At 37.7% G+C, this 72,089-nt stretch overlaps 1 non-coding gene across 1 annotated transcript; it reads right to left on the bottom strand.

The window, feature by feature from the left end:
- Nucleotides 1-48,236: 48,236 nt before the first annotated feature.
- On the bottom strand, nucleotides 48,237-48,308 carry TRNAF-AAA (transfer RNA phenylalanine (anticodon AAA)). Its single transcript has one exon. It is a non-coding gene; the product is annotated as a tRNA-Phe (tRNA).
- Between the last annotated feature and the right edge of the window lie 23,781 nt (nucleotides 48,309-72,089).

The following is a 72,089-nucleotide window of genomic DNA, read 5'->3' as shown; positions in this document are numbered from 1 at the left end:
CAAACAGAAACTTGTACTCATTAAACAATAACCCCCTATTGTCCATTCCCCTAACTCTTAATAACCTCTGCTCTATTCTCTGTATTAGTTTGCTTGTTTTAGGTAACTCATATAAATGAAATCATACAACATTTGTCTTTGTGTATCTGATTTACTTCAGTTAATATAAAATTTTCATGGTTAATTTATGTTTTAGATTGCATCAGATTTTCATTCCTTTATTCAGGCTGAATCATACTCTACTGTATGCATATGTCACAATTTTACAAACTTACTCATCTGTTGATAAACACCTGGGTTGTTTCCACTTTGGGGCAACTGTGAATAATGCTCTTATGAACATTAGTATACAGTATTTGTTTTAATCTCTGCTTTCAATCCTTTTGGGATACACCTAAGAGCAGAATTGCTGGATCATATGGTAATTCTGTTTAACTTTGAGGAGCCACCAAGCTGTTTTCCACAGTAGCAGTAACATTTTACATTCCCATCATCAATATACAAGAATTCCACTTATTCCAAATCCTTTCACAGCACTTATTTTTCTCTTTTTTTTATAAAGCCATTCTAATGGTACCTCACTGTGGTTTTAATTTGCATTTCCCTAATGGCTAATCATGGCGAGACTTATGTGCTTATTGGCTATTGTGTGTTTTCTTTAGAGAAATGTCTATTCAAGTCCTTTGTCAATTTACTAATGAGTTGTTTTTTGTTGTTCAACTTGAAAGATTTATACATGGAAAACTATAAAACACTGGTGAAGGAAATTAAAGATAACTTTTAAAAAATGGAAAGATATCCCACGCTCCTGGATTGGAAGAATCAATATTGTTAAAATGGTCACACTGCTGAAGGCAATCTATAAATTTAATGCAATCCCTATCAAGTTACCCAGGACATACTTCACAGAACTAGAACAAATCATAATAAAATTTATATGGAACCACAAAGGACCTAGAATTGCCAAAGCATTACTGAAGAAAAAGAAAGAGACTGGAGGAATAACTCTCCCAGATTTCAGACAATACTATAGAGCTACAGTAATCAAAACAGCATGGTATTGGTACAAAAACAGACATATGGACCAATGGAACAGAATAGAGAGCCCAGAAATGAATCCACAAACTTTTGGTCTACTAATCTTTGACAAAGGAGGCAAGGATATACAATGGAATAAAGACAGTCTCTTCAGCAAATGGTGTTGGGAAGACTGGACAGCAGCATGTAAAGCAATGAAGCTAGAACACTCCCTTACACCATATACAAAAATCAACTCAAAATGGATCAAAGACTTAAACATAAGATACAATAAACCTCCTAGAAGAAAACAAAGGCAAAACATTATCTCACATACATCTCAAAAGTGTTTTCCTAGGGCAGTCTACCCAAACAATAGAAATAAAAGCAAGAATAAACAAATGGGACCTAATTACACTTACAAGCTTCTGCACAGCAAAGGAAACCATAAGCAAAACAAAACAATAACCTACGGAATGGGAGAAAATTTTTGCAAAAGATGAAACGACAAAGGCTTGATCTCCAGAATATATAAGCAGCTCATACAACTTAATAAGAAAAAAATAAAAAACCCAATTCAAAAATGGGCAGAAGACCTAAACAAGCAATTCTCCAAAGGGAGAAATACAAATGATCAATAGGCACATGAAAAATGCTCAATATCACTTACTATCAGAGAAATGCAAATCAAAACTACAATGAGATATCACCTCACACAAGTCCAAATGGCCATATCATTCAAAAGTCCACAAATGACAAATGCTGGAGAGGCTGTGGAGAAAAGGGAACCCTCCTACACTGCTGGTGGGAATGCAGTTTGGTGCAGCCACTGAGAAAAGCAGTATGGCGATTCCTCAAGACTAGGAATTGACTTACCATATGAGCCAGGAATCTAGCTTCTGGGCATATATCCAGAAGGAACCCTACTACAAAAAGACACCTGCACACCAGTGTTCCTAGCAACACTATTTGCAATAACCAAGACATGGAAACAACCTAAATGTCCATCAACAGACACCTGGATAAAGAAGTAGTGGTATATTTATACAATGGAATGCTATTAAGCCATAAAAAATGACAACATAACACTATTTGCAGCAACATGGATGTTCCTGGAGAATGTCATTCTAAGTGAAGTAAACCAGAAAGATACAGAAAAATACCATATGAGATCGCTTATATGTGGAATCTAAAAAAAAAGAAATTAACATAATTACAAAACAGAAACAGACTCATCGACATAGAGTACAAACTTGTTGTTGCCAGGGTAGAGAGGGTGGGAAGGGACAGACTGGGAGCTTGAAATTTGTAGATACTGACAGGCATGTATAGAATAGATAAACAAGATTATACGGTATTGCACAGGGGAATATATACAAGATCTTGTGGTAGCTCACAGTGAAAAAGAATGTGACAATGAATATATGTATATTCATGTATAACTGAAAAAATGTGCTCTACACTGGAAATTGGCACAACACTGTAAACTGACTATAACTTAATAAAAATAAATAAATAAAGTCATTGGAATTAATTTTCCTCTAGGAGGTTAGTTCAGTGATTTTTTAATTCATTTTGGGGGGTGAGTAATTAGGTTTATTTCATTTAGATGAAAGCAAAATCATTTTAAAATTACTTATTTTCTTGTTTAATCATTTCTAAATTTATCATCATCCCATGCAACTTTTCTTTTATTATTTGTGCTGTACAATGTTTTCATAAACTTCTGTGATGCTTTTTATTTATTCGCCCTTGGATGAGGAAACTTTCCAGGTGGGATATTTGTCCATTAACAGGATTAGTTAAATCCCTTGTTCCCTCTCAATATCAATCAAGATTTTTAATCAGGAGGGTTTATTTTTAATGATAAGCTGTCACTAGCAGCTTGGTAAACCATTTTTTTAAGGAAAATAGATCAAAATCTGGAGCCACAAATATTTTTGCAGTAAAATATTATCTGAGAAATGGAAAGCTAAAGAATACACAAGTAATAAAACAGTAAAACTGAACAAAACCCACAACCTACAGTTAACAAACTGCTTAAACACAGCCCCTTTCTACTGGCCTCAATTAGCTCCCTAAGTGATTGATACCTGCATGAGGTAGTGTTCATCAGGTTTTCCCATTGTAATGTTACCACCCCCTTCTCCATGCTATGTAATCTTTGTAAGGAAGTCACTATGCCCAGCCCACATTTAAGTAGTGGATAGTCAAGCTTACCCTCCTTGAGGGCCATGTATGCACATAAATTACTAGGAGATGTTTCTGCATAGGAGATCTGTTACCCCCTCACATATTCATTTACCCAATTATTTATTTATATCCATCCAGACTCATGTGTGTTTATTTTATACTTTGGGTTAAATTTATTTAATTATTTATCTCTCAAATTATTATTATTATTATTATTATTATTATTATTATTATTATTATTATTATTATTATTATTATTAAATTATTTGGCTATTGGGAGTGCTTTTAGTTGGCTCCTGTGTCCCTTTGGCATGTACCATCACTGTGGGTTTTTTCTTTTTAGTATTTCCTTATTTTCTGGTACTCCAGGCTCATTTTGTCTATTCACTACTCCAGTCCTAGAATTAACCATTTCACCAAAGGGCCCTAGTTCCTTTTACTGGAAAAAAATATTAGAAACAAAGATCTGGATACTGGTGTTTTTATTGCTACTGAGTCTTCAGATGACAGAGCAAGGAAATATGTATGTATAATCTAACGTGTGTGTGTGTGTATGAATATTTCCACATGCAAAAATTAGTATCAACATTAAGATAAACATGAGTTTATACTGATGTCTCTAATTCTAATCAATTAGAACATGGACTATTCCAGCCTCTCCCTCTGAGCTATCCGTAAATTTTCACTCCTGAGGTGTCTTTTTGATCCATCATCCACTCTGGGTTCATGAAGGAATCATACCTGGTCTCTTTCCTGATGTTGCTACCTGCCATGTGTTTAAATGAAATAGATGGCTTCCTACTTGATGTAGTCCCTGCTCAGATCCTGAGCCACTGATGCAGTTGCTCTCAACAGAAACTGATTGCTAGTGTTAAGTAGAATCCGTGTGTTATGTTTCCAGCCCTTCCAGTAGTCCATCCTTGTCTCCAGAGCTGAAAGCATGCTCATAAAAGTGTTCTGTTAGGAAGTACTCTACTGATTTCTGTGACACCAATCAAATTTCTCTGGGGAGAAAAGTCTCTTGCTGTCTTATCTTTGGTTCAACATGTGTGAGACACGAGGGATCATGCTGTTATCATAATTAAAGGCTGCATATATAACGTATGTCATTAAGCTCAAAGCAGAATGGATTCAGGTCATTTTCTTTGTTTGCAAGTGTCCAGACTCATGTCCCCTCCAGGATGGGCCACACTAAGGGGTCAAGAATACAGGAAGAATCTCCTCTGTAATAACCTAGCTTGAAGTAATCCTAAATTAAAGGCAAATGTGTGCTGTTAAAATATTAGTACATTGACCTTGTAAGTAGGATAACAGGGTTGGACACATTTCGAGATTTGTTCTGGGAAGCTACATTCAAATTTCAATTCAATTCCTATTTAATAAAGGGAAAAATGAATGTAAGAAAACTGTCCTAGATTTCAACTTATAATACTGACCGGATTTCTAGTTCTTGCCTCTTTCTTAGCCAGTTAATCACAGCAGCCACTGGTTTCCTACTTTTTAAATTGCTTTTCTCTTTTTCTCAGGATATTATGGCTTTTACCAATTTCCCTCACACTTCTTTCATAGAGCTCCATCTCTACCTCAGCTGTGTCTCACTTTCTGGTCTTCCTGATAAATAGTGCCTTTCTTCTCTTTCCTCAGAATTAATTCTGCCTTTTAAGTGAGAACAATTCTCATGGCCCCAAGGTCCAAGTGAGTAAGGACTACCCACTCTTGCTGCCTTGCTTAGCGTGGAAAGACTTTGTGATCCCTAATCCTCTGCTTTGTTGCAACACACCATGTGGCTTTTGCTAATGTTGAAAGTAACAATGTGTTTTTAATCTAATTTACTAATGTGGAACAGCTTTCTTCTGAATCACAGTGGTGTAACCATTGACAACCAGGGCTTTGGCTCACGTTGAGTGTGAGTGCGTAGGATCAGGAAATAAAATTTTCCAGTATCTCACTATCCCAATTTAATCTTCATCAATCTTAGTGAATTAATTAGCAAGTAGTAACAGAGGCTATATCAGTAAATGTTGATGAACAATGATGTGGTTTCTTTGAATGTTTATCATTAAAAAGCCACACCACTGTGTTCAACCAGGATTTTATTGTTGTTCTCACATCTGTTATTGGATTATTTTTAAACTTTGTATACACAGAGCAAGTGGTTATTCAAACCATTCTTCACGTCCTCCATGGCAGTCTTGTTCTAACAGCTAACATGACCCCCTTATTCACCCAAAACTCATTTTTTTTCTCTAGATCTATGTTCTTGTGCTTTTTTTCAGAGGAGAGGGGCCTTACATTCTTTCTCAAGTAAATATCCTCTATCTTCATTCTTTCTGTTATGAGTACCCCCCCTTTTTGGGGCATCTACACCATTTCCTTCTTTCTTTTCTGCTTCAAATAAAGCTCAAGTCTTCCTTGGTTTGGAGAGGGGGAAGCATGACCATCATGAATTTTCAGGCTATGATCTTATTTTCCTTGTGTTTGTTGTCAGTTCCTTAAAATCCAGTTTTCTACTCCTTACCACCCATTCTAACATCCTGAAATCTGGCTTCCTTCCCCATCACTGGTCTGACAGTGCACTTACAGAGGTCACCAATGCCTTCATCATCAATTTCATGACATCCTGACTGCTCATTATCTTTGTCTTCAGCTTCTTCTTTTGAAACTCCTCTCTTAATTGGTTTCTGTGACAAAATTATGCAGTGTTCCCTCTACTTCACTGTTTCCCCTGTGTCCAATTTCTTTCTTTTAAATCTCTCCCTAACTATAGCTATTTACAAAATAAGTCCTCATTACCTCTGCTCTCCCTCATCTATACTTTCTCCCACATATAAACTATCCGCTTTCAACAATTTAACTAGGGGGATAATTTAAGTCTATATCTGCAGTCAAGTTCATCTCCTGAGTTCCAGTCCTGGATTACCTACTGGCCGTTGTTACTTGGTTGCATCCCTTCACCTCAAACTCAGAACAGCCAAATTAGAATTAATTTTCCTTCTCTAGCCCCTAAATTGGCTCATTTTTATTATTTCTCTATTTCTGTTATTATGCTATCCATCACCTGCTATTTTTGTGTGTCCTCATTTCTTTTTCTGCTTGTATCACCTAGAGCTCTTCCTTTCCAGTCTCAGGGCTTCTGCTAGTGGCCACAGATTGGTTCCCTATGCCTGGATTACTACCATAATCACCTAAGCAAAAACCCTTATCTCCAACTTCACTCTATATGGAAACACACTTGAAAACTGAGATGATCCTAATTTTCTTAAAATAATGCTTTTACCCCAGAACCAGGTCTTTTCAAAAAGATTGCAAGGCTTCTTTATTGCCTGTGCAGGAGAGACATCTATGGAAGACCTTGGATGACAAAATTAAAATATGGGAAGATTTTGAAGATTTTTATTTGGGACGCTATGTAAAATAATGAAGAATAAGAAAGGAATTTAATTTCCTTTAATAATATCGTGTCAGACAGGTGAGTGAGTTGAGCCTGGAGGCAGGAATATCATTTTGGAGTTTTTACAGTCATCTTTGAGTGAAAAGATGGATAAGAAATTAAAGTGAAATTTTAATTTTAAAATTAAAGTGACATAGTGGAAGGGCCAACAAAGAAAAGAACTGGAAGGAGAAATCATCAAGTGTTGGAGATGGGTTGGTTGTGGGGCTTAGGAAGAGGGAAAAAAACTAGAGATAACTTCGTTTTAAGGATGGTGATTTGTAGAATTGTGTGAAAATTAAATTTATAGAAGAGAAAGAAAATAGAACCATTTGGGGATAGAGAAAATCTGTGATTTCCATTGGAAAATACAGTGTGTTAATGATTTTATCAAATAAATATGTCAACCAGACAACTTGAGATATATTAGGAATTTTTAAACAAAGGATTCCTCCTCTGAAAAAGTTTCACAGTCTTTCCTGAAAAAAGTCATCATAGATCCATGTAAAGGCAATAGTTCTTTATACCCAGAAAGGTGATCTGCCACTTCAGAGCAAGTAGGGACTACAGTTTCAATCATGTATCCAGTTCAGAGAGAATAATCACATATAAGAATGAATTATCAAAATTATGATAAGCCTAGAAAAGATTCCCTTACACATGACAGTATTTCTATCTTGTTTCTTCTGAGGTGAATCAAGGTGGTGAGGAAAAAAAAAATTGTTCATTCAGTCTCATTATTTATGTTCCAAGAAATTTCAGTTGATATAATTTTTATGATGTTCACACTCACCGCTCTTACTACCCACTAATTCATTCATAACCTGTTCACTTTGCCTTTATGTTGAGTACAGAGTGATGATTTCAAGTTTTTTGTGTTGTTAAAGCAATGCTTTTGCTAAAGGTATAAACAACACACACACACATAAAGACCTCTGTCACTTACATATGCAGAGTTGTCACTCTGGCTTTATGCACCCTTTTCAAAATTACTTGTTTCAGAAGTAAAATGTAAACAATATTATACCTGCCCCACTCAAGCAGACTGGATCCTATCTAGACCTTTAGACAACTTCAGCCAGAGTTCTAGACAAGGAAAATGGTTACAAATCTGATCAAAGTAGCTGATGGAAATTGAGGGTAGATGGGAAGAGAGTGAGAGCCAAGGTCCAAGGTCTTGTGTCAGTATTAACCATTCCACTGTCCAGGATACTCATGAGCAGAAACATATGCTCTACACTTGAGTCCCAGGAGACTGGCCTTCCAGCCTAGGACACACTTTCTAGGATAGGCTGAGACTCATATAGGATAACTCTGAGGCCCAAACACGTTCAATTCTAGGATCCATACGGGCAGCAGGACCTTGAAGGCTTCCAACTACCATAATAGCTTCATGAAGGCCATCACACATCTCATTGTCCAAAATAGGTTTCTACACTATATGTCATGTTTTGGACACCAACTCACTTGCCTGTCTTCAGTGAAATGCCACAGATAGCCATTTGGAGACTTATGCACATGCCTATATACATAGATGCAGATGTGTGTGTGATTCTATGCCTCAAACATGGTATTTTTTTTTCAAATGTTCCAAGTAGTAGCCTTACTTCTCTGTTGTTCTGTAGTATATACTTTCTGACAACAAAGAGCTAAACCTCTTTGCATCTTATTGTATATAAAGGATAAAAATGAAAGAATTAACAGAGCGGGCTCAATGCAAGTCACAGTTCAATCTGCACATTCATCCAAATGTCCAAATAGGAGAAAACATTCTGGAGATGCAATCAGAATCACCTTTCAGCATAAGGCATAATTCTTCCTACTGCCTTGGCCCTGCCTTCAACAAGAATGAATATTAATTTCCCCCAAACCTCCTATAAAAACTTACCTGTTCTTTGTCCTATCTCTCAGGGCCCAATAAATCTAGCAACATCATAGCCCAGAGATGTTAATCGCTTGTGATTATTTCATAGTTTATTCTTTGAAACCTTGTTTCTCAATTTTAACAGTAGATCTCATGTCTTAATTAATGAGATGAATAATATTGATATAGGGTTATTGCAAAAGATGTTTGGGTATAAATGTCGTAAATTCATTTGCAATGTGCTCGAATGCTCCTAATCTATCAGTTTTATTGATGTTGTTGACTTTCTTAACAAACCATCTTTTGGTTTCACTGATTCCTCATTGTTTTTCTGTTTCTATTTCACTGATACCTTCTTTGTTCTTAAATATAGGTGGGCTCCTCCACCTACTTTTAAGTGGGACCTTGCATTTGAAATTTAGTAATTAAATTAATTAAATAAACTGTTCTTCAATCCTGTGTAAGTTTACAGCTCTTACTTGCACCACCAAATCTCTCTCCACTAGGTTGCCATCTGATGTGAAATACAAAGATATGTATGAACTCACTTGTATGGATAAAACTGCATTGAAGCAGATAAGTTCTTCAGCCTCTCAGTGCCCTCCAGTCCACTTTACTTATCTTTTCCTCTAGCGAACTGGGATGCTTTTGAACATGCCTGTGAAAGACAAAAGGCTGTCTTATCTCTTTCCCTAGAGGTTATGCAAAAGAATGTCATTGTGTTCAATCAAGAAAATGGGGTTCTGCACACTTTTTCCTGGGCCTGTCTTTACTGATGAGGTAAAATCTGTAGTTAGTGAAGGAAATATGGAGTAACTATGGTCTTACCTCATCCTTTGGACAGTCAATGGTATCTCACAATATAGCAAGGCCTTTTCTGGGTCACACTGTCCATCATTTCAAATTTAGCTGCATGTCCCTTTCTCTTAAAGTTTAAGGAACAGAAAATGCCAACTTCAAGTTTACTGCTCAGCAGCTTTTTAAAGACAATCATTAATTGCATGCCTATTCTCTGTCAGATACTGCCTAACAGCATGTATTATTTCCTCCAATGTTCACAACTTTGGTTGAGGGAGGTTGAGTCATGAGGACCCACTTTTCATTGTCAAGGTACTTTGTAATCTCTGAGTAATTCAAAAGAGAAAGACCAATGTGCCTGGAAATAACTTAGGAGGTTTTATTTTCTTTGAATAGCCCAAGAACCACATGCAAGGCTGTCAACGCAGTCGATTTTAATTGGACTTGCGTATACCACAAAACCCCTTCCTGTAGCAGAGTATTACTCAGATCTTTTTTGCAGTCTCGGCTCTGTGCCATGACAGCATCTTAAGCACCCACAGCACATGACAGGGCTGGAGGGATTACACAGGAGAGACAGGTCACATCACCTGCCCCTGTTCTCTCCACTGGGTCTCCTCCTTGTGACTGCTGGACATCTTCCAACACTGTTCCTTAAGGCGTCTTAGCACTTGTGTTTCTCCCCAAAGCCATTCTCCATTGATGCAAATATCCAGAATCACTAGATTCTACCAAATATGTGAAAGACAGAAAGAAATTTAAGACAGAATGGAGTATGGGTTACCAGCTGAGGCCCTTACTGAATGAAGAAAAACAGAGGAATATACTGTTGCTCAAAACAGAAAGGTAGAAAGTTGGAATGTTGCCCAAACCCAGAAAAGAAGATTCCAGACTGACCACGTTGACACAGGGAGCACAGAACACACCCCCAATTGTGACGCAGGCCCTTAAATCTGCTTCAGCTACTTATGCTGTGACTATAAATGCTTATTGTAATGATCAAAAATTCACACGACCTATTTCTAGTGGAATTTTGAACTAAAGAATGAATGTTTTGTTTCTGGATAAGAACTCTCACTATGAATACAGTCACACTGAGTTTCACACAGTTGCATTCTGAATTTCAGACTGGCCCTACCTAAAATTTTTATTAATGAACCTCTTTCTTTTATTCTAAGTGTAAACACCAGAAACCTTGCCCAACCCTTGATTGTCTTTCTCCTGGAAGCTCCACTGTATACCTGGTGTGACCTAATTGAAAATTCTCATTTGACTTCATAAAAACAAAATCTGACCAGTTTCAATTTTTGCATTTTTCTTTCACTTCCTGTAGTATCTTTGAAAAATAGCTTCTCCTTTGGCTTAGGAAGTAAGTTTTAAAAGGGTGAAGGCAGTTCCATTCACCTTTTATTTATGTTACACAATTTCACTGGGCTGGATGCAAAATGACAGTCTCTGGCTTTATCTATTTCCCCTTCCGAGAACTTGTGAAAGAATCAGTTAAAGCCTAGTGGAATTTCTATTTGTCTTGGGCCTGTCCATAGTTGATAAGCATTTCAGGATCTGAGTATGGAAAGTAATTTGTATTATATGCAGTGTACCAATCAAGAGAAGGTCATAAATGGCAGGTTTTCTGTGTTGTTGGAATAGTTGGACACATTATTTCCATTCAACTATAGAACAGAAATAATTTTTCAGTTAGAAATCAAGAAAATGTTGCTTACAGTTTGGATTGTTCAAAAAATAGAAGCACAATGTTGGAGAATGAAATTCTACTCATGATATGTAGACAGAGGAACTTGCTGCAAATTGGTCATTTCCCCAAGATATAGAAGAGAGAAATCTGGGGTCCTAATTGAAGTATTTTTTCCTCAAATGTATTATATGATTGATTAAATTAATGTATGTTCAGACATTGTTAAGGGGGTTATAGGATTATATTTCTTACCAAGATTCTCCCTTGACCGGGTAGATGGACAAGACTGGTTTCTCTCTCTTTGTCTTTAAAATAAGAGTTTATTGAACACTTAATAAAGGATATAGAGGAAGAACACTGTGAACCTCTCAGAGGCCCAGTGTCACAGGTGCTTTTGTACATCTGGCACCTGTCACAGTGCCTAACACAAAGTTGTGATTTTTTTTTCTTTTAAATTGCTTTGGAATAACTAAGAAGAAAAGAACGCTTCTTCTCTCAACTAGTCTGTACTCTTACTGAATATATTGAACATGAACCAAAGAGTTTGAGGACAGTTGTAAGGGAGGAAGTATACTCTAACTGAAAGAAATGGTCAGCTTCAAAGCGCAGAGGAAGTTTAGCAAATCAAGCATCCTTTTGTGGATCAAGATATTTCCTATTATTCCTATATCTAAAACTGAAACTCTAGAAATATATCTCTATTTAAGTGGTGTGGGAACAGAACTAGATTAGAAGGTCAAGACTAAAACCAAGGTTTAAAGAACTTTTAAGAAACCAAGCACATTATTGTTTTCTGGTAAATTAACATATTTGAATTGCCAACTGTGGATATAATGAAAGGAGGAGGTAACATTTATCATTAACCTGGAAAGAAATCCAAGAGTCTGTGGCTCATTATCTCTTAAGAGTTTTTTGTTTGTTTGTTTTTGCAAAGAGTATGTTCACCAAATATCCAGGCTGTCAAATTCTAGTGGGATTAATTCTTGAGAAATTTCAGTAGATGAAGGGGGCAAGAGGACTAGATATTTAAAACCTTGTTATCCCAAGGATTTCCAGAGACAGAATTCCAAAATTGTAGCATTTAACAATACACAAAAAGCAATACAAATAACGCCCAGAAATGATCTAAGATAACCTTGTGAGAAATCCCTTATAATGACTTAAAAGTGCCCTGACTTTCAAAGAAAATCATGTTTATTGATATATTATTTATTTATTTAGATTAGTTAATTCATACAAGTAACACAGAATTTTTAAAGGTTCGATCTCCCTCAGCACCTAACACCTTAGTATACCATTTCCTTCCCCAGTTTTTGTGTAATCTTCTGGAAGTATTTTATGCATCCCTAAACACATTTATGTATGTATACACATATACACAAATATATATATAAACACCAAATACACACTTACACATATACACACATACTTTCCAGTTTTATTGAGAAATAATCGACACACATCATTCACTGTACAAGTTTAAGGTGTACTGCATGATGGTCTGATTTACATATCTTGTGAAATGATTACCACAGTAACTTTAGCTAGCATCCATGTTCTTATGTAGATACAATCAAAAGAAAAAGAAGAAGAAAAGAATAAAGGGAAATTTATTTGATGAAAACTCTTAGGATTTACTCTTTTAACAACTTTCCTATATATCATACAGTATTGCTAACTACAGTCCATCACGGTGTACATTACATCCCTAGTACTTTTAACTAGAAGTTTGTACCTTTTGGCCACCTTTCCCCAGTTCCCTCTTTCTCCGCCCTCTGCCGCAGATAGTCACAAGTCTGATTTCTTTTTCTGTAAGATTTGTTCTGGGGATTTTTTTGGTTTGTTTAGATTCTACGTATATTTAAGATTATACAGTATTCATCTTTCTCTGATTTATTTCACCTAGCATAATGCCTTCAGGGTCCATCCATGTTGTTGCAAATAGTAGGGTTTCCCTGTATTTTATGGCCAAACAATATTCCATTGTATATAAATACACACACCACAACTTCCTCATTCATTCATCCATCTATGGACACGGGTTGTTTCCATGTCTTAGCTATTGTAAATAATGCTGCTATGGACATGGCTGGGGGCCAGATACCTTTTTGAGTTAGTACATACATATATTTTTAACATTTCAAAATTTCTTTAGAAGATGAAAACAGTGCAAACATACAGAAATTGCATAATATAGTAGGTAGTCTGCACTTAACATCCGTATTTTTAAAAGCTTAACATATTTCTGATGTTTGTTTCAAATATTTTTTTTTTAAGAAATAAGATGTTGCAGACACAGTTGAATCTACCAACAAGCCTGTTTCCTTTCCTTCCCTGGGGTTAACATTATCCTGAAATCAGTGTGTATGCATACTAGCCAAGCTTTCATATTTTTAAAAGTTTTTAATATTAGTAACAGAAGTAGAATATTGCCATCATTACACACACACACACACACACACACACACACACACACACACTTTGTATTCACTGAGAGGACAGGTGGTTGTCTGCAAGGAAACCAAGCTCATAGGTTGGAAAACAGGTGCCTGTTTGTGTCCTATGATAATACAGTTGGTATAACTATTGCCTTTGATGGCTTGGAGCCCAAGTCAAATTCTTCTCAAGTCTGTTGCTGTACAGGCACCAGATTACTATGATTCACTGGATGTTCTCCAGTGACTTTAGCAAAGTATTATCAAAAAGAGATCAGTTTAGGCAAGAACAGACTTTTCTCAAAGGTCAACTAAGAATTCTTTGTCAAGTGGAGGTAAGGCTGGTGCAAATCTAAAATTAAGGGGTGCCTTCCCACACAAGCTTATTGTTTTAGATTATCTTAAGTTAGCAACCATTATATTGATGGAGAGGATTGGTAAAAAGCAAGTCTTCCAAAGAAGCTGGGGGCTATGAGAGCTTTCCGCCTCAGTGGAGAGGTGTATTATATCACTAAGATCGTTTATAACTGCCAGAGTACAGAGAAAATAAACATCAGTCCATGGTTTGGTGTATCATCGCTTTCAAATTTTCCACAGATAATACACCCCCTTATGGCCTCTACCCTAAACAGACATTCCCATCAACTCTTCTTCTTTGGTATGTTATTAGAACATAGAAGTCAGGATATAAAGGAGGCAAGGTATAAGAACAATGTTCATTCAGTCCCCAGTATCTCCATTAAAAATAAATAAAAATACCTCCCTACCAAAATAAACAAATAAAACAAACAAACAAACAAAAAACTTTTAAAAAATTCGTATTCAGCTAGATAACACTATTATTCAATATTAGAAATATTTTTCAGTTGTTTCTTGGAGGCTAAGCACTGCTATATGCTAAGGATATGATTCTGAAGCAAATGGCTATGGTTACATCTTTCATGTTTACCGTTCAGTAGAGAATATATATAAATCTAGGGTCTATGCTAATGGCTAAGCAGAGACCTAAAGGTGAAGTGTCAGCTACAGGAGAGGGATAGAGGGGGCATAAACTTGCTAACTCCCACCTATCTCAGGAAAACTAACATAGTGAGACACAGAGGGCATCCACATATCTGTTTATATATGCGTACTTAGAGAAACCCTGCGAGGGGTGGGTGCAAGGGGAGGGGCTACCACAGATGGACAAGGTTCTGGAGCAAGAGCTTCCAAAGTGTGAAAATACCCTACCCTTCGTAATGGACAAAATAACAAAGTGAGGAACACTGAAGAACAATGAGATAGTATGTAATTAAATACCCAGAGACCACAACTGTCTTTTTAAACTTGGAAACATAAAAATAATCCAGTTCAACTCCTCATTTTCAAAATCTCAAGACAGTGGCCCAAGACCCCATAGCAAGCTAGGAAGAAGGGTTAGCATTCATTGAGCACTTCCTACGTGTCAGGCACTGGTATTGAGTGTTACGTTTGCAAGGGAGCGGCAGAGTGCGCACCTAGCATGCAGAAGGTCCTGAGTTCAAGCCCTAGTACCTCCATCAAAATAAATAAATGACTAATTACTTTCTTCCAAAAAAAAAAAAAGATTTTTTTAAAAAAGAAAAACAAAGTTTAAAAAAAAAGTGTAAGTGGTATTGTCTCATTAATCCCCACAAAAAGACCTAATGATATCCATATCTTACAGATAAGAAGACTGAGGCAGCGAGGTTATTTAACTTCCGTAAGGTCATTTAGATTTTAAGTGGCAGGACCAGGATTCTAACCCAGGTAGTCTTCCTTCAAAGCCCATGCTCTTAATAACCACTCTAGGCAAACATTTCCTGTTTATGGCAAAACAAAGTCCTGAACTCAGTGCATTTTAATCACTACACCATTTTACCTCCTTTCTTCAAACAGTATTTTAAAGACAGAATATAATGGTATAACTCAGCAAAACTGTCAGTATTACTGACACATAAACCTTTGTCCTAGAGCTTTTACTGCTAGAAATTTGTAGCACACATATATTCATTCACATTTGAAATGTTGACATGTTTCTTCAATGATGTCCGTTGTTGTTTGTAATCGGATAACAAGTGTTGTCTGTAATAGCCAAGGATTGGAAGCAAACTACACATCTATCAATAGGGTATATCAGCAAAAGGAAAGCATGAATGCATCTTGAAAACACGCTAAGTGAAAGAAGCCAGACGCAGAAAGCCACATGTTGTATGAATCCATTCACATGAAAGTTTAGCACAGGCAAATCCATAGAAACAGAGAGATCGATCTGCAGCAGGAGAAGGGGAATGATGGCAAGATTGGCAATGAGTAAAGGATTATTTGGGGGTGATGAGAATATTCTGGAGTTACGTATGGTGATAGTGGTACGACTTTGTGAATGTACTAAAAGCCACTGGATTTTACACTTTAAAAGGATGGATTTTATGATATGTGAATTATGTCTGAATTAAAAAAAAAAATAGTGGACCTAGGAATTCTCTGAGGACAAAGATTCCAAGAAGCAGAGAGACTCTTTCCCGTCGCTGGCTTTGAAGAAATAAGCTACCATAAATTCTGCAACAGCCTACAACTTGAGAGAGGTTAGAAGCAAATTCTTTCCTGGTGAGCTTCCAGGTGAGGATGCAGCCCAGCTGACACCATGATTTCAGCCTTATGAGACCCAGGCCCAGAGACCAGCTAAGCCATGACGATACTCTGACCTACAGTACCTGTGAGATGATACATGGATATCGCTTTAAGCCACTAAGTGTGTAGTAATTGTTATGCAGCAATAAAAAACTAATATAGAGGCTACAAAATGCCTGGCATTTTCTTGGTGCTTTGTGTATGTCAAATGTATTTAATTTGTGCAACAACTCTGTAAGGTAGTTATTCTTATTACCACAGTTTTTCTGATGAAGAAGCTCTTTATGGGCTAAAACAAAACAAAACAACCAAGGTACAGAACTGGATGGCTGGAGTGTTAGCATTCGTGCTGAAGGACAGACAAAAATAGTCTATGGTAATAAAAGTCAAAATAGTGGTTCCTTATGTTCCTTTTGGGGGAAGGGGTATTGACTCAAAGGGGACATGAGAGGTATTTCTGAAATGTTGAAAATGTTCTATATCTTATCTAGGTGATAGTTACACAGTGTGTACATATCTAAATATTTATCACACTGTATACTTAAAAGTTATGCATTTTACAGTGGCATTGTTTTTCAATTAAATGACAACAAAAAGAACAATGCCCATAAACAGTTTAGGTTGTGGTTACTGGGACAGGAAGTGAGTAGATTCAGAAGCATATGAAAATTTTTGAGACAATTGTGCTATCAAAAAAATCTAAAAACCTAACTTGCAAAATTCCATGACTGTTTCACCTGTGACGTCTCCAAGAATGGTTTACTCTTGAATGCCTTCAGACGTGGCTCTAGGTGGACGAGAAAGACACTCAGAGGGCATGACAGGGACCATAGAATAAAACGGACAAGGGAGTTACTCTGTGAGAGAGTAAAACCAGGTGTAGGCAGATGGGCAGAACAAGGGACTTACTGCTGGGACAAGGAGGCTTTGCAGTTACTGACCACTAGGGTTGGATAACTTCTCTGGGCCCTGAGCAGGATGTTTCATTGCTGTTCTTCTCCCCATCGCGTTCTAGGTCTGTCTGTGTCACAGTACAGGATGGTGGCACACAACAATTTGTCACCATAGATTGATAGGCGATGAGGAAACACAGCCAGACCCAGTGGAGACAACCAAATATCACCCAGAAATTGTGAATCTGGAACTGCTTGCCCCAACTCTCTGGGGCTTTGAATCACCTGTCTTGTGAAGAGAGTGTTCTACTGGTAGCAATAAATATGTCTACAGGTATTTGGGTGGCCAGTGGAAAAGACTGAGGCACGGTGCTGGTTGTTACCGCAAATATGTTGTTTTTCACCCCAAGGTCACAGCTGCCCAGTGAGAGACTACATTTCCCAGGTCCCCTGTAACTACTATTTTAGAACAATAGCCGAAATCCTGTGTGAAACTCCCTGTTCACTTTCTTAAAAGTAAATGATTACCCTCTTTCGTCTCTTTTCCATCTCTTTATCTGGTATGAGGTCTTGCTTATCACCAAGCTTTGATCATGGAGACGAGGGACATGATAGCTGAACAAATGACAGAAGGAGCCTGATTTCCTTGATGACACATTTGCCCCTCCAAGCTGGACCACATATATGGGCTTCTATGTGGCAAAGCAATGAACTTTTATGTTATTTAAGCCAAAGAATTTTATGTTCTCATTTTTACAGCAGCTTGGTATTTATACATGCGTTTCAAGCGCATTCATTTTAACTGTCCTAGAGTATACCCGAATGAATTCATCTGTTTCCTTATTTATGACCAGTTACAGTGCTTTCAGATCTTAGTTCTTGCAACAAATACAGAATTGAACATCTCTCTGCATTTGTCCTTATACATCAGTGAGAGTTTTTCTAAGGCTGCGCTGTCCAATACAGCAGCCACTAGCCACATGTGTTTTACATGTAAATTATTTTAAAATTAACCATTTATTTTCTCAGTCACACTAACCACATTTCAAGTACTCAGCCACACTGGTCACTTTCTGAGCTGTGACTATCACATTGGACAGTAGAAATATAGAATATTTTTATTATCATAAAAAATTATTTTGAACAGGGCGCTTCAAGGACATAAACCTACTAGTGAAACTTCCAGGTTGTAGAAGACACATACCTTTAGTGCTGCTGCTTTAGTTCTTTAGTAACTCACCCATGTAATTAGCAAAATTTATACTCGTTGATAAGAATTTTTATTTGCTAACATCTTCACCTACAATTGATATTCTCCGACTTTTATTTTTGCCATTCTAATGGGTGTGCCTGGTGCAACCAAGCAACTTTTTTTTATTTCTAATTTTTTTCAATCCTTTTTCAGTTTTATTAGGTAGAATTATTACACATACACATTATATTGCATGTAAATACATATATACAGTAAACTGCACATTTTTTAGTTTACATATATGTACTAATTATTGTTTCTAAGAACAGATTAGAGCTTTAGCTTTTTAAACTTACATAGTTATCAAGGGAATAAAGCCAACTACAAAAAAAGAATCAACAGAATATGGTAATCCAATCATAAAGGACAGTCAAACGTGCTTACACATATTTAAGAAATCAAAATAATTAGTTCATTAGTTCATTTGTGTCATTATTATTGTTATAATTTTTTTTCAATTCCTCATATAAATGATGTCATATGGCATTTTTCTTTCTCTTTCTGGCCCCCTTCACTTAGAATGACAATCTTCAGGTTCATCCATGTTGCTGCAAATGGCATTGTTTTATTCTTTTTTATGACTGAGTAATGTTCCATTGTATATATGTACCACTTCTTTTTTTTCCAGTCATCTGTTGATGGACATTTGGGTTGTTTCCATGTCTTGGCTATTGTAAATAGTGCTGCTATGAACATTGGGGTGCAGGTGCCTTTTTGAATTTTATTTTTCTCTGGATATATGCCCAGGAGTGGGATTGCTGGATCACATGGTAGGTCTATTTTCAGTTTTTTAAGGAAACTCCATACTGTCCTCCACAGTGGCTGCACCAATCTACCCTCCCACCAACAGTGCAGGAGGGTTCCCTTTTCTCCACAGCCTCTCCAGCATTTATCATTTGTAGCCTTTTAAATGATGGCCATCCTGGCTGATGTGAAGTGATAGCTCATTGGAGTTTTGATCTGCATTTCTCTTACAATTAGTGATGCTGAGTCTATTTTTAAATTTTTAATAAATTTCCATAGTATTAACTCTATGAATTTTATTCCATTAGACGTTGTAGTTTTTTTTCTTAAATATTTTCAAGAGTCCTTTCTATATTCTGGATACTAATTCTTTGTTGGTTATATGATTTGCAAATATCTTCTCTCCACCTGTGGCTTATATTCAAACTTTGTTATTGATATTTGGTTTTGAACAAAAGAAAATGATAATTTTAATATAACCACATATCTCATTTTTTTCCACTAAGATGTGTTATCTCTTAAGTGTTTGTTCTTAATTAAACAATCCTATTTTATATCAAGATAATAAAGATATTTTCCTATAAAAGTTAAAGTATTGCTTTTAACATTGAGATCTTTAATCTACCTAAAACTTTCTGTATCATGTTTTAATTTCATTTTCTACCACATGGATAGTTAATTGTCCAAATATCATATACGGATTAATTCATTTTTCACACTTTGATATGTAATGCCAAGTCTGTCATATGCCAAATCCCCTTATCTTCATGGCTCACATCCTGAGCTATCCATACCAAGCCACTGGTCTATTTGTTTATTCTGTGAATAACATATTTCATTTCTTAAAGCATATTTGTAAGTTTTGCCATCTGCAAGGTTACTCCCTCCTTTGTATAGTTTTTCTTCAAAATTATTTTGGCTGCTTTTGACACTTTATTCTTCCACATATATCTTAGGATCAGTTTATCAAATTCAAAGAAATATTGTTGAGAGATTATGATAAGCCAAATAATGTCCCTCCCCCAAAGATAACCATGTCCTAATCCTTGGACTGTGTGGGTGTTCCCTTGTTTGGGAAAAGAATCTTTGCAGATGTGATTAAGAATCTCTAAGATTTTTCTAAATTACTTGGATGAACCCTAATTGTAATCATGTATCCTGAAAAGAGGTAGAAGGAAGTTTGAAAACACACACACATATACACACACAATGTGGTATAAAGACAGAGACAAAAATCAGAGTGATGCACCCATAAGCCAAGGAATGATGTCAGGTGAGAAACAGTCTCTCCCAGAGCCTCCAAAGGAAACACAGCCTTGCCAACACTTTGATGTCAGCCCAGTAACACTTATTTTGGACATCCAGACTTCACAAATAAATTTCTGCAATTTTAAGCTGCCAATATTTCAATCTTTTTTTTTTTTTTTTACAGTTGCCACAGGAAACTACACCTAGAAATGGTCCTGCTCTAAAAAATACTCAAAAATGTGGAAATGGCTTTAGGATTGAATTATGGATGAAGGCTGATGGAATAATGGAAAAAGCCTCCATTTCCTTAAATAGACTGTAGGCAGAAAGATGTGTGTTAAAGGGTCCGTTGGTGAAGGCTCAGAAGGAAATGAGAAACATAGCAGATAATATCAGTATCATTCTAGAGAAAACACCTTAAATAGAATGTCTGTAGAAATATGAATGTTAAAGACATTGCTCATGAGGGTTCAGAAGTAAATAAGAGTATTAGTGGAAAATAGAAGAAAGACAAGCTTTTTTATAAAGTGGAAAAAAAACTTGGCCAAACTGTGTTCAACCACTGGGTGGAAAGTAAAACTTGTAGGTAATGAACTTAGTTATTTATATCTGAGAAGGTTTTCAAGCAAAGTGTTGAGAGTGCAGCCTGATTTATTCTTGATGCTTATAGTAAAATGTGAAAGGAAAGAGATAAGTTGAAAGAACTTTTAAGCAAAATGGAATGAGGACTTGATGATTTTGGAAATTCTCAACCTATCCAGATTGCAAAAAAAAAAAAAAAAAAAAAAGCTAAATTGGAAGCTTCACTAAGGAAAGTGTGCTTTAGAAAGTAGTCCAAAAGTACGGTTGTGTAAACTTTGTCAGTGCTGGAGGCATTAGGCGTATGCCTTAGCCATCTCAACAGGAGCCAGAAATGGAGATGAGATTATCAGGAAAGATCTGTGGAGGGCCTTCCTGTCTGGTGATGTGAATGCCTGTGACATACACAATATTGAGAATGTTTGTATTAGACAGTGTTCCCCAGAGAAACATAAACTGTAAGATATGTATATGCATGTGTGTATAAAGAAATATGTATATGTGTGTGTGTGTGTGTGTATGTATATATTTAAAAGAAAAAATTGGAGAGTTCATGTCCAAAAGCCACCTTCTGGAGAATTCCTCTTTCTTGGAGCTAAGGTCAGCCTTTTGTTCTCGTCAGGCCTTCCACTGATTAGACGAGGCCCACCAAAATTATGAAGAACATAATTTACAGATTTAAATGTTAATCTCAGGCAAAAACACCCTCACGTAAACACACAGAATAATGTCTGACCAACTATCTGGGCACCATGCTCAGTATTACAGGCTGGTAAAGCTACTCAGCTGCAAACAGATGCTACCTGTCAAGGAAAAGGAAGAATGACTCTGAGGAGACAGTCCTGACAGAGGCTGGAACTGGGGTGGAGGCCAGAGCCTACAGCCCAGAGGGTAGATTCTTAAGCCCCAGAGATTTGAAACCTCATGGAATTTTCCTCACTGGACTTCAAAATTTTTGGCAACAGTGGCCCCTTTATTCCTTCCATTTTCTTTCTTCTTTTGTAACGTGAATGTCTTTAATTATTATACAGTCTATTTCATCATTATATTTTCACAACACAGATGGAGATGAATTTTGGACAAATGGATCATATCTAGAGTCTTACCCATACCCAATTCAGTTGATGAGATCTGGGACTGATGATAAAAAGATTTTGGACTAAGTTGATGCTTTAATAGGTTAAGATTTTTGTGCATGTTGGAATAAATGGATGTGTTTTGCATATGGAATGGACATGAATCTTTGTGAGTCAGACTGCAGCTATGGGAGACTGAAAAATGGGCCCCCCAAAGACATCATACTCTAATCTAGTTATTCCTAGGTATTTGTTGCTATTACAGTATTTGTTGCTATTGTGAATTTGATCTTTTAAGCATTATTATTACATTTTCTATTTATTACTCTTTGCACTCATTGATTCGAGCATATCAGTATTATAGCCAGTGTACTTTAAAAGCCATTTTTTCAAGTAGTTTATATACTTTTCTAGATTTCCTAAAGAATCCCTAGGGTGCAAATAGTAAGATTTTACTTTTTTCTTTAGATTCTTCTTCTTATTCACTTTTTTCCTTAGGATAATACATTAGACTACTAAGACTTTGGCAAATACCCCATGGTAATAGAAAATATTCTGCCTCACCTCTCAAGGCTTATTTTAATGAGAATACTTATGTTTTACCATGAAATATCTATCTGTATGCATTCAATAGATACCTGTTAACAATTAAGAGGTTCTTTTTTATTCTAACTTTTAAACTATGTTTACTAGTAGTTTTTAACATGATTGAGTTGAAATATACCATATTTTTCTGCTTGCAATTGACCACATTTTTTTCTTTAAGCTATTATTCTGTTTTTTACGTGTATCCTGCTTGGGTTCTTAGGGATCCTTGAACTGTGGCTTGATATCTTCAATCAATTTGGAAAAACTCTCAGCCATCATGTCTTAGGTGTTGCTTCTGCCCATTTTTTTTCTTGGAGATTACACACATTCTAAACTTTCTCTGTGTATTCTCTATATCTTGAATCCATTATTCTATTATTTTTCCATCATGCTTTTCTTTCTGTGCTTCATTCTTCATATATTTTTTAACCTATCATCCAGTTTACCAATTCTAATTTATTACAACCATTTAGTTATATCCATTTAGTTGTTGATTCATTTATTATTTTTTCAGTTCTAGAATATCCACTTTTCATAGTTCCAATTTTCTGCCCCAATTCCCAACTTAATTTTTATCTCTTTAAATTTTTTTTATCTTTTCATTTATTTGCCTGTCTCATTAAGGTTTTCCAAAAATTTTAGGTTGTATTGGTCTTCCCTGTTATATTTTCTCTTTGTCATTATTTATTGTTACATTTATTACTTCCTTTCTTTTTTACTTTCTTTGGGTTTACCATGCAGTTTTATTACTGTCTTGCATTAAATACTAGGGCATTCATATTCCATATTTTTATTTTCTAATAAAAATTTTCTAAATTCACTCTCGAGTATCATCATATATATTTTGACCTATAATACAGTCTGTATTATTTCATTCCAGTGGTTTTGAATTTATTTTTTCTTTCCTTGGGTTAAATGTTTAAAATTTTTAAATATGATGTGTTAGAGACAATTTTATTATTAGTTTATAAATTTTTTTTTAAATTATGGTCAAGAATGTGTTCTATATTAATTCTTTTCTATTGTTGAAACTTTATTGACAGCATAGTAGACAATCATTTACCCTAAATATCCCTTTTGCTTGAGGAGAATGTGTATTTTATAGTGTAGGTTCTATATATGTTTGTTGATCATGTTATCAGATACTGGTTCATTAATAATTTTTGATGTTCTTGACCTCAAAATTATTGAGAGAAGTATGCTGAAATTTTACATTTTGATTTAAGTTTGTTTCTCTATTTAATTAGGAAAATTTCATGTAGTTTAAGCCAGTGTTAATAGAGACATAGAAGACGTAGATGATTTATAATGACTCCTTTATCCTTAGAATGTTTTTTTGCTCCTCATTTTGTTTTGCTTTACCTCCTGCTTTGCCTCATTTTAATATCCCTAAACAACAGTGTCATATTCTTTGTGTACCAGCACCCTCTTCCTTCTCTTAGCTCCTTCACCTTTGTACTTTTTAAAATAAAAAAAAATAAACAGGTATATGCTGGGGGTACATCTAAATTTCTTTGAGTAGGTGAATTTAATTTGTTCATATTTATTGTGATTACTGATACAGTTCAATTCATTTTGTGTTTTCTATCATGTCTCTTTTTTCCCTTATTTGCCATAATGACTAAGTTTTCCATCTGCCTTTGGTTAGCTGCAACTTCAGTATGATATTTATTTTTACTTATCATACTCTTCAGTATGAAGTTTCATGTCACTCTTCAATTCCATAAAACTCTCAGCCATTCTGCCTCTCCCCCACTAGTGCTTCTGTCTCTGGGGACCTACTGTTGGACTCACATTGCAGTTTCTCTATCCTCCATGTCCCAATCATTTTTCATTCTATATAACATTTATATTCTATATAATATCCTCTGAAATATATTCAGTTTACCAATTTTCTCTACAATGATATCTCATCCACATTTTAAATGTTTCTTTTATTCGGTGGCTCTGTTAACAGTTAGCATTCTACATGTTCTTATTTGCAAATCTTGTTTGTCAAAGTATCCTTGTCTGTCACTGTGATTTTAATTACTTTCTTAACATCCTAACTCTTTTCAAAGTCCTATATTCTCTTTCAGATTGTTCTCTTTTCTTAAGTCCTGGCTTGTTTTCAAGGTGGCTGTATCTGAGGGAATCCTTGGTCCTCTAGGGTATGGAAACATCCCAAAAGAGTGGTTTTACATATGCCTCTGTTTGCTGCCCCAAGACTTTCACTGGTCCTGGACCTGTTATATGTTAATTTCTCAGCTTAAGATTCCTGAACTATTAGGTCACATAAATTCAGATTCCACAACTGTATATGCCATATATTTGGGATATCAACTCGTAAGGCATTTTATACATTTATCCATAAGTAAAGGTATCCTTAGGTAAGGCAAAAAAAAACTTTATTTTCTATTTTAAAGATTTTATAGTCTCTTATTCACAAAGGGGTACCAGTTATAAGGTTATTGAAGGGGTATCATGTCCAGCTCAGTGTCTTGGGTGGGCTTCAGTAAATGTTATCTAACCCCACATTGTCATTAAGACCTCACACCCAGAAGTTTAAAGTGTATTTCTGTGTCCAGTGCTCCCATGGATCATGTCAGCTTTCTCAGTCTGCAAACCTAGTAACTTGATTTCCATTTCTTCTTAGTTTTTAATGCACGGGGGGGTTTTCTTTATTGGGGTAATAATGGTTACTATTTCACCACTTCTGTGTGTTTGGAGTGAGAGTGGAAATCAGTGTTAGCTAAGTATGCCTTATTTTAACTTCTTATTTCTTAACACAGTTATACAATATATTGTGCGTTACTTTTTTCACTTAACAATTAATCTTATGATTATCTTCTATTTATAACCATAAGTTGCTTTTGTCTTTTTAATGGCTGCATAGTATCCTATTCTATTTATCCAGAACAATTCATGGAACTAGACAATGGCTAGTTCCAGGAATGTTTTAGATTAAAAAAGAATGTTCTCACTGCACAAAATGTGGAAGAGATAGAACATGTTGGTGCTTATGTTTCTAGTTCTTTTTCTCCCATATATATTGTCTTTCAATGCAAACTTATTATATGATTTGGTAACCTGAACTATTATTTTAAAATAGTGAACACATTTTACATCTGTAAATATTCTTCAGTAACTACTATGATTATATAGTAGTGCATACAGGTACCTGTAGAATTTTGTTTTACCATATCATATTTGGATACTTAAGTTGTTCTAATCACTAACACAAATAATGTCATAATGCACATCCTTACATGTAAATATTTTGTCTCTCTTATTATTGCTGACTTGGAATTAATTACTATAAGTGGAATAATCAGTTCAAAGTTCTAAGTGTTTTATGATTTGATACATATTGTGAAACTGCCTTCTAAAATTGTATTCCAAGTTGTCTAAAATCCCTCCAAAAGAGTATAAATGCCTATTTCCTCATATCCTTTTCAATGTTTTCACATTTTAAAATTTTTGCAAAAGCAGTGGGCAAAACGTTGGCATTTCATTGTTTTAATTTACATTTCTTTAGCAAAACTAGGGATCTTTTCATGTGTTTAGTTTTTATTTCTTCTGTGAATTGCCTGTTTATCCTTTTGCCCATTTTTCTATCGGTATATTTTTTTCCTTGTCAGACCGATCATCTGGTTGTTTATAATATGCCATATCTTCTGGAAGGGTACATAGGTGTTTCATTATGATCACTTGCACACCTTAAAATGTCTATTTTTGTCATATATCATTGACAGTTTGCTTGGTATAGAATTCTTAGTTCCCACAGTGAAGCAGGAAAAGGTGACCCACAGGTGGCCTTTCGCTCTTGTCAGCCAAACGTGTACTCCCTGAATTCTCTCACAGCACACTCATTTGCGGTTATAGTTCCAAGAAGTCTTAAATTGCCAGGCTGGTTAATGTAATCTTCGATCCAGTCATCACTCAGACTGGATAACTATGAATAAAACTCTACATATGGGAGCCCCCAAGCAGAGGAATCACCTCTGAGTAGTTTTTTCTCCATGATTATTACCAAGCCCAACTATTGGGCTGGTACTCAAATTTTTGCCTCGGTCTTCATGGCGGCACTTTGCCCATCTTTACCCACATGGTGCTTTGTCTACCTATGTCACGATGCCATCATACACAATTGACTTTGTGGGCCTTCACTATGGAAACCCGGAGTCTCCACACCGATGTGGTAGAATGCAATTTATCCATAGCAGTAAGTGGGACTTCACATCTTACACTCTGTGATGTCAGCTTGCCTCCCCCATGTCAGTGGGCATTCGCAGGGCTCTGCTATGGCTTTTCCTCCTCACTCGCACTACAGCTGTCTCTACTGAGCCACTTTCTCTAGAGGCTGGGAGGTCTTTTTGACATCTTGCTCAATTGAGTCTCATTGGCACAACATCTCACAAAAAAGTTCCTAGACATTTTGACATAGGACTGGCACCTTTCTCATCTTCCGCAATTAAATACAGGTTTTAATTCTTCTTCATCTCTGGTCGTTTGCTTGGAGATGTGAGAGGATGGAGCAAAAGTCAGTCAACTGTTAACTTTATCATCTCACTAAGAAGTTCAGCCTTTGACCTTTTTTTTTTTTTTTTTGGTGGTTGATAATATGACCCTTTTAAGTGAATCAATGTGTTCAGATACTGTGATTTTCAAATCTTGCTGATAAAAGGAATTAGCAGCGGTAATTGTAGACAATGGAGATGCCAGCATCTTACTTCCAGAGATTCTAATTCAGTAAATCTGGGATGTGCTAAAAATCTATATTTCTAATAAGTGACCACCTTCCCATGTGATTCTGACATAGGTCCCACCACAGCTGGAGAAACCCCAATATAAGGAACAGATAACAAAACCAGTGGTTTTCCAAAGGTGACCTGTAGATCAGTAAGCACAGTCTACAGATCAGCTTCACCTGCAAACTTGGTAGGAAAGTAAAATTTGGGGCCCCAACCCAAACTTACTGATTGAGAAACACTGAAGGTGACACCCAACAATCTGTTTTTTCACAAGCCCTGGAGGCATTTCTGATGCGCACTTAAGTTTGAAAACTGCTGAACTAGTGGGCGAGTCATAAATCCCATGTTCTAATCTGAGACTTGTCTCTAGGCATTTGAGTGACCAGGGGAATCTTAGCCTCTGGACCTCAACTTCCCATTTACAATATAAGGATGAGCGGTCACATATCTCCAAGGATATTTTAAGGCTTAATTTCAAACTGCTTTATAATATCTTCCATGTTATGCTGTATTTTTTGCATGAAATAAATTGTACTTGAGTCTCGAGCACTATTATTTGTATTCCATAGGGATTCCCCAGCATCAAACAGCAAGTACTTCCATGGAGCTAATCAACTGAGCCCAAAACAATTCAAAATATATGCATATATTTTAGCAATAATGCTGGGTGTAGATTTCATGTAAATCCTCTGAGTAGTCCATTGGCAAATAGTCGTTTTTCTTTTCTTTTCTTTTTTTTTTTTAATATAAAAAGGCTGGGCTGTCCATGGGCATGTGGTTTTCTTCCTCTCATTTTCTTCATCTGGCTCATTTGATCTTAATTACTAGGGCTGGTTCTTGAATTGCAGCAGCTTGTTTTAAGCAGCATATGGCAGAAGGTGCTAAGCACAGGCAGCAGACAATGTGTTACTAAAAGGAGAAGAAATTTTCCTTTACATAAGAAGCCATATGCAGTCCAAATTTATCCATACTGTATCACTGAAATGTGTATTTTAAAACTTCATCCATGATCTTTCACAGGTGTTGGTTTTATCCTGTGAATATTCAACATAGGACCTGCAAAGATTTTTCAAGGGTCCATTTCCAAATACTCCCAGTAACATTAGGGACCACTAGCCATTGCCTCCCCTTGGAAGGTTTTGCTGAAAACTTAATGCCTCTTTGGGTGTACTCCCCACAGCATCCTCAGTTTTCAAGTGTCAAAAGGTCTTGATGTCAAGGTGCTCTTTCCTTGAAAGCAGCAAGACTGTGGAAGTTGCCACACTCCTGCTTCCCAAAGAGAGGAAAGCAAAGTCTGCTCTTTCTCTCTGTCCAGCCTCCTTTGTCTCTCTCAGTAAGAGACAGGGAGCCTCTGGAGCTTCTCCCTTCTACACCTTAGAGAACACCTGCGAAGCACCAAAGCCACAGAACGTGGCAGAGTGCCAGCCATCAGGATGTGACCTTCTGCAAACTGTCTTCATCAAGACACTTCTCTGAAATCTTGTCTTGAGCGCTGCATCCCTATTTGCCTCACCTGGCTTCATTTGCTGTCACCCTACTTCAGCAGCAGACCTCTGAGAGCACACGTTAGACGCTCAGTTTTTACTAAGATTCTTTTTCTTTTACAACAACTGCTCTGTCTCACCATCATCCTTGGAGCTTCAGATTCCCAACTGCAGCGCTTCTGTAATGTAATTGCTTGGCACTGAATTTCTGACATCACAGTCTGTTGCCATGGAAAGTGCCACCAATTCAAACAAGATGACTTCCCTGCCAGAAGGAGAGGATGCACTGAGAGGGAGACAACATTTGTTTAAGCATAAATATCTTTGATATTTAACAAAGAGGCAAGAGACTATATGGAAGACAACTGAGGAAGCAAAAATTCCCATTTATATGATGCTTAGATTTCAGATCTTCTCTTTGGTAAAAGTCAGGCTCTCAGCTTTCTGTAGCTCTTCACATTATACCAGAATTTCAAGGTGATTGTTTTTTAACTTACAGGTTCACTGGGAGTAATACTGGAGTTCAAGAGCATTCAGAGTTCAAAAAGCAGAATGTCCCTTCAAATGCTACATCTGCTTTTTCATGTTGCCATTGGATGATTATCTTAGTAGAAAGATGAGCAGCAGTCATTCTAAATAGAATTTCTCATCTCAGTAAAGCCTTTCCAAGGAAGCCAGTTTACAGACATTTATGCTAGTTTCTCCCTCCTGCACATCTAATACTCAGACTCCAGTCTCTGATGGGAATAAACTCTCCAACTAACATCTACTGTTGAATTTACAGAGTCTCTGTGAACAGTTTTTGCAAGAACCTTACCAAAACACAAATCTGCTCTGATGCATGGATGTAACTATTACATGGTAACGTTAGAACATTGTGTCTGGAAAATTACAAAAGTTATAGTCTACTTTTCACTGTTACCTAATGGTAACTTGTAATTTCCTACTTAGGATTCTGAACAAAAGAGCAAATTTGAACATGTCTAACTCTCCTAGTCCCTTTTTCAGATTCCTAGTAAAATGCAATTTTTTTAAAAAAAGAAGGCCAAATATATTATTTGCTGGATACTAGATATTCCAGAACCATGCCAAGAATTTTGAGGAATTTTCACAAGTGGAACTATAAGAAAGACTAGGACTATCATCTCCTAAGCCTGCATCATCTCCTGAAGTCACGTCATCACCCCAAGCCCGAGTCATCTGCCACAGCCCGCATCATGTCTCCAAGCCCAAATCATCTCCCCAAGCCCATATCGTCTACCCAAGCTCATATCATTTCCCCAAGCCCACATCATCTCCCAAGCTTGCATTGTCTCCCCAAGAGCCCCGTAAACTCCCAAAGTCCACGTTATTTCCCGAGCCCACGACATGTCCACGAGACCACGTCACCACACCAAGCCCGAGTCATCTGCCACAACCCGAATCATCTCTCAAGCCCATGTCTCCCCAAGCCCGCAGTATCTCCCTAAGCCCACATCATTTCCAAAAGCCCACATCACGTTTCCGAGCCTGTATCATCTTCCAAAGGCAACGTCATGTCCCCGAGCCTGTGTCATTTCCACAAGCCCGTGTCATATCTGCGAGCCCACGTCATCTCCCCAAACTCATGTCATTTCCTTGAGCCCACGTCATCTCCCTGAGATCACATCTCACCTAACACACATGATCTCCCCGAACCTGCATCACGTCCCCAAGCCCACATCTTCCAATGCCCACATCATCTCCCCAAGACAGCATCATCTCCCCGGCCCACATCATCATCTCCCCAGGCCGTGTCATCTCCCTGAGCCAGCGTCATGTCCGCGAGACCACGTCATCACCCCAAGCCAGAGTCATCTCCCACAGCCCGCATCATCTAGCCAAGCCCACATCTCCCCGAGCCCATATCATTTCCCCAAGCCCAAAACTCCCCAGGCCCCCATCAACACCCAAAGCCCCCATATTTTCACCGAGCCTGTGTCATGTCCGCAAGACCAAGTCATCACCCCAAGCCCGAGTCATCTGCCACAGCCTGCAAATATCTCAAAGCCCACATTTCCCTGAGCCCACATCATCTCCCCAAGCCCGCATCATTTCCACAAGCCCAAATCATCTCCCAAGAGCGGATCATCTCCTAAAGTCGCTTCATCTCCCAAAGCCCGTGTCATCTCCCTCAGCACGTGTCATCTCCCCGAGCCCGCATCATGTCCCCAAGCCAGTGTAATAGGCCGCATCATCTACGCAGGCCCGTTTCGTCTCCCAGAGCCCACATATCTCCCGGATCCTGCATAATTTCCCCGAGCCACAATCTCCCCGAGCCCACATCTCCCCGAGCCTACATCATCTCCTCAAGCACACATAATCTCCCAAGCCTGCATCATCTCTCCAGGCCCACATCGCTCCAGGCCCACATCTCTCCAAGCCCACATCTCCCCATGCTGGCATCATCTCTCCAAGCCCACATCACTACAAGCCCACATCTTCTCAGGCCCACGTCATCTCCCAAAGCCTTAGGAAGAGGATGGGGGCTCAGAGAAATGATGTGGGCTTGGGGACATGATGTGGGCTTGGGGAGATGTGGGCTTGGAGAGATGATACCGTTTTGGAGAGATGATGCCGGCTGGGGGAGATCACGTTGCCTTGGGAAGATGACGTGGGCTTTGGAGATGATACGGGCTTTTGGAAATAGTGTGGCCTTGGGGAGATGTGGGCTTGGGGAGATGATGCGGGCTTCGGACATGATGTGGGCTTGGGGAGATGTGGGCTTGGCTAGATGATGCGGGCTGTGGGAGATGACTCGGGCTTGGGGTGGTGAAGCGGTCTCGTGGACACGCTGTAGGCTGAGGGAGATGACGTGGGCTTTGGGAGGATGACGGGCTTGCAGGCAAAACGTGGGCTTGGGAGATTATGCCTGCTTGGGGAGATGATGTGGGCTTGGGGAGATGTGGCCTTTGAAACATGATGTGGGCTTGGGGAGAGGATGTGGGCTCGGGGAGATGATGCGGGCTCAGGGAGATGATTTGGGATTGCGGACATGATGCTGGCGTGCGGAGATGATGCTGGCTCACGGAGATGACCCGGGCTCAGGGACATGACGCTGGCTCAGGGAGATGACACGGCCTGGGGAGATGATGTGGGCCAGGGAGATGATGCTGTCTTGGGGAGATGATGTGGGCTTTGGAAGATGTGGGCAGGGGACATGATGCGGGTTTAAGGAGATCACGTGGGTTATGGGAGATATGATCTCAGGGAGATGACGTGGGCTCAAGAAAATGACGCGGGCTTGGAGAGATGACACAGGCTCGGGGACATGATGCTGCCTTAGGAAGATGATGCAGGCTGGGAGACATGATGTGGGCCTGGGGAGATGTGGGCTTGTGGAGATGATGTGGGCTGTTGGAAATGATGTGGGCTTAGGAAGATACTGTGGGCTTTGGGAGATGTGGGCTTGGAGAGATGATGTGGGTTGTGGCAGAGGACTCGGGCTTGGGGTGATGACGTGATCTTGCAGACATTCCGTGGGCTCGGGGAGATAACACGGACTTTGGGAGATTAGGGGGCTCTTGGGGAGATGACATGGGATTTGGAGATGGTATGGGCTTTTGGAAATAATGTGGCCTTGGGGAGATGACATGGGCTTGAGGAGATGTGGGCTTGGAGAGATGATGCAGGCTTGGGAGATGATGTGGGCTTGGGAAGATGATGCGGGCTCTGGGAGTTGATTTGGGATCACAGACATGATCCTAGCTCGTGGAGATGACACAGGCTCAGGGACATGACGCTGGGTCAGGGAGATGACATGGCCTGGGGAAGTGATGTGGGCCAGGGAGATGATGCTGTCTTGGGGAGAAGATGTGGGCTTTGTAAGATGTGGGCTGGGGACATGTTGCAGGCTCGGGGAGATCAAGTGTGTTAGGTGAGATATGATCTCAGGGAGATGATGAGGGCTCAAGGTAATGACACAGGCTTGGAGAGATGACGCAGGCTTGGGGACATGACACTGCCATAGGAAGACGATGCGGGCTCGGAGACATGATGTGGGCTTGGGGAAATGATGTGGTCTTGGGGAGATGTGGCTGGGTTGAGGTTGCAGGCTTGGGGAGATGATGTGGGCTTTTGGAAATAATGTGGGCTTGGACAGATGATGTGGGCTTGGGAGATGATTTGGGCTTGAGGAGATGATGTGGGCTCGGGGAGATTGTGGATCGGGGAAATTATGCTGGATCAGGGAGCTATGTGGGCTCCGGGAGATGACACAGGCCTGCTTAGATGATGTGGCCTCTGGGTATTATGCTGGCTTGGGGACATGACGCGGGCTCGGGGATCTGACACATGCTCAAGGAGATGACACGTGCTCAGGGAGATGACACAGTCTTTGGGAGATGAGGTGACTTCAGGAGATGATGCGGGCTTGGGGAAATGATGCTGGCTTGGGGAGATGATGTGGGCTTTGGAGATGATATGGGATTTTGGAAATTATGTGGTCTTGGGGAGATGTGGGCTTGGGGAGATGACGTGGGCTTGAGGAAATGTGGACTTGGAGCGATGTGGGCTTGGAGAGATGATGCGGGCTGTGGGAGATGACTTGGGCTTGGGGTGATGTGACAGTCTCCTGGACTTGCCGTGTGCTCAGGAAGATAACGCGGACTTTGGGAGATTCCAGGGCTTTTTGGGAGATAATGCGAGCTTGGAAGATAATGCAGGCTTGGGGAGATGTGGGCTTCGGAAGATGCTGCTGGCTCAGGGAGATGATTTGGGATCACGGATATGATGCTTGCTCATGTAGATCACACGGGCTTGGGGACATGACTCTGCCTCAGGGAGCTGACACGGCCTGGGGAGATCATGTGTGTTCTGGGACATGATGTCACCTTGGGGACATGATGTGGGCTTGGGGAGATGTGGGCTTGTGGATATGATGCAGGCTTCAGACATGATGCGGGCTTGGGGAGATGATGTGGGCTTGGGGAGATGTGGCTGGGGCAATGATGCGGGCTGGGGGAGATGATGTGGATGTGGCTTTTGGAAATCATGTGGGCTTGGGGAGATACTGCAGGCTTGGGAGATGTGGGCTTGGAGAGATGATGCTGTTTTGGAGAGATGATGCCGGCTGGGGGAGATCATGTTGCCTTGGGAAGATGACGTGGGCTTTGGTGATGATATGGGCTTTTGGAAATAATGTGGCCTTGGGGAGATGTGGGCTTGGCTAGATGATGCAGGCTGTGGGAGGTGACTCGGGCTTGGGGTGATGGATCGGTCTCATGGACACGCTGTAGGCTCAGGGAGATGACGTGGGCTTTGGGAGGATGACAGGGTCTTGGGGACATAACGTGGGCTTGGGAGATTATGCCTGCTTGGGAAGATGATGCGTGCTCAGGGAGATGTTTTGGGATCGCGGACATGAGGCTGGCTCACAGGGATGACACGGGCTCAGGGACATGACGCTGGCTCAGGGAGATGACATGGCCTGGGGTGATGATGTGGGCTTTGGAAAATGTGGGCTGGGGACATGATGCAGGTTCGGGAAGATCATGTGGGTTAAGGGAGATATGATCTCAGGGAGATGATGAGGGCTCAAGGTAATGACACAGGCTTGGAGAGATGACGCAGGCTTGGGGACATGACACTGCCTTAGGAAGACGATGTGGGCTCAGAGACATGATATGGGCTTGGGGACATGATGTGGGCTTGTGGAGATGATGTGGTCTTGGGGAGATATGGGCTTTTGGAGATGACGTGGCCCACATCATCTCCTCAAGCCCACATCATCTCCCAGGCCTGCATCATCTCTCCAAGCCCACATCGCTCCACGCCCACATCTCCTCAAGCCCACTTCATCTCCCCAAAGCCACATTATTTCCAAAAGCTGACATCATCTCAAGCACACGTCATCTCCCCAGGGCCATGTGATCTCCCCCAGCTTGCATCATCTCTCCAAAATGGCATCATTTCTCCAAGCCTATGTCTTTCCAAGCCCGCATAATCTCCCTGAGCCCAGATCTCCCCAGGACGCCATCAACTTCCAAAGCCCCCGTAATCTCACCGAGCCCTCAGCAAGTCCGCAAGACTGCATCATCACCCCAAGCCCAAGTCATCTGCCACAGCCCACATCATGTCTCCAAGCCCACATCTCCCCAAGCCCACATCATCTCCCCAAGCCCACATCATGTACCCAAGCCCATATCATTTCCCCAAGCCCACATCATCTCCCAAGCTTGCGTTGTCTCCCCAAGAGCCCCGTAAATTCCCAAAGTCCACGTTATCAACCTGAGCCCACGACTTGTCCACGAGACTGCATCACCACCCCAAGCCCGAGTCATCTGCCACAACCCGAATCATCTCTCCAAGCCCATGTCTCCCCAAGCCCGCATCATTTCCAAAAGCCCACATCATCTCCCAAGCTTGTGTTGTCTCCCCAAGAGCCCCGTAAACTCCCAAAGTCCACGTTATCAACCTGAGCCCACGACTTGTCCACGAGACCGCGTCACCACCCCAAGCCCGAGTCATCTGCCACAACCCGAATCATCTCTCCAAGCCCATGTCTCCCCAAGCCTGCAGTATCTCCCTAAGCCCACATCATTTCCAAAAGCCCACATCACGTTTCCGAGCCTGTATCATCTTCCAAAGGCAGCGTCATGTCCCCGAGCCTGCGTCATCTCCCCAAACCCACGTCATTTCCGTGAGCCCACATCATCTCCCTGAGATCATATCTCACCTAACACACATGATCTCCCCGAACCCGCATCATGTCCCCAAGCCCACATCTTCCAATGGCCACATCATCTCCCCAAGACAGCATCATCTACCCAGCCCACATCATCTCCCCAGGCTGTGTCATCTCCCTGAGCCAGTGTCATGTCCATGAGACCGCGTCATCACCCCAAGCCCGAGTTATCTCCCACAGCCCACATCATCTAGCCAAGCCCACATCTCCCCAAGCCCACATCATGTCCCCCAGCCTGCATCATCACCCAAAGCCCACATCTCCCATAGCGCACATTATCTCCCCAAGGCGGTATCATCTCCCAAGCCTGCATGAGAAATACCAGCTTGCCTGAGAGGCCATGGAGCAGAACTCCACTAATACCCCTGGCATAAGGCAGGAAAAGACTGTAAACAGATGCGGGCTATGGATCAATTAGGACCTTCCTCCTGGTCTCTCCAGGCCTGGGAAATGCGCCAGGCACAAGAGGGTATACCTAACAGGAAACCTAAAGTGATGCTTAGTCGATTTTCATTTGTAGTATAGGCTCCTTCTGGAAAATTATAGGAGACACGTATGAGGCATGTGGTTTGGTGAAGACTATTGGTGCCATGTCAAATATGGGAAATAAAAATGTGAGCAGAGAAGGGGAACTAAGGGTTGCAAATCTCTTCTGTTCTTACTCCTCAGGTTTTCTCACAAGTTGTTTGGCTATCTGAACTGTAACAAAACACTACAATAAACCCACAGGTCCCCTCTCCCTTGGTCCACTAGGTCTGGAGTATTCAAACAGGGCTCTTAAATTCTGAGAGAAAACATGTTGGTTGGCAATGCTAACCATGGATAGATTGTCCCCCATGAGGATTAAACAGAGAGATCATAGGTTATGTGAAAAAATATTAAATTCCAAGGCAAGAGATATGCTGAGGAATCAACAAAGATGTCTTTGATGAAATGGTGAATGCAGAGGAGAATTTAGACATTGTCTTTCTCTTGTGAACCTGGAAGACAACTCACTTTCTCGAGAAAATCTAAGAGAGCTTTTCATCTATTGCCAGGCAGTGCAGAGGAGTGGTTAAGACTCTGGGCTTCTTCAGCAAGTGCAAACCACAACTCTGCTACTTACGAGCTACTCATGATCATCAGTCAATACTAAACCTATCTTGTTTCCATAGTTTCATTTGTAAAGTGGTACAACAGCACTATTTACCAAATAGGGTTGTTGTGCACTTTAAATGTAATAATTCATCTATGCACCACAAAAATATGTGGCGCACGTTAATTATGCAACAAAATTAATTACTAGGGAAGGAGAATAGACAAGCATAAATAAGGAACAATCTAAAACCAGTTAAGACATCAGGAGATAAAAACACAATTGCTATATTTTAAAAAATAGGGAAATAAACAGGAAATAGCAGAGTGAATACTACTGAAAAAGATTGTAAATTAGGTAACAAGTGGTAGGAATTCCTTCCAGAAGTCAGAGGAAAGTGATAAAAACAGCAAATGATGAACATTGAAATAATTATGAAAAAAGGTGATCTAAATATGTCATATAATAACCACTCTGATGAAAAGAAATAGCAAATGAAGACAAAACACTTATCAAAGAAATTGTAAAATAAAAAAGTTAACTTCTGATCAAGATTGTGCAGTAATTTTCTGCTATCGGCCCTCTGCCTCCAAACACCAATGACAAATGAAGCATAACAAGAGAAAACCAAAAAGATATAGGTAGAACTGAAAACCTAGAGAAATGTAAAATGAACACCAAATGGAGTAGAAAGTTTAAGCGGTAAGTAAGCTCCAGGTTAGAAGCAGGCAGTGGAAGCTGACAGTTCAGCGAGAAGACAGGCTCATTACAGGAAGTCACAGGCTGAGGGCAATTTACCAGGTGCCCAGTGCATGTGGCGGACTTTTGTGACTGACTGATAGGAGAGAGAGGAGGGAGGAGGAAGAAAAAACTAATGGGTTGGCCCAGTATGTGATGCAAGCCACTAATGGGCAGTACCTGCTCCACTGAAGATGCTGTCTTATCAGAGGGATGGAATGTTCGGCTGGGAGCACAGTGAGGTGTCCTTTCATAGACAGTACCCTGCTAAGAGGGGCACCATCCTCCAGGATGCAGTAAATACTCTAAATCAATGATTGCTCTATGATTCCGTGTCCCCAGTAGGTAGAAAATATGGGTCAGGAAACAAAGGGATGAAAGAAGAATTCAGGCATAACATCACTTCCAGTGACCCACTTGAGAATGTGGGCTTTCTGTCCATACAATTCTGGGCTCCGTAGATATTGAGAACCTGGTTCCCAAAGGGAGGCTTTGCTTCTCATAGGCATGACAGCAAGAATCTGACTGATTCTTTAAACTACAGCAGCTACCTACGCACTTTGGGTTTCTCATGCCAAGACATCATCTGGCAAGAAGAAAACTCAAAGTCTCGGCAGCTGTAGCTGACTGGTATCCTCGGAAGATCCTTGAGAAAATTAAACAAAGGAAAGGATCTAAATATATTAGTTACAACAACAACGTAAACAGATTCAATTAATCTGCTGAAAGACATATTCTCAGGAGAGATTTAAAAGCAAAAAGTTACCTGCTGTCCTAAAGAAATACACCTAAAGGAAAACTTCAGCCTAAAGTTTATATAAATAAATATCGGTAAGGTGGGGCAATCACTCCTGATAGTTCAGTGGTTTAAATCTTCTGAAAATTTATCCAACTGAAAAACACCAAAATGCCAAATAAACTCTGACAGTGATATTTAAATTTGCAGTGTGGCATTCGCAACAATGTAAGAAAAAATATCCCAAGGGTTAAAAACAATAAAAGCCTAGATCATTAAACCAGAGGGATAAAGGAATCCAATAATACTCTGAGAAAATGCCAAAACACAATTTAATAAATTCACATATTAGTGTGCAATGAAACAGGAAGTGTGGCATTGGACACATGCAGTGAAAATATCTGAAGTTAAGACCTCTGCATAAAGCTGGAACTTTAAATGAAAGAGTTTTCACCTCCTGCAAAGAAATTTGGCAGAGAAAAATAAGTCTTCATTAGGAAAACAAGAAAATCTGTCTCTGACATGGCTCCAAAAGGAAGAGGGAAGGTTCTTCTGAGAAGCTGCAACCAATGGCTGCTCTCACGTGGGTCTGGTTTCACATTTATACTTCATATAAATCTAAGAAACCTCAAAAAGAGGAATAAAATTAAAGTGGTCCTCAAAATCAATGTAATTTACCATCTTAACAGACAAAATGCATATGATTATCTCAATAAATGCACGAAAAGCATTTGACAAAATTTTCATCCTTTCAAGAAAATATCCTCAGTACCTTTAAATAACAGAGAAATCACTTAAGATGTTAAGAAACATTACCCCCCGACACACACACAAAAAAGACAGCTAACATCACCCTTAATGGTGAAAGATTGAATGTCTTCCCATAATATGATAACAAGTCAAGGATGTTGTTTTTCATAAGTTTTTTTTTCTGTCTTCAACATTTTTATTGATTTATAATCATTTTACAATGTTGTGTCAAATTCCAGTGTAGAGCACAATTTTTCAGTTATACATGAACATATATATTTTCATTGTCACATTTTTTTCTCTGTGAGCTACCATAAGATCTTGTGTATATTTCCCTGTGCTGTACGGTATAATCTTGTTTATCTATTCTACAATTTTGAAATCCCGTCTATCCCTTTCCACCCTCCGCCCCCTTGGCAACCACAAGTTTGTATTCTATGTCTATGAGTCTATTTCTGTTTTGTATTTATGCTTTGTTCTTTTGTTTTTGATTTTGTTTTTGTTTTTGTTTTTGTTTTTGTTTTAGATTCCACATATGAGTGATCTCATATGGTATTTTTCTTTCTCTTTCTGGCTTAGTTCACTTAGAATGAACATTCTCCAGGAGCATCCAGGTTGCTGCAAATGGTGTTATGTTGTCAGTTTTTATGGCTGAGTAGTATTCCATTGTATAAATATACCACTGCTTCTTTATCCAGTTATCCGTTGATGGACATTTAGGCTGTTTCCATGTCTTGGCTATTGTAAATAGTGCTGCTATGAACACTGGGGTGCAGGTGTCATCCTGAAATAAGGTTCCTTCTGGATATAAGCCCAGGAGTGGGATTCCTGGGTCATGTGGTAAGTCTATTCCTAGTCTTTTGAGGAATCTCCATACTGTTTTCCACAGTGGCTGCACCAAACTGCATTCCCAACAGCAGTGTAGTAGGGTTCCCCTTTCTCCACAGCCTCTCCAGCATTTGTCATTTGTGGATTTTTGAATGATGGCCATTCTGACTGGTGTGAGGTGATACCTCATTTTAGTTTTGATTTGCATTTCTCTGATAATTAGTGATATTGAGCATTTTTTCATGTGCTTATTGATCATTTGTATGTCTTCCTTGGAGAATTGTTTGTTTAGGTCTTTTGCCCATTTTTGGATTGGGCTGTTTGGTTGCTTCTTATTAAGTCATATGAGCTGCTTATATATTCTGGAGATCAAGCCTTTGTCGGTTTCACTTGCAAAATTTTTCTCCCATTCCGTAGGTTGTCTTTTTGTTTTACTTTTTGTTTTCCTTTGCTGTGCAGAAGCTTGTAAGTTTCATTAGGTCCCATTTGTTTATTTTTGCTTTCATTTCTTCTAGGAGAAAACTTTTGAGATGCGTGTGAGATAATTTTTTGCCTATAATTTCCTCTAGGAGGTTTATTGTATCTTGTCTTATGTTTAAGTCTTTGATCCATTTTGAGTTGATTTTTGTGTATGGTGTAAGGGAGTCTTCTAGCTTCATTGTTTTACATGCTGCTGTCCAGTTTTCCCAACACCATTTGCTCAAGAGACTGTCTTTATTCCATTGTATGTTCTTGCCTCCTTTGTCAAAGATTAGTTGACCAAAAGTTTGTGGGTTCATTTCTGGGCTCTCTATTCTGTTCCATTGGTCTATATGTCTGTTTTTGTACCAATGCCATGCTGTCTTGATGACTGTAGCTCTGTAGTATTGTCTGAAGTCTGGGAGAGTTATTCCTCCAGTCTCTTTCTTTCTCTTTAGTAATGCTTTGGCAATTCTAGGTCTTTGATGGTTCCATATAAATTTTATTATGATTTGTTCTAGTCTTTTTCATAACTCTTATTCAATATTGTACTGGAAATCCTAGGCAGTAAAATAGAACATGATTTTAAAAAGGCAACTATATTCAAAAGGAAAAAATAAAAACTGTCTTTATTCACACATGATATGACTTTCTATGTAGAAAATCCCAAATAAGCTACAAAAATTCTAAAACTAATAGATGATTCATGATGTTCTCAGGACAAAAGACAAATATTTAAAAAGCTATTGTAATTCTATACCCTGGTAATAAAAAATTTGGATTTAAAAAGTTTTAAGTACCATTTAAATGCTGTGAAAAAGCAAAATGCTTAACCAAAAATATAACAAAACATGTGTGAAACATCTACACTCAAAACTATAAAACAGCATTAGAGAAATAAAATATCTAAATAAAAAGATCTAGCACATTCACGGAATGGATAACTTAATATTGTTAAGAAATTAAGTCTCCCCAAATTGATCTATAGATTCAATGCAATCTCAAAAAATGGCAGCGGACTTTTTAAAAAATAAATAACAACACAATTTCAAAATGTCTGTAAAAAGGAAAAAGAACTAGAATATTCAAAACAATTTGGAAATATTAGGACAAAGTTGGAAATCTTGGGCTACCTGGTTTCAAGATTTACTATAAAACTACAGTAGTCAAGACATCATGATATTAGCAAAAGAACAGACACAAACAAAGATCAGCAGGACAAGAGAGTCCAGAAGTAGACTCACACAAATATAAACAACTGATTTCTGACAAAAATCCAAAAATAATTAGAGTGAAGAGAGGATAGTCTTTATAACAAGTGATCCTGGAAAAGCTGTATGTTCATATGCAAAAAAAAAAAAAAAATCAACCTTCACCATTATTCATTTAACAAAACTGACCAAATGTAAAACATAAAACTGTAATTATTTCAGCAGAAAAATTCAGAAAAGTATCTTTGTGACCTTGGGTTTGGCAAAGGATTTTTAAATATGACACCTGAATAACCATCTATAAAAGAAAAATGTGATCATTTGGATGTTACTAAAATGTAGAACTTTTCCTCAGTGTTAAGAGACTGAAAAACCAAGCTACAGATGGGGAGAACGTATTTGCAAATCATATTTCTGACAAAGGACTTGTAGCCAGAATACATAAAGAACTGTTAAAACTCAGCAATAAGAAACCAATCTAATTCTAATTCTTAAAAAAAAAAAAAAAAAAGCAACCTCTGTTTTAAGCCAAGATGGTGTATGTATGTAGGGGGGTGTGTGTGTATATATATATTATGTATATGTGTATATATATGTGTATGTGTGCATGTGTGTGTGTGTATGTGTATATATATATATAGTTCCTGAACAACAAAAACAAAGTGAGCCCTACAATTGCCAAAAACTTTTGAGTTTCCTGGCAGTAATATAGGGAAGAAGAACCCAGGTGGAGCCATCTGACTCTGAATTTGAAGTGACAGAAGAGAAAACCCAAAGATACTGAAGCAGTTAGAGTTCGCTGGACAGAAGTTCCTCCATAAAGGGAAGAACTGCACAGAGCAGGAACTCAGAGATCTGCATAGCGTCTCCCTTGAGTACTCTTCAGAGTACTGATTACTGCATATGTAAAGGGCACTTCTGGAGGCTAGGGGAAAAAAATTATCTTCAAGGATCAGAGGGAATAGTAGCCAGAACTCACAGAAGACCTGGTAGGAACAGTGCCTGTTTCCACCAGCCAGACTGGAAAACCTAATAATTCACAGGGCACTGGGTATAGTACTCAGACGGGTATTGTCTCTGTAGTGGAGAATTAGCCCTGGACTAAATTAGCTGCTATGGTCCCATCTAACACATCTTCAGAACAAGACTGGAAAGGATGAAGCTGTTTCCAAGTAACTTAACTGCATCCCAGATCAATGTACAAAACTGTTTATAGGAATGCAAAAATGTCAGCTTCTAACAAAGCAAAAACATCAATATTTGCATCCAATTAAAGATTATCAAGTATGAAAGAGCCAAGAAAGTATGACCTGCAATGAGGAGAAAAATTAATAAATAGAAACCAAACCAGAATTGATATAGATGTTAGAATTTTCATACAAGAACATTAAAATATAATTATATTTTATATATTCAAAGAAGAGAAAAGGCATAATAAATAACATGAGAAATACAAAAAAAGACATAAAGTCATATATAAGAGATGATAAAGATAATAAAAATTTATAATGAAAAATATGTGAAAAATTTGAAAACTTAGACAAAACAAATTTCTAAATAAAATACGACCCTAAAACTGAATCAAGAAGACATAGAATATTTTTTGTCCAGTATATCATAGTGGTTCAATGTGCAGACTCCGCATAAGATTACATGAGTTTAATCCTGGCTGGCTCTTGTACTTGAATCTGTAAGACTTTGGACAGGTCACTTAAAATTTCTGTGCCTCATATTTTAATTCTAAAATGTGGATAGTAACTAGTACCTACCTCATAGAGTTATTCTGAAAGGGTAAATGTGTCTATATCAGTTAAATATTTAGAACAGTGCCTAGCACATAGTAAGAACTCTGCAAGGACTACCTCCTTAATGATATTACTATTGAAGGAAATCCACTTCTCGGTACAAAACCTAGAGAACTTTTTATAGAAGACATGTGAATGAATATTCATTGCAGCCTTACTTATATTTGTGATCATTTGGAAACTACCTAAATGTCCATCAACATAGAGATGGATAAATTAATTGTGATATATTTACATAGTTGAATGAAGCAGCAGATTAAAGTGAAGAAAAAGCAGCTACCACCATATCAAAGTCTCAAAAATATAATGTAGGCTGAAAAAAGGAAGATTCAGAAATATAGATGCAATACGATCCCACAGCATTTAAAATTAAAAGATGCAAAACAATATATTTTTAAAACTCATATATATAACAGTATAGAGAAATAGGAGAATGGAATAGTGGGAGGTGCACAAGAAGTTTCAAATATGGCTGAAAAATTTACTTTATTATAAATGACTTGTGGCACATGTGGCAAATCAATATGATTTACTAAAACTGAATGGTAGATTTAAGGACACACATTATAAAGATTTTATTCACTCTTCCATGTGTTTTAAGAATTCCATAATAAAAAGAACTTTCTGGCTGGAAGGAACACCTGACCATTAAAATTGAAAGAGGTCAAGAATTACTGACAAAGTTAATGAGAGGAGACAAACATCTAGACATACTTTGATAAAATTTTTGAATTTCAAGGATAAAAATTATTAAAACCATCCAGGCAGGAAAAAAGCTATTTGCCAAGGAAAAATATCTTAAGGGACCACAAACATCTCTGTACTACTAAATGGCAAAAAGTCACAAGGCAAAGTCTACAGACTTTTGACGCAAACTGAGTACAAGAATTTCATGCTCAAATCAGTTAGTGATTACATGTGACGGGAACAAGGATATTCTTGGTCACTGAAGGACTCAGAAATTATACCAACCATGAACTCTTCTTGAAATATCTAGTGTAATAAGTTTCAGCTGACCAAGGGATCAATCCAAATAAAAAACCTGCAGGTCATGGTATAAACGAAGTGAAGATAAACAGTGTAACCAGTAAAATGTAGAGTTAAACCCTAATAATCGTGGATAAGACTTAGTACAATGTCAATTTTAAAATTTAACAAACATATTTACATTTCAAAAATTCAGTTGCATTATTATCTAAAATTACAGTTTAAATCAACAAAAAGTATAAAAATGGAAGGAGAAAGAGAAGGAAATGTTTGGATTTTCTCACATAGCAGGAAGAAAAGAGAAACATCTATGTGGGGTCAATTTTTTTACTTTTTAGAATTTTTAATGCTCAGTAAATAGAATGACTTAAAATGTAACCAGTACTTCTGGTTTCAATTCCAATATGTAAAGATTTTGGAAGTTATTACCTCCATCCTTACAAGAAAAAGGTCAACAAAGTGAAATTTAATAAAATTTTCCTGGACATATCAGAGACCTAAGTTGGTAGGGCAAATTGATACCTTAAAATCTAGAAAGACAGATGGATCCAGAGTCATAGCTCAAATTTGCTTCATAGGAGCAGAATCCAATGGAGTTACAAACTGGTAGGAATAATTAAATTGTCACTTGAATAAATTACTGAAGGTTGAGTGTGGATTAGATTGATTGTGAGAAACTCTTTGGAGTTGCAGTCTTAGAGAAACCCCCATGCTTCCTGGGCTTTTCCTTCAGGAGCCCCACCAGAGGGTGAGGATCTGAGATAGAACCTATCATGGCTCTGGCAAGGGGGAAGGGAAGAGTAAACTTTATGAAATATGCCCAGAATTTTCTCCAAAAGAAAGATTGAGTCTCTAGGGTGGAAGATTTTACCAGAGCCATGTTCAAGAGTCAGGGAAAGGACATTTCTCTCACCCCAGCTCCCTCTGTCCCTCCTGTCTTACTCAAGAGGAGGCAGACGGAATCTCTATTATGGGCTGAATTTTGCACCCCTCCCCAAAGTTCACAAATTGAAGTCCTAACTCCCAGTATGTCAGCATGTGGCTGGACTTGGAGATAGAGGTTTTTTTTTTTAAAAAAGGTAAGTTAAAATGAGCTCATTAGGATGGGTCCAAATTCTACAAGACTGCTATTTTTATAAGAAAAGGAGATTACAATATAGACAGAGGAAAGACACAGGGAGAAGATAGCTACCTACAAGTCAAGGAGAGAGGCCACACAAGAAACCAATCCCTAACACACCTAAGGACTTTCCAAAATTAATTATAGACATCAAATCAAAAATACCAAAAAAAAAAAGTTTTAATTATGCCTAGACATACTATATTCTAGCTGCAGGAGACCAAAGAAAAAAAATAAAATCTTGGGGGAAAAAGTCAGAGAGAAAATACACTTTTCCTAGAGAGGAGCAGATAAGATTTACAGAAAACTTCTTATCAGAAATCATGCAAGCTACAATAAAGTAGAATGAAATACTGAAGGTGTTAAAAGAAAAAAAAATGAAATTATCTTCAAAGGTGAAGGAAAAAATAATCCTAAAATTTGTACGGAATCACAAAAGATCCTGAATAGCCACAGCAATCTTGAGAAATAATAACAAAGCTGGAGTCATCATTCTCCTTGGTTTCAAACTGCATTACAAAGCTACAGTAATTAAAATGATATGATACTGGCAGAAAAACAGACACAGATTAATGCAACAGAATCGAGAGTCCAGAAATAACCTCCTACGTACATATGGTCAATTAATTTATGAAAAAAGAGTCAAGAAAATGGTAAGATGATGGATGGGTGTTTTCCCCCTAAGATCAGGATGTTTCACCTCACCACTCCTATTCAACACTGGTAGTAGACATATATACATAGTGCAATAAAATATGAAAGATACAGATTTGGAAGGAAGAAATAAAACTATCTTTTTATTCACAGATGACATAATTACTTATGTAGCAACCCTAAAGAATCAACCACAACAAAAAATCTCCTGGAATTAATAAGTGATTACAACAAAGTTTCAGGATACGTGATTAATATACAAAATTCAGTGACGTTCCTATATACCTTCAACAAAAAATTGGAATTTGAAGTTAAAAACACAATGCCATTTATAATAGCCCCCTAAAATATTTAGATATGAATCTAACAAAATATGTATAAGATCAGAAGCAGAAAGCTATAAAACTCTGATGAAGAAAAAACTCTAAATAAATACATATTTTTTGTTCTCGATTGAAAGACATAGTATTGTAAGGATGTCTGTTTTTCCCAACTTGATCTATAAATTCAACTTTATCCCCAACAATGTCCTAGCAGGCTAATTCATAGATATTAAAAAAGTGATTCTAAAGTATACTTGTAATATCAAGAACTTAGAATAGCCAACACAATTTTTAGGAAAAAATGAAGTCAGAAGACCCACAAGACTTGATTTCAAAATTATTATAGATGTACATTAATCAAGACATTGGTGTACCAGTGAAAGAAAAGACATAAGGAGTAGATAAATAAGCAACAGAATAAAGAGACAATAAATAGGCTCACACAAACACAGTCAACTGATTTTTGAAAAAAGAGCAAAGGCAACTTGATGCAGAAATAATAGTTTTTTCAACAAAGATACTAGAATAACTGGATGTCCATATGCAAAATAAAGAGAAAGAGGGAGAAAAAAAAAAAAAGACAGAGAGAGAGAGACAGAAAAGAATCTAGATGCGGTGCTTATGACTTACACATAATTAACTCAAAATGGATCATAAACCTAAATGTAAAATGTCAGACTATAAAATCTTTGGAAGAAAACATGGCAGAAAATCTACATGACCTTAGATTTGGTGATAAAAATTTTAATATAACACTAATAGCATTTATAAAACAAGTACTTAATGGATAGCAGATATTTGAATCCAGGCTCCTCACTGTTGCAGTAGGAGGTTACAGATGAGCAAGGGGACTAGGCTAGAATGATCTATGTGATGATGCATTAAGTTAGAGACATCAGTATGAACGCAGGTTTAAGTTGACAAAAACACAGATGATTACATGCCGAACTATTTATCAATATGTGTATAAACATAGTTCAGCATATACACGTACATACACACACAGACACACACACACTTTCTTGCTCTGTCAACTAAGAGAGCCTTAGAAGTAAGACTATCCCCAGTAACAGTGACCACAGCTACCAGGCATTTCTTGGTTTTTAAGTGCCATCCTCCAGTGAAAGGAACCAGGGATCCTTGGGGAAATGGCTGATTCTAGGGCTGAGGAAGGAGATGTACCTGGAACATTTTGTAATATGAAAACATAAGGAAATGCTAAAAAAAAAATTGTACCTATGATATGATGAAGGTGACATAGCCAAATGAAAGTACTCCCAGTGGCCAAAGTTGGAACAATTAAGCAACAAATAAATAAGTTTGTATTGGATTATAACCCAAAGTATAAAATAAATATCTATGCATCCATAGTGATATAAATGATTAATACATAAGTAAATAAGAGATAATAGACAAATCACCAGGGCAGAAGAATTCAAAATAATAATTACGTAGCTACTTCACATTTAGGAGGTACAACAGAGTTTCGGATTTCTAAAATGTAACCTCTGCATAGTGCCTGCCTTCTTAAGTATAGTATGGAAAGGAGCAAAGAGTTACCTGTGCAGTGGAAAAAGCAGATATGCCCTACCTCAAGCCAGGTGATCAAGGTTAACAGTGAGATCACTCAACAGTGATAAGTCAGATTGACAGTACGTATCCTTCATATGATGTGATGAGAACGGCATTTTACTTCTATGGTCTTCCTCCCCCAAACACATAACGCCAGCCTAATTATGAGAAAAACATCAGACAAATCACAACTGAAGGAAGGATGTTCTACAAAACGCCAGTACTTCTGAAAACTGTCAAGGTCATCAAAAACAAGCCAAGTCAGAGAAACTGTCACAGCCAAGAGAAGCCTAAGGAAATAGAACTAATAAATACAATGTAGAATCTGGGAACAGAAAACGGGCATTAGCAAAAGGAAGGGGAAATATGAATGAAGTACGGGCTTTAGTTTACTTAACAATAGTGGGTCAATATGGATTCATTCATGTGGCAAATGTACCATATGTAAGATGCTAGTTGGTAACAGAGAAAACTTGGTGTGGAATACATGCAACATATTGGGATATGGGAATATATGGGAAGTCTCTGTATTATCTGAAATAATTCTGTAAACCTAAAATTATCCCAAAATTAAATGGGTTTTTTGGAGGGAACCACTGAGTTTTTTTTTTTTTTAACAGAAGTACTGGGAATTGAACCCAGGACCTCGTGCATTTTAAGCATGCACTCTACCACTAAGCTATACCACCCCCACCCCCTGGAATGTTTATTTTAAAAAATACAAAAATAAATAACTTGTCTTTCAATAATACAAGTGTGTTTTTTGTGATGTTTTTTAAAAAAGACAGGTAGCACCCAGTCTTGGTGAGGAACACTCATGCTTTGCTGATGGAAATGTAAAATGATACAATCACTTGACACAATGATTCTGTGTTTGCATCTTTTTCCAGGAGTGATTTAAAAAAACACATGACTGTGCAAAGGCTTGTAGAAGAAAATTCATAGCAGCTCCATTCATGATAGCCGAAAGTTGAAAACAGTCAAATGCTCATCAGCAGGAACACAAATACCAAGTTGTGGTATCTTCATACAGCAGGAGGGAACTATTTATATTTAACTATTTATATTCTCAACTTCATGGATGAATCTCAAGACATGCATTGAGCAAACGAAGCCAAACACAAAAAAGGATACACTGCAAGATGCCATTTACATGGAATTCTAAAACTGGCAAAAAGAAGTCTACAGTGAAATAATGCAGAAAAGTTTTGTCTCTGTGTGAGAAGGGTTGGCTGAAAAAGGCTGGAGAGAAAGTTCTTGGGTGATGGAAATGCTCTCTATCTTAATAGGAGTATGGGTTACATGAGTATATACATTTGTCAATGTTCACTGACCTGTACACTTCACTGTATGTAAATTTTACCTTGAGAAGGAAATGTAAACAAAGAAAAAAAGTCAATATACCCATTTTTGTTCAGTCCTTTAAATAATTACCCTCAAACTACATTTTGATTGCCTCATTAATGTCACACTTGCTTCTAAATATGATTTATGATTTACAATAAGTTGTAGAGCAAAAGAATAATTTCAAATTCAATAATTGAAATTTGTTATTATTTACTGTAAATCATAAATATAGTAAAACACCTATAAAATAAGGACTATGACCCCACTTTTAAAATGAGTAAATTCGGGCTCAGTAAGAAAAGTGATTTGTTCGAGATTACTCAGCAAGGGGAGAGCTAAAATTTCTGTTGACCGCTAGTATCTTTGGATCTTGCTCTTAACCAGGTTGGGGTGGGGGAAATAGAAGCCAATGACAATAATGTGATTGAATAGTGACTTCCACTCTGAGTTTTCAGGAATCCAGGGCAAAAGGGTCATGAAAGTGACATGTGTTGCTTAATGATGGATATAAGGGATTATACCAACTCACCAGAAGAAGAAAGCATTTTTCTGACACTAAATTTGAAAAAGAAAGTAGAATTGAACCCAACAGTCCTTGTATAGAAGTTATGGAAGAACATCACACACAATATGTTAAGTAAATAATTTTACAGAACACACACACACCTTCTTAATCTGACCCTTTCTCACCCCAGTGTCCCATCAACAACTGAAAACCTGCTCCAGCTGCCTTGCTCAGCTAACACCCTTACCACTGAGATGGCTTTCCTAGGAGTTCAGTTCCAATACGTTTGATTTCATTTATTCTAGCCTGCATGGATCAGCCTATTAGTAACCATGCTAATTGAACTATTTGTTGTGGGTTCAATCTGATCTGTTACTTAGGAAAATAAACATCTTGGTTTATCCATGACATGTGTTCTCAAGAAGTGCTTCACTTAGCACTCAGCTGTAAATCTGAATAAAATTGAGAAGAGAAATTTCCATAGACAAATGTTTTGGCTAACTGTCTCTTTTGGCATTTCAACTGAAATTTTCTCTTTAAAAAATATAGCTGCCATTTGAACCAAGATTTCTTTAGTTTATTCCATTTCCAATTAGTAGCTCAGCTTTGCATTGGCATTTCTGTTTTAGCAGCTGCAGTGGAATCACTGGGCCAAATGCTGCCTCCATCTTTTGCCTACATGCCACTTTCACTCATGTACACAGACAGAGCACAAGTACCAGGCACCAGATCTGCCCCCAAATATCTACTGCCCTATTCATTAAGGCCTCAGTGGGTCCATGACAACCTTGGGAATCTGAAGAACATAGATAACTCTGCTTATGGCTTGAATGGAAGGTCTTACCTACAAGCAAAAGGATTTTTTTTAAACAATCACACATTTGCAATTAGATGAGGAAAATATTCTTTCTCTACTCCCAGCATTGGGAAATCACATCTCACAACAAAAATAGTCATATTACAAGCAAATCTGAAGACTCCCTTTTAGAACATAACGTTGAATCTATTTAGCAAGCCTCCTTGAACAAGAGAATCAGCACTGCACTGGTCTTGCAGGTGTTAATCAAAAACAGACGTAATTCTTTCTTCTTCTGCAGCAATGCTAAAAATATTTGCAATGACTCCAGCTTGAAAAAGAAATGGAGTCAAAGCTTAAAGAGTAAGGGGCATGGCTTTGACCTAAAGACTTAAGGTATAATTCTGACCCTCAGATGCTCTTCTCTCTCATTTGATGTTCATTTCAGAGGGTCGAGTTAATGACTGCAGAATAGGTCTTCTCTAACCTTGGGGTGAGAGGAGGTGCCCGCACTTTTCTCTCTTAAGATGTGATGGAACATGAATGCCTCCAGTAGGTAACCTCAGCCCTCCACTGCACTATCCACTATGGTAAGCCAGCAGTCTTCTGTGGCTTAATTAATTAAAATTTAAAAATTAAAAAGTTCAGTTCCTTACTTGTACTATCCACATTTCAGATGCTTTGACGACAGAGAACAGAACATTTCCATCATCACTGGAACTCCTATTAGACAACCCTATTCCACCTAAGAGAAAAGGTTCCTGAAAACCTACAGCAGACAGTTCTGGTGTTCTTGAATTCAAGATCCTCTCATTATTGAAAACCTTGATACATGATAGAGGCCTTTGCAGAGTCTGACTGCAGAGTAACTGATACTCAGTTGGGTTCTTACTTGTCACAGTATCAACATGATCAAACGCATCATTATGTTTCAAAGAAGAAGAATGCTGAAAACTTGAATCTTGATCTCAGGAAGCTTACAACTCAGCACACTTTTCTTCCTCTTGCCTTTTTCTTCAGTCCCTTTGTCCATGTACCTCTATTTATCACTGTCCCTCTTTCTGCAATAAACTTTTCCCTTGCCTGCTCAATCAACGAAAGGCTTCCATGCTCATTGATGCCCCCATAAGTAGATGATTCAACATGAGAAGACTTGTTGCTAGGCTTGAAGATAAAAGTTTTAACACCATAAGCCTGATCTTGAATAACTTCTTTGCATAGTGTTATAAAAATATTTCTATTTTCCTTCTGGGAACTAATGGTATCCACCAAGATACAGTGAAATCTTTGGATATGCTGCAAAGTCTTTCCAGACTGATGAACTGGTAACTGTCCAAGCTGATCAAAATGCTATTGTGATGTTAAGACAGCTGCAAGACTGTAGGCTTCTGGAAAGCCTAATTACAGTGGCTAGGAGATGAGCTTGAAAGGAAAAAATGTTGTTCCTAAGGAAGATAAGCAAGTGGAACTTTACAAATGTATATGCCCATCCTCCTTGTCTTCTCTGTTGCCAACAGGCAGCCAAAAAGCCAGCAGGGTTCTTTCAAAGACTGTTTCCATTAGAACTTCAATGGCATTGGCAATGAAAGGTGAGACAGAAGGGCGTGCAAAATGGAACTGAATGCCACCCTGGAACCACATTTATTATGCTGAGACATACTTGTTGCTATGCTAATGGGACAGGATTATATTTCTCTGACTATTTAAAATTTTCCAGCACAAATGAGGCAGTGTAGTGGGGCTGTTACATCATGTAGCATTCTGAAAGGGCTGGTGGCTCCTCTCCATTTACACCTCCTCCTCTTGCACATGGCCCCTTTCCTGGTGAGAAGATGCTTTTGCTTTTTACAAAGTGGTCTCATTTGCTTGGAAAACATTATGAGACTCGAATAGGATTTGTAATAGCCAGATTTCTCAGGACTCCTTAAAGGTAAATTTGTCTTGGCCATATTCCAAACACGTTCTTCAAGGACACATCCCTCCACCTCTCACTGCCCCATAGCTGCTGAACTAACACCAGAAAAAAAAAAAAAAAAACTGGACTGTTCAGTTCAAAAGAAGCATCAGAATTGATAGGTTTGGTTTAGGCTTTTATTCCCCTCCAAGTTAAATTGAGTTCCACTGTATGGAAAAGACAACAGCAAAGGAAGATAAAGCTGGAGAAAGTAGACGAGAAAGATGAGGAAGGGCTTGTGTTTGGGAAATTGATCATTTTATTGAAAATGCAGTTTAAATTAAATGATGACTATAAAGTGCCTAAAACAAAGAAAATCTCAAAACTAACACATATACCTTTGTGCCTCTCAAATCCATCCATTTTTCTTAATGACTGCCACTATCCTAACCTAAGCTAGCATCCTCTCACAACCGGATTCTAGAGTCCTCTTCTCAACTGGTTGACTGGTCCAACTGCTCTTATTCTGTGTCAGTTAATTCATTCTCCTCTCTGCAGGCAAAATGATGTCTTAACTTTTGCTTAAGTATCTTCACTATTCTATACTGCTTTGAAGATAAAAATATTCCTCAACACAGTTCACAGGCGCCATAAATTCCAGCCCCTCCCCACCTCTCTGAGAAGATTTAGCTCACACCACTGTCACGGGCTTTCTCAGCCCTGGCCTCTCAGTCTCTCTTCGGCATCATACTCCATCCAGTTTCATGCTTATAATTATATTATTAGGGGCCTACCTGGCACCTGGTGCTTAGCAGTACTTCGGAAATATCTGAAGAAGTAAGAAAGATAAGGAAGGGAGAGTGGGAGGGAGGATTTGCCTAGACATAATACAATACATTCCCTGAAATACATGGGACCCAGACCATGACTCTGTAATATGTTCCCCATAAATAATTGTTGCTTTATCTAAAGCAGTTAGCAAAGATTAATTGTCAGAGGAAAGTGATGAGTATCATAGGAAAATGGGTACAGCAAAGGGCACATCCAAGAGGAGTAGAGGACACCTGTGAAATGAATTCATGGAGGTCTGGGTGCATGCAGATTTCCTTGATTTGGTGGATTTTAGTGAGATAAGTCAGATTCAGTGTGTTCTAAGACACATGGCCGAAGGCAATTGTAAGGACTTTCCTTTGAGCAAGTAGATCTTGCTGGACTTGTTTACATCAGACATTGGAAGTAAAAGGATGGATTGCATGACCTCCAACAAACCCTTAAATCCCCAAATAAATTATGCAGATGCTACTTGTGAACCTACTGGAGGGCTAGTTGGAGAGTGTTAAAAAAATACCTTCTAAAAAGTAGACAAAATATGATATTGGGTCTACTGTTATTTTCCCAAATAGAGGACAATTTAGTGCACCAAGTAAGGTAATGGGTGTATTAAAGAGTCTACCATTTTGCCTGGTATATTGCTATATGGTAATTAATTTAACCAATGCTCAATCTAGTGCATGTTATGCAGTGGTGTTTTGTTTGGTATTTGCTGAACTGAAATGATAGCAGCTCCCAGAACACTGATGAAAGTTGAGCCTCGACGTCCATCTAAAACACAGTGTCCACTTTGCATCACTCATTCTGCATTTTGGCATGCATGATCCAGTATGTAGTTCCTTGGTGGTATGGTGGCTCTGGGCTCCTAAGAAGATAGATGTGACCTTGCTCTGCCTAGATACTGCTCTGAATTTTACATTTCTGCATTGTCAAGTTGTCATTTCTAAATTGTATGAACCCTACAAAAAAATCAATAAAGTCTTCACCTACAATACTAAATCCATTACTAATCTTTCTTATTGCAGTCCATGGCTAAGGCAAAAAAAAAAAAAAAAAAAAAAAAAGAGAGAGAGAACATAGAAACTTTTATTCAAAAAAATTAGTGTCTGTATGTTCCATTAAAATTTTAGCATTCAGATAAACCATAAACTTGGATTTAATGAATAATTTTGTAAGCAAATTTGTCTAAGTTAAGAAGGAGTCATGTATTATCATCTTGAATTTTATTTTGAAATTTTATAAAAACATAAAAAATAGATGTTCACATTTATTTACATCATTCTTAAGTGGTTAATTATGGTATAAACACCATGATTTTATATACTGAAATAGAAAAAAAATCCTTAGAGACATATTTAATCATTTGGATCTAGTAGTGTAGTGTCTATTCATTCATTTTTAGTCCATTAGAGTGTAAATTAGATCTGATTTGCTTGCTCTGATTGGCTTAATTGCCCCAGTTACAGCTGAAGTACAAATAAAATTGTAATAAATTGAACAGATGTTTAACCTACTCTACCAAGATCTTTAATAGTCAATTCCAATTGCAATTTACATTCAGCAATTTAACAAGACCCTTAGGAAAAATATTTGATTATTAAAACAAGCTGTTTGTTTCTGTGTGTGATGGAAACAAGACCACTGGGTCACATGCTTCGGCCTGGTGCAATTTTTTTTTTTTTTTGTACTTAATTTTGCTCTTCTCTTTTTAGGGAAACACACACACACACACACACACACACACACACACACACTCACATACGCTGAATGCAACGCTATAGAAGTTACGTTGCCAAAAATGGATATCATTCAAAATGATGAGAGAAGGGAAATTTCCTAGAATTATTAAATATTTTATAAACAAATAAATCCTATTATGTTTTCCACAAGCATCTTCATCAAGATCCTTTTTTACAGCCAATGGAAACTCATCTTAATTAAATCATCAAGTAGGAAACAAATAACTAATTCCATTATTCAGATTCTAAATGTCTCTCACTCACAGCCCATGTGGAAATAAAAAATATTCTTACAAAATATGCATGGCATTGCACTGTCTTCTACAATCTTTCCACTTTAATTTAATGTGGCTGTTAAGATACTACATAACTTTTGTGTGATCTGTTCCTAAGAATGCCTGGCAGAAACTGGCACATTACAGCTCTTGTATTTCCTCACGAAGGAATTTAAGATGGATTTTGTGTCTAGCTTCATAAATTTATAATATGAACCTCCAGATTCCCAGTCACTATATACTGAGGCCATGTTTAGGTAATGGGAAAGTTAGCTTACTAAAAAGATAAGCTTGTACTATGGAGGTAGAATCACTGAATTGAAAATCAAATAAACATTAAGAATCAGCTAATCCTAGAGACAAAACTCAAATGCTTACAAGGAATCAGGGAAGTAGCCTAAATAAGTAGGATCAATGATGAATTGGACAGTGCCCATCTCCTTTAAAGGGACTGACTCACTTAGCTCCAGCCAATCATTGCCATGATGGAACGCAGGCCAGGGATGAGAGAGTCTGGGTTTTCATGAAAAGCCCAGAGTCTAGACTTTTTAAACACTCTCCTGATTAAAAAATGTCTGTACCTACTTTAAAAAATTTAATATTTTGCAGTGTTAAACAGCAATAACAAAAGTCTGTGAACCAAGTACATCCCCAGTTTAAGAACTGCTGTTTACTCACTGATATATCCAATCCTAACACTTTGCAGTTGATGACAGTAAGTCCCCAATAATTCAAGGGAGCATTATATCTTCATGGTAAAACTATAAACTAGAACCCCTATCTTCAGGAAGTTAAAACCACTCACTTCGGGTTTAAATCCCAATTATAGCCCAATGTAGCTACACAATCTTAAACAAATTACTTAATCTCTCCAATCCTCAGTTTCCCAAATAGCAAAATAGAAATAGTAATAGCATGTATATCATAAGCTTGTGGAGGGGATAGTGTGAGGTAATCTGCAAAGAATCCTTGGCAGAATGCCTAGTTCCTCATAAATGTTCAATAAATGAAAATCATGATCATTTTCATCAGCATTATAATTCCAGAGTTTTCAAAACTAAAGGAACTAACCTTATTAATAAATCCCAATCTTACTGATGGGACATTTTATTAAAAATATGTTTTGGACTAGAAATCATAAAACTCATAAAAGAAAATATAGGAAAAATGTTCCTTGACATAGGTCTTGACAATGATTTTTTTTTTTTTTTTGGATATTACACCCAAAGCACAAGCAACAATATAAAAAATAAACAAGAGTGACTACATCAAACTAAAAAGCTTCTGCACAGCAAAGGAAACCATCAACTGAATGAAAGGGCTACCTACTGAATGGGAGAAAATGTTTGCAAATCATATTATCTGATAAGGGGCTAATAGCCAAAATATATAAAGATTGAATATAATTCAATAGCAAAATAATAATAATAATCCAATTAAAATTGGGCAAAGGAAGCAAACAGACATTTTTCCAAAGAAGACATATGAATGGTCAAGAGGTAGGAGGAAAGGTGCTCAACATCGCTAATCATAAGGGAACTGCAAAGCAAAACCACAGTGAGATATCACTTCATGACTGTCAGAATGGCTGTATTTAAAAGGCAAATGATAACAAATGCTAGCAAGGATGCTGAAGAAAAGTGAACCCTTGTGCCCTGTTGGTGGGGTTGTAAATTGGTAGCCACTATGGAAAACAGCATGGAGGTTCCTGAAAAAATTAAAAATAGAACCATCATATGATCCAGTGATTCCACTTTTGGGAATATACCTGAACGAAATGGAAACACTATGTCAAAGAGATATCTGCACCCCCATGTTCATAGCAGCACTGTTCACAATAGCCAAGACAGGGAAACACCATTACTGTTCATCAACAAGTGAAAGGATAAAGAGATATAGAATATATGTACACAACAGAATACTGCTTAGCCATAAAAAGGAAGGAAATCTTGCCATTGGGATGACATGGATGGATTTTGAGGGCATAGTGATAAGTGAAATAAGACAGAGAGAAACAAATACTGTATGATCTCCCTTTCATGTGGAATCGTAAACAAACAAAACTCATAGAAAAAGGGGGATCATATTGGTGGTTACCAGAGGTAGAGGGTAAGGGTCAAAAAAGAAATTAGATAAAGGTGGTCAAAAGGTACAAACCTCCAGTTATAAGTAGGTGCTGGGGATATGATGTACAACATGATGACTGTGGTTAACGTGGCTCTGTGGTTTATCTGAAATTTGTTAAGAGATCCAATCCTAAGGGTTCTCATCACAAGGACAAAAACATTTTTTCTTCTTCTTTTTCTTTTTTTGCATCTATGCTAGATGATGGATGTAACTAAACTCACTGTGGTAATCATTTTATAACATATGTAAGTTAAACCACTACACTGTACGCCTTTCATTTATGCAGTGCTGTTTGCCAATTACATCTCAATGAAACTGGGAAAAAAATGTATCTTAAACAGCTATGAGAGGTTATCCTGAGGAAATAACCTGCACATTCTCCAGTGCAGAGTCAGAATTTAAAGAAGAGTGATAGAAAAGGGATAAAGGAAGAAAGGAGGCCAAGGAGTAATTAGCACTATATTCACAGACTACTTTAAGAACTTCATTTTCAGGAAATTAGGGGGCCTAGACTAAACATTACCTCCCCCTCTTGTGACCTTCAACACCTTTGAAATACACCATATGAAAAATGACTAATTCAAGGGGAAAAATTTTTTAACTAGGTGTTTGTGTTCGCCAATATGAGGCAAAGTGAATAATAAAATACAAATAAAAACTTTTAAGCCAACTGTTTCATTCAACAATTTTTCCATCTGAGTTCATGGTGACATAACACTCACTCGACTTGCCTTTATCAGGCAGGACTGTTTACGTGAGCACGACACACACAATCTCTTGCCACGGTCAACCTACATGAAAGCCAAAAGTTACTTCCCCGCTAGACCATTCCAGTTAAAGGAAAGAAAAAACTAAGTGCTTATAACTGGAATATCAAGTACAAATCCTTTGTTATTTTCCAAATAGTCAAAAAATAGGAGGTGTAAGTAACTGTGGACAAAAGTTGCAATAAAAGAGAAACATAAAGAGAGGATATTAGGGTATTACACAGTGACAGTCTCTCTGTTAAATATCCATCTCAGCCTAAATTGTGGCATGCCACAGTTAAAACGGACTAAAATTGTGTACAGAGTTTAAATCTGTGGGAGTTTAAAAAAGAATATGGTGTTTCCTCATTTTAAAAAATGAATTATTTCTAAAAATTGCAGCACTTTGGCAAATACCATTCTAAACTTTTTTAAAGAAAATATTTTCTATGATTTTGCAAGTAATTCTTTTTGTTGGGCTTCACAGTATAGTAAAATGAGCCAACAACATCATGTAAACAATGACACAAGATTAGATTATAAGTGATCTATAACTTTGAAGGAAGCTTCTGCTGACTTGCATTAATAAGGAAGCATACATTCTCCTGGTAGCTCATAAGGAACAGTCAAACTACAAAGCCATAGAAAAGACAAATCACACCCTGAACAAATAAAGCTACAAATTCACAGAGATTTTCCTAGTCCCCAGATAAAAATTCCACACATAAAACTTAAATTACAAATGTTATGGTTATTTATGATATCTGGGGCTAAAATTCTGGCAAAAGAGTTGAATTGGACTCTATTTGGAAAAATGTGTTGTAAGTCCCATCATACCTAAAATTCCCTATTAGGGAAAATATTGCCAAGCACCATCTAATTGTGCTCGGTATTTTGGGCACCTATTGATGACAGAATACCCTATTCTGTAGGACAGATCCAGAAAAATCTGAGTGTTGTTCTCTTAATAAGAGGATTCCACAAGGTATACTGTTGGTTTAAAGCAAAGCAACCCAGCACCTCTGTATTTTCCCTTAATTTCCACCAAAGTAGCTGAAGAATTCATATCAAAGAGACCCACTGTTCTTCTCAGGGTTCCATCAATCATGTATCCATAGAAACCACAAATAAGTCCTTTAAAGAGATGTCTCTACCTTTTTGTCCCAAGAGAGCTCTTATTCAATCCACTTCCATTCCTCCCCTCTGGACACTTTATTTTCTACTGTAACTCCTGGGAACTCAAGAGTGACAGAAGGCATTTTGCCTCTGTGGCTAAGGAGCCCACTTGAAGATTTCTAGGTGATCACCAACGTTGACCCTAAGACACTGCATCCCTGCTGCTCCAGACGCCCATCCACACAGTCATGCCAAGTTGGAACCTGTGTGGTTTTCCTAGACAAGATCTTCTAAGCCTAGATTCAAGGGAAAAAAATCAAAAAGGGACAGTTGTGAAGGTCTCTGTCTGAATTACTTGATGAAGTTGTCCCCTATTTATTAGAAAAACAGCCTAAATGTTCAGTTCCTCACACATGAAGGAGTTGCTTATAGACTCCTCCCAATTCTGGACAGTTTACCAAAATCTGAAGTTAGTTTCAGCCTGCAAGTGTTCCTGAGACATCTTAGAATGGAAATCTGTAGAGGCCAGTGTGTGTACTTGTGTGTGGAAGTACACAGTAGAGCAGGCAGGGTGGCTGGGTGGAACATTTATTCTTCAGTTAATGTGGGCATGTATTATGTTACCACATTAATGATGGTGAATCTGCCACACAGAAAGAGAGTCAATTTTAAAACTAATGAGAATGTTGTATTCATTTCCTACTTTAGCTGCCAACAAATTAAGTGGCTCAAATTTAGTGGCTTAAAACAACACAAATTTAAAATCTTACTATTGTACAGCCAAAAGTCTCATTGGGTTGAAATCAAGGTGTCAGCAGGGCTGGATTTTTTTTTTTTTTTTTTTGAAGACTGTAGGGATGTTACTGACTGAATTCTGTCCCCACTCAAATGCTTATGTTGAAGCCCTGACACTCTCCACCCACCTGCCCCCACCACATACCTGTATTTGGAGATACTGCCTCTGAGGAGGTAACTAAGCTTAAATGAGGTCACAGGGGTGGGGTCCTAATCTGATAGATCTGATGACCTTATAAGTAAAGGAAGAGGCACCAAAGGTCTTTCTCTCTCCACATGCACACAGAGGAAAGGCCATACAAGGACAAAGTGAAAAAGTTGCTGTCCACAAGCCAAGAAGAGGAGCCTCATCAGAAACAAACCTTGCCATTGCCTTGATCTTGGACTTGTAGCCTCCAGAACCATGAGAAATTTTCTTTTGTGTGTAAGCCACCAGACTGTGGTATTGTGTTATGGCAGCCTGAGGAGATGAACACAAGCAGAGAATCAATTTCCTCACATTTCCAGTTCATTAGAGACTGCCTGCCTTCCATGTCTCATAGCCCCTTCCAGCATTTTCAAAGCCAACAACACAAGATCTTCGAATCTCTCTCCCAGACTCTGACAATGCTCCAATGAAGGAAGCTCCTGATTCCTCTGGGCCCACCCAGATAATCCAGGATAATCTATCCATTTCAAGACCCTTAACTTGATTACATCTGCAATATCTCTTTTTCCATGGGAGGTAAAATATTCACAGGTGTAGAAGGTTAGGAGAAGGCCATCGTTAAGGGGTCATGATTCTGCCTACTGTTATGTTGAAATGCACAAAATCACCAACTCTGCAAGTCAGAAGTCTTCTTTCTGGGACAAGTGACTCCTAACAAGTGAGAACAATCATGGCTCTAAAGCCGTTCTATAAAGAAAAGAATGGAATAATTTAAATCCAAGGCCAGTTCACTTCAGGTTGAGTTGGGGATTGGGATCAAGATAAACTTCTTCAGGATACAAGCTGAAAAAGGCCTGAGTTTTGCCCTGCCCTGAGAAGACTAGGTTGTGTCCACAGTGGGTCCATCCATCCATACTTTGCTGAAGTGAAAGGGTAGCTTCTCTTAAAAAAAAAAAAAATCCTCTGTGGACATAAGACCTTACCTTGAGAGTAAGGTAACTTAGTACGTACTGAATCTTTAGTACTTGGGTTGGACCATAACTAACCCAGTCTTAGAATATGACCAATGACTTTTTGTTGCTCAAAATATCTCACTGTTGATGCTTCACAGTGTTCTTGAAAGCCCATGAACCAAAGTGCTTACTACCTTGGCGGTTATGTACAATTCTTCTATAGGCTAGTAATAACATTTTCTTTAATATTTCTCCCTACATCTTATATTCCAATTCAGTTATACATTTTTTTATATTCTCCTTTGAGCCACTGTCTATTTCTCTGCATCTCTTTTCATTATAAATTGCACAAAATAGGAACAATAATACACAGTCATTCTTCTGAAATTATTTCACTGAGCTTTTTTTTTCACTGATTTTTTTTTTTTTTTGTCAGAGGGATGAATTTGTAATAATTCCCCACATCGAGGCCTCCTTTCTTCTATCTTATGTATTTACTTACTAGAGATAGAAATAAATTTAATATCCATGAGATAAAAGCTTGTAAAGTCTGAACTATGACTTTGAGCTTCCTGCAAAAGTCCCCACCCCTCTGCATCATGGCTGAGGATTGTTAGCTTTCAACTAGCCAAAAACGACATTACAGTTCTTAAAGAATCCCATCATTAATACAGTCCATCTGTTCAGGTGAAAAGTTGAGGCTCCTTGAGATGAAAATAGTCTTGACAAATAGGACTTTAAAAATCATGTGAAGAACTTAAAAAAGGGAGGGGTGGGTATTTCTGATGATTCTATGCTATGAAAAGTTTTCTAGCATATTTTTAGGGCAAAATAAGTGCCATTGACACATGCACAAAGTAAAATTGACCATGAGACAGTTAATAAAAACGCAAAATAAATTTCTTCATTGATCTAGATTTTCTTCAGTTTTAATTTCATAGTATACATTTTGTTAGAGAAAATATGTTTCCAGAGTTATTTTCTTAAATATTTACATTTTGAATTTTAAAAATATTTCAGGCAAATTTCCTCTTATTTTCCTCCTAGTTTCTACATGGCTGTGTTTGTTGTATAACAATTTTATTGAGATACAATTCACACACCACAAAATTCAGTCATTTGAGTGCAAGTCAGTGATTCAAGTATGCTCACAAAATTGTGCAGTAATCACCACAATTAGTTTCAGAGGGTTTCACCACCCCAAAAGAAATTCCATACCATGAACAGTCGCTCCCCATTTCTCCCCAATGCCTCAAGCTCTAGGCAACCAATAACCCATTTTCTGTCTATAGATTTGACTGTTATGGACATTTTACATAAATGTAATCATACAATATGTAGTGTTTTACGACTGATTTACTTCATTTAGCATAATGTTTTCAAGATTCTTCAATGCTGTAGTGTATTTTAGTACCCCATCTCTTTTTATTGCTAAATAATACAGTTGACCCTTGAACGATGCAGGATTAATCCAAATATAATTTATAGTCAACCCCTCATATCTACAGTTCTGCATCAGCAGATTTAACCAACCACAGATTGTGTAATACAGTAGTATTTACTACTGAAAAATATTCACATACAAGTGGACCTGCAGTTCAAACCCATGTTTTTCAAAAGTCAACTGTATTCCATTCTACAGATATGCCACATTTATGTATCCATCAATAAATGGACATTTGGTTTTATTTCTGCTTTTCAGCTATTATGAATGATGCTTATATGAATATTCACCTACACGTGTTTAATGTGGACATATGTTTTCATTCCTATTGGATATAAAACTAGGAGTAAAGTTGCTGGGTTATACAGTAACTTTATGTTTAACTTTCAATGAACTGTTAGACTGTTTTCCAAAGTGTCTGCATCATTTTATATTCCCACCAGTGATGTATAGAGGTTCCACTTTCTCATGAACGCTCATTTTTATCTGCCTTTTTGATTATAGCTGCCCAATATCTCATTGTGGTTCTGATTTACATTTCCCTCATGGCTAATGAGGTGCATTTTCCCCCTGTGCTTACTGACCATTGACCTATTCAGATCTTTTGCCTCCTTTTAAAATGATGTTACTTGTCTTGTTATTGTCATGAAATTTTACATATATTTTAGATACCAGTCCCTTATTAGGTTTATAACTTTTATTTTCTTCTATTCTGTGGACTATTCTTCCACTTTTATAACAGTGTCCTTTAAGGCACAAAAGTTTCTAATTTTGATGAAGTCAAATTTATCTATTTTTCTTTTCTTCTTATGCTTTGCTGTTACATTGAAGAAGCCATTGCCTAATCCAAGGTCATGGAGACATTTGTCCAGGTTTTTAATTTTTTTTTGTAATTTTAGCTATTATATTATGGTATGTGATCCATTTGTAATTAATTTTTGTATAAGATACGAGTGGAAGCCCAGCTTCATTTTTTTACAGTGAATACCCATTCACCCCAGCACCATTTGTTGAAAAACCTATTCTTCCACTGAATTTGTCTTGACACACTCAAAAACATTACATTACATGCTCATTTCCTTGTAAACATGAGAGTTTTATCTCTTGACCCAACTTTATTCCATTAATCTATATGTCTATCCCTACACCGTAACTAGTGTTTATTCTAAAAGTATCTCTTTCATAGACATTATATTTCATAAGTATTTTAAACTAAAAACAACACTAAAATGAAACAAAACAAAACCAGCCAGAATGTTTGTCACATTCCCTACTTTACTGAGTAAAAAAAATTGCCTGGAAGTGTTAAGTCCCTGCTTGTATATAGAAAACAGTGACAAGAAACAGACTCAGTAAATGCCACATCCAAGCTACATGATCTAAAGATAATGAACTATTGCCTACATGTGAGATATTTTTACCTACTCATCCTAGCAAGTTGTTCTCAGTTATTAAAATCAGCGCTTAGAGTAAATCAGGTAAAAACATTAAAACAAATACAAAATCTAAATTCAACTACATGGGGAATAGCAAAAATGCAAGAGCATACTCTACTCCAAGAATCAGTCAAGATAACTAGCATTTATTATGACCCAGCCACTTTACTTGCATTGCTACATTAAATCCTCATAAAAACCTCATGACTCAGGTAAAAGAAATTACCCAATTTAAAGGAGGTAAAAGGGAAGGTAGGAGAAGTTAAATAATTTCTCAACTTCACAGAGGTAGTTAGTGGACGAGTTGGGTTTGAGCCTGGATTAGTGGAAACCAAGAGAATTGATAACCCAGTGCTCCTGTTTCTCAAGTCTAGCTGTCCAAGGCTTCCAATATTTTTCAACCGAAGGGTTAAAACCTCCCATAATATTTAAAAATGAATTCCTATTGTTATTTTAACATAATCATTTATCAGATTGTTCTTAATCATCATAATCATTGCTTGTATCAAATTAGCTAAGATTTTAAAAATATAAAATCTAGGTCCTACAGTGATTTAAGAGCTTCTGGATTGGTAGCTATCTGATAGCCCACCTAATCCAGCCCTTGTTTCACACATGTAGGAACAGAGACTCAGGGATTAAATGACTTTGTTCAAAAGCTCAGTATGCTGCTTAGTGGTGAATCACAACACAGATTTCAAATGTCACATTTTTTTCCAACCACTGCTTCCACTGTACTTAGCATCTGTTATCCATTGCTGCTTGATGTAATTCTGAGTCACATGCTTTAGAATCTAAAACTTTCCAAGCTATGCTTTCTCTTGAACTTCTTTTGCTTCAGAGCAGTTACCATAGACATTAATGGGAACACCTGCTGACTATACCCCTGCTTTGGACGACCTTTCCCAACCCTCTCGGCTCCAAAGCCATTCCCCTCACTACTCAGAGAGGCAGCTTCTGTCTTCTACTCTTTTTCCAAATTATCATTCCAACCCTATGTATTAGCCATGACTTGCATGCTAAATATGCCTTTGGTCTCTTCTCTTTCACTTACTTACCCCTTTGGCCAAACCACAAAAGAAACTATTAAAGGTGATTCACTCTCATACTTCTTACAATCAAAATGATATATATGTAGTCTTTACATACATGCCTTTAGTTCTGAAGGTCAGAGCTAATTTTTTAAGCTTTATTTAATAAATGATAAAATTCCTACTATAACAAAGTTTTTGTCTTCTGGAGATTTTCTATTCAGTTTTTGGTAGGCAAAAAAGAAAATGTCTTGCTTAAGAGTCTAGGTTTTGGTGCCTATTAATGATATAAATTAATTTAGAACCAATCATAAAGGCTATAAAATACACTTCACAATCTCTCTTTATCAATTCACAAATATTCAAGAAAAATCCAAACTCTTCATTATTTCTGCCCCATTTGCAAACAAATAGTTAATAGATTATTTTGTAATAATCAACTTTTCTGTGCAGAAATTTTAATTCACTTTTGTATCACAGTCAAAACTTACAGGGCATAAAACTAAGTAGAAATTTACATTTTCAGTTGCCTTTTCAAACTTCTTCACTTTATCCTAAAATCTTCTGCATGCCAGGTAATACCACTTTAAAAGAGGAAAGCATTTTATTAAAGTGAGATTCCTACACATGACGAGCAACACGGAAAGCTGTGATCTGAGACGACAGTTGGTTTACTCTTACCATTTGATCACAAAATTTCTGTGCCATCTGTGGTAAGCCACACAGGCAAATGTGTCATCACATCTAATAATGAAAAGAAAAAACAGACAGAACGTGCTGGAGAAACAGACTGCTTTAATTACCCCCTCACAATGCTCCTTGAGAATTTGGAAGAAGAGCATTGTGCATGCAAGTTATTTATACAAAGAAGGTAAGCAAGGATGATTTTTTTTTTTTTAAATCAGGGTAACTACCCTCTTATTTCCTGCATGTCCAGTTGAGAGCAGAAACCGAAGGATCATAAAGATTGAGGGGGAAATCTCGTTTAAAAAAAAAAAACAGAAAATAACTAGTATGGTTATTGTCTATGGTCCACTATTTATATGGTGAAATTTCAAAATTATATTCTTTAAATAAGAATATAACCTAACTACAGCTCTACAGTGGGAGCATAGGAAGAGGTTGGAGGTACATAAACAGCTCCAAGACACAGAGGCTTGACTTCACCAACATCTACTGATCATTGGCACCGACAATTACCTGTCTTCTTTCAAGCCTAGACCAGTGACTCATGCTGTAACTGTGTTCAAAAATCCCCCTAACACAGGTGTTCTCAGAAAGATATGAGAGCACCAAGGTTTTTTTCCTCTCTTTGAGAATAATGTAAGTTGTGTCCTGGGTGGGTAAAAACAGATGTGAAAGACCTAGTGACTTGACCCTCATGTGTGTGACTATGATGACTCAAGACAATGAAAATCACCTTCTTCCCTTCACTCTGAGTTCAGTACCAGTGATGCAATTTTCCTGACCAAAAAGAACCGAGCCACTCCATTTCTTTTCACTTTGTATTCAACTTCTGTACATTTTCCATTTTATCTCTGTTCATGTTGACCCCAACTGTCTTCGTACCTTGAGTAACCATGACTCCTATCTCCCCCTGGTCCAGTAACTTCTACAGTCAGCAAAGGGCAAGTCCTCTCAAGAGTACATCTATAAGTGACATTGGGATATAGTGTTGAAATGAACAGGGAAGAGGAAAAGGAGATCAAGGAGTGACTAATGACTGGTCTGCAGACACAGTGACAGATGTGCTAGGACATTAGGCTTACAGCAAAGGTATTATAACATGGCCCCATGTCTGTGTGTCCTGGGAATTCATTCTCATACTAACTTGAGTTGGCCTCCCCCTGAAACTTCACCATTGATTCATTTAACAACCATTTTTGAGCACCAGCTATGAGTTGGGTCCTAGCGGCACCAAGGAAACAAAGAAAAAAAAATTCAGTGAAAAAATACCATTGACCATAAACAACAGGTTTCTTCTGTACAGCACAGGGAATTATATTCAATATCTTATAGAAACCTATAATGACAAAGAACATGAAAATGAATATAAGTATGTACATGCATGACTGAAATATTGTACTGTACATCAGAAATGACACAACATTGGACACTATACTTCAATTAAAAAAAAAATCATTGACCATGAAAACTCAGTCTAGTTTAAAAAAAATGAACATTACAACATAGAGCTTTTTCTAGCATATTTCCCGTCTGATACACTTTGAGAGTAATATGTAACATTTCAAACCCCTGTAAAAATAAAATATGAAACATATGTAAAGATATTAAAAATGGAAAATTATATATATTATATATATATACACAAATGTGTTTGAGTAGGAAATATTATCTTCTAGATTGGTACATTTTTAAAAATTTTATTCTAAAGTTGTCCTATAATTCTCTTTTTCAAAAATGTTTACTGAGTACCTGCTAAAGGCCAACCACTTTTCTAGGCACCATAGATACAGCTGTGTCTGTGGCAGACAAGATCTGTGCCTTCCTGGAGCTTACATTCTAGCGAGGGAGATGGGTATAAAATACTTTTTTTTTTTTTTTTTTGAAAAGTAAAATTGATAGTAAGTAAGAGAGAGAAAACTGCTAAAGAGAACTCAAACCACAAAAGGAAGATTAAGGAAGGGGTGATAGAGAATGTCTCTCAATTTAAACTTGAGCAGCCAGGAAAAGCTTTACTGCAAATGTGACTTTTGAGTAAATGATGCCATGAATCATACAACTTTCTGGAGAAAGAGCATTAATAGCATTCAAACCAACTACAGACAAATTTTGACTTGTTTTCCGTGTAACACGTGCTACAAATGTTTCATTTTATTTTAAATTTCATAAGAAAAAACAGACTCTGTCAACACATAAAATTAATTATGACATGTTTGGTTTGAGAATTGAATATATATTGAAATGTAATGTAAAACTTAACTACATGTTAAATACTATTTAAAAGGGCAAAAACTGTTTCCAGCATCTGATACTCAGTAATTTTGTATTTTTGTGATTTAAAAAAAAATCAGCAGGTTTTGGACTGCTATTTGCAAGTACATTTTTGTAAATAACATATTGTGAGTGGGGATAGTTTTAATTCTCAAAAAGTAAAAAATCCAATTGGAAATAATCATCAGTATGGTTTCTCCTTTTTAACATTTGATTTTGAAGTTTTATCTTGAAGTTCAGCCTAAGACATTTGATCACCTGAGTGTGATTAATGGCTCTTATAAAGTTCATGTTGAGGTGAATTTATAGACATAGTATCATTTGTATCTCCCTATTAATTTACTGGAATTCAAAACCACATTTCCTTATATTGCACAGAATTTATGAAGCCTGTTATAGACTTAAATTAAATAAAATATAGCCTATAATAACAAAAACACATGATTTAGAGCTATTTAACGGCCACTGCCACAAAGATGGGTAGTAGGGTTTGGCTGAAAAATAAAACATTTGAGTAACTGACTCTGGGTAGTGGTTACTGTTCTTCAGTATTGCATCACATGATCATCAGTCCATACTTGGAAACTCTCCAGTGAATCAACTTTAAAGGGAAGGAAAAACTTTGAGAATTATTTTGCTGCTTGACAACTTAAATAATTATTTTATTGCTGAATGGACATCATTGCTCTCTTGAACACTGTGTAGAGCTTTGGGAAAACTCAAGCTGATAAATACCCAGCAACTTAATCTTTGTGATCAAACAAGAGCTATAGTTGGAAGGGAGTACTGAGCCCAATGGAGACAGAGAAGAAGGACCCATATTTCCTTGTATGGACCAAGCCTTCCAAGAAGAGTTCATCTAAATGATAAGTAGGAAATAAACAGTATATGAAGAGGAAGGGGTCCCACACAAAGGTGCAGAGACATACAGGGGCTCAGTAGGCTTAGGGAATAGCCAGGGGTTCAACATGATGCGTCCAGATGTGCATCACAGGAAGCATCAAAAGCTGACAAAAGAAGATGGCAGATCATTAAGGGTCATGTATGCCATGCAAATAAGTTTTGACTTTACCCTTGGGTGGCTGGGTGTGTGTTCGTCACCAGGTGTGGGTTCTGGCTAGCAGAAGTCCCACCGAGAGGGAATGAATTACTCAAGACTGTGGAAATGTCAAGAGAGTGAGAGGGAGTCGGGAGCCAACTCTTTGAGCCTCTCATATCTTCCATATTTATTGAGTACAGTCAAAGGAGGAATGCAGGAATTTAGGGAAGGACAGGGTGGGATCACAATGAATACAAAGGCTTTGTTTATTGTTGGTGTTTGGCTCAAGGTCTGAAGACACTTTTTGGTGAATCATGTTCGTGTTGAGCCCTTCAGCTTATCAGGGCAGAACGTATGAGAATCAGCTCCTTAACAACTTGGACTCAGGTGGCTGTGCCGGTCTTAGGTTGCCCCCCTCAGGGGATCTTACCCGTCATTGGCTACCCAGCCTTCTCACCTCTGAGTCTGCAGCTTTTTATAAGTTGTTTACCATTCTGGCCCAAGGCTGTTTTGGGGATAGAAGACTAACAGCAGGCACACCCAGCATTTATAGCCGGGGGCCTGGGTCTTTGCTAAAACCTCAAGGCTGTTACTAAGCACATTTTCTTTAAAGAGATGAAAGGCTGGGATCTGTTACAATTTGTTAACCCAATCATGGGCTCCCACAGCTGGGAGCCATCAAAGGGTTTTATAATGGAGATAAAGTATTTTGACTGGTATGTTTGAAAGTCATTGATGCGGAGGGGAGGACAAAGACCAGATACCAATAGTAACTTGTTTTATTCTGACACCTATGTAATATGAATTTCGAAGTTTAAGGAGATCTAGAAAAACTTTGTGAAACTAATGCGTTCTTCCTTTTTTCCCCACCCTCTTGGATATTCCACTTGGATGAAAGCTCTGTCTTGATGCATTCATATGTATATATATTTAGAAGTATAGTCAGTTTACAATGTTGTGTCAATTTCTGGTGTACATCATAATGCTTTAATCATACATGAAAATACATATATTTGTTTTCACACTCTTTTTCACCATGTTACTATAAGATACTGAATATAATTCCTTGTGCTAGACAGTATGAACTTATTGTTTATCAATTTTATATCTATTAGTTAGTACCTGTAAATCTCAAACTCCCAATTTATCCCTTCCCACCCTCTTCCCCCCTGGTAACTATAAGTTTGTTTTCTAAGTCTGTGAGTCTGTTTCTGTTTTGTAAATAAGTTCATTTGCCTTTTTTTAAGATCACACACGTAAGTGATATGATGAAAAATACCATTCTTGCTTAAAAATCACTTAATTTACCAAAATCTGTTGGTAAGAGTTACCGGTCTTCAATATTTTTGTTCACTACGCTATTTTTCTCCTGCAATAAAGAAAAGCCAGTGAAGTAGACAATGGGGACAGTTTTCAGAGGCTTGGTGGTGGGTAACCTCTTCTAGGTGAATGATCAGTCTTTTATAATCAGGAGAGAACAAGTGTTCCAGAATTTCTGGAGGTACTAGACTAGGAAAGAAGATACAAAAGCAGGAAATTCAGGAAGGTAGGAAATTGAGGCTTGTCATGGTAAAGTGGAAAGAATACAGGCATGAGAGTTTAGAACTCAAAGTTCTAGTTATGAATATAATTGGTGTCAGGAAGTGTGAAAACTCAGACTTTACATGCAAGCTAAAAGTTTCCATGCAAGTCACAGTTTCAAGGATGCTGCCAGAAGACACAAGGCTGCTGGGTCAGAGACAAAAAACAATGCTTTACTAACAGCAATAGCTAAAGTGTCCTCATTGTCTTGCCCAGTTCCTTGACCCCCCCCCCCCCCCCGCCCCATAGCTCTAGGGTAATGCCAAAGGGCTAGGTGATACCTGCACCTGCAGTGGGTTGAGGTGTGGGAGAGGAACCGAAACCTAGGAAAGTCATCTTTTAAAATAGGCAGCAAAGTGTCCAGCCTTTGCTCTTAAAGCGGACATTATCTCCATCTCCCAATACAGTTCACTCTACAGACATCTTGCATATCTGGAAAATATGATCCAGGACAAAAGACTCTACCTACAAGACATGCAGAAATGCTAGAAAGAATTGTCCATGCAGAATTGTCTCCCAATAGTGGCCAGCCATGTGTTCTTGGTGCGGTTATCTGTCTTTATTGCATTTGTATCCTTAAGGATAAAGTGGGGAGATCATTGCCCAACTCATTGGATAGTCTGAAATGAAATATTATTCCAGACTCAAAAAGAGCCAAAATAGTAAATACTTAATTTCTTATAACGATGTTGGAGCATTTTCTGTTAGTCCTGCTGAAAATGTAATTTTGTTGTTACCATATATTGCATTAACAACCCACAACTAATGAAAACACAGGTAATTCCAACCCAGTAAGTTTAAAGGTTAACCTCTGAAATTGATAAGGTGTAGAAAGTTAACTAATTATATCTCTAATTTACAAATTGTGCTTAGACATTCCTTTTCTCTGTCTTTCCTAATCCCTGTTCCTAAAACATTCTTCGAGCCCACTCTTTCATCTTCTTACTGGTTGCTTCATTAGGGAATTATTTTAAACTATTACAGATACTAACAAATTTGTCTTAAAAGTTTGTAAGTTTGGGGAGAGGGAGGGAGGAATGAACAGGTGGAGCACAAGGGATTTTTAGGGCAATGAAATTATTCTGTATGATACTATAGTGGCTACATGTCATTATGCATCTGTCAAAACCCATAGAATGTACAACATTAAGAGTGAACCCTAATGTAAACTATGGCCTTTTGTTGGTAATAATGTGCCCATGTTGGTTCATCAATTGTACCAAATATGCCACACAGATGAGGGATGTTGAGGGTAGGGGAATATATATGTGTGGGTGGGGAGGGCTCTGTGCGAACTCTGTATTTTCTGCTCAATTCTGTTGTGAACCTGAAAATGCTCTAAATGAATTAAGTATTTTTTTTTAAAGTTTGTAAGTTTCTTATGAATATTAAATGAAATAATATATATAAACTGTCTGAATGTACCCAGAGCACACTAGATGTTCAATAATTATTAGTTCTTTCCTACTATAGTTCTAACATTCTATGATTTGAGGGTACTGGTACTGAAATTAATCATGCCAACTTTATCATTTTGTCATTAAAACTGCAAAGTCATATTGCTTCCTAATAGTTTGAAAATTATGACCATTTTCACTGGTTACCATATATTTTCAGAATCAATACAACTTTCATTCTAACTGCTCATGAAAAATGGTATTTAAATGCCCCCATTAGCTAAGACACATGTGAACCTGATTTCTCTCTCCCCC

Source organism: Camelus dromedarius, chromosome 26 (genome assembly GCF_036321535.1).
Source record: "Camelus dromedarius isolate mCamDro1 chromosome 26, mCamDro1.pat, whole genome shotgun sequence".
Classification (NCBI taxonomy): Eukaryota; Metazoa; Chordata; class Mammalia; order Artiodactyla; family Camelidae; genus Camelus; species Camelus dromedarius.
This window is presented reverse-complemented; position numbering and strand designations above follow the sequence as displayed.